Source organism: Capsicum annuum, chromosome 11 (assembly GCF_002878395.1).
Source record: "Capsicum annuum cultivar UCD-10X-F1 chromosome 11, UCD10Xv1.1, whole genome shotgun sequence".
Lineage (NCBI taxonomy): Eukaryota > Viridiplantae > Streptophyta > Magnoliopsida > Solanales > Solanaceae > Capsicum > Capsicum annuum.
The window spans coordinates 195,750,133-195,822,221 of record NC_061121.1 but is presented as its reverse complement, the minus strand read 5'-3'; the positions used below and the strand labels follow the sequence as shown (position 1 = coordinate 195,822,221).

General features: G+C 34.1%; 1 long non-coding RNA gene and 2 pseudogenes across 1 annotated transcript; all 3 read right to left on the bottom strand.

The window, feature by feature from the left end:
- Positions 1–35,737: 35,737 nt before the first annotated feature.
- Positions 35,738–36,764, bottom strand: LOC107853418 (annotated as a pseudogene).
- A 3,055-nt stretch (positions 36,765–39,819) lies between these two features.
- On the bottom strand, positions 39,820–46,656 carry LOC107853419. Its single transcript, XR_007046974.1, has 9 exons — positions 46,530–46,656; positions 45,453–45,909; positions 44,638–44,739; positions 44,333–44,406; positions 42,965–43,052; positions 40,461–41,096; positions 40,271–40,356; positions 40,007–40,071; positions 39,820–39,914 (listed from the first exon to the last, which is right to left on the bottom strand). It is a non-coding gene; the product is annotated as an uncharacterized LOC107853419 (long non-coding RNA).
- A 5,033-nt stretch (positions 46,657–51,689) lies between these two features.
- On the bottom strand, positions 51,690–52,370 carry LOC107855926 (annotated as a pseudogene).
- Between the last annotated feature and the right edge of the window lie 19,719 nt (positions 52,371–72,089).

Sequence of the window (72,089 nt, the reverse complement as noted above, 5' to 3'; positions counted from 1 at the left end):
ATGCCCAAATGAATGAATGATGACTAAGTAGTTAGTTACCATGTCTCAAGATTATGCCATGTTTTTTATGTTTATGCTATCGAGTCCTGAGGGTATTTAATACCCGATAATTTAGCTGCTTGTCTAGAGCCATGATCAATCATAGAGTAGAATCAGTCATGTCTCGATCAGTAGAATTCAGTCAGTTACAGAACTTAGGAAAACTCAGTGAACTCCGAATCAATCCAGCTCACTTCAGTAAAATCAGTTCATTTTAGTTATACAGTACGATCAGTAACAGTTCAGTCTAGCATTGTACAATTTAGAATTCAGTCCAGTGTCTATTCAATTGGGAGTAGGATTCAGCACCGAGTGAACCCAAGGATGGGGACTCACCTGCCAATAGAGGATGAAATCCTTAGAAGCAGTCCTTGTATTCCAGAACTACGTAGCCAGTGTAGGTTGAGACATCAACCTGCCAGTTGAGGGTTGGTGAGGTTATTTACCTGCCAGTTGAGGGTACCACTATTCTCGTTTAGAGCACCTTCCAGATAGGGGTAACTCTACACTTGTCCTTACCTGTGGCACGGTATTGACACCCTTCCAACTAGGATTACAGGTTAGATCCCAAATCAGTTAGAGAAAGGGCATGTCGATTAGATAATAACTTTCTATAGTCTCAGTTTCAGATTCAGTCTCAGTATGAAACTCAGTTCAGTTCCACAGATTTAGGACTGTCAGACATAGTCACTCATCTCAGTACGGGATTTAGTATAGTTTAATAGAATTAAGACTGTTAGATACAGTCATTCCATGATAAGTAATCCAGTATCAGTTTACTCAGATATCAGTTAATCAGTATTCAGATTCAGTATTTAGTGTTATTACGATCTCAGTACAGTTTTCATATTCATGTATGTACTCTTATTTAGTCATACTCATGATATTCTGTTAGTATTTTTCATGCATATGAACCCATGTATTTCAGCCTACCTCACTGAGCAAACCAGTACATTTAAAGTACTAACACATACCTTTCTTTTGCGCTATGATGTCTTATATCATAGGTTCAGATGCACGAGATCTCGAGTACCCTTAGTAGTTCAGATTCTCAGATACAAAGTTAGTGGCGAGTCCTCATATTTCGAGGACTGACTATTTATTTCAGTATTTTAGTTCATTTTTAGTAGTCGAAGTTAGTTGGGGACTTGTCCCATTAACTCCACAGTTCAGATAGTTTAGAGGCTTTTCAAACTAGAGTATTTTCAAACTGTTGTTCAATTTTTTTTGGTATTGTGATACCATATCCAGTATTATTTACAATATTGAACCTTATGGCCACTTTTTTGCCTATTTTTTGCATATTTACCGTATTATTATTCAGTTATTGCAGAAGGTACCAATCATAGGTTAGCTTGTTGTCCTTCGGGATTATAAGCATCGTGTAGCATCTAGGGTACAGACTGAGGTTTAACAGAGTCATAGTAAGTCTAAAAGCCATATCTAGTCGAGTCTTGTGCATGGGAGTGTTGTACGCCACATTTATGGACATGTAGCTACGAGATGTTTTAGGAAAAGTTTCCCTTCTTTCAGTATTCATGTCATGCGAGTGAGCATGAGCTCTAGTTAAACTTTTAGTTTAATCCTTTCTCTTACATTTATAGAAATATGCCTCCAAAGAGGACTAAGAGAAGAGGAACAAGAGATTAGCCAGAACCCCAGCCCGTCCAGCCAGATCCACTGAACAAACATGTCTCCCATGCTGAGTTTAGAGCAGTATTCACTACCTTAGATCATTCTGTGGTAGCCCAAAATAAATGCCCAGCTACTATTTCAGCCAACCCAGTGGCAAATACTACCGCTACCAGGATAAGGGACTTCACCCGAATGAACCCTCTATCATTTATTGGGTCTAAAGTAGATGAGGACCCTCAATAATTTCTTGATCAGGTGCAGAAGGTTACTGATACTATAGAGTTGACCGCTATTGAGAGTTATGAGTTTGCTGCATATTTGTTGCAGGATATGGCACACTTATGGTTTACATAGTGGAAAGTAGAAAGGTCCGCAGATGCAGGATCCATAGAGTGGGAAGAGTTTTCCACTGCTTTTTTGGATAGGTTCTTCCTACTAGAGTTGATGGAAGTAAAGTTTCTGGAATTTATCAATCTGAAGTAGGGCAATATAACAGTGAAAGAGTATTCTCTCAAGTTTACTTAATTAGCTATATATGCTCCTCATGTGGTGGCAGATAGTAGATCCCGAATGATTAAGTTTGTGTTAGAGGTATCTAGCAGTGTGGCCAAGGAGTATAGGACCGCAATGCTTATTAAGGAGATGAAAATATCCAGGATCATGCTCAACAGATAAAGGAGGCCAAGAATAAAGAGAAGAAAAGGGAGAGCAAGGGAGCCAGAACAAGTAGTTTCAACTTTGATTGGACTAAAGTCAAAGGGGGAATCGTTCTCAGTTCTGCCCAAAATCTGCAGTCCCAGCTCCGTCCTCAGCCAGTGCTCCTGTGATGAAATTAAGAGATGGCAACAGGGATAGGGCATCAAACCCTAAACCCCAGGGCAGTGTTAGCAATGCCTGAACTAATCTCCTTTGTCAGAGGTATGGCAAAAACCACCAGGGTATCTATAGAGCAGGCAGTGATGTGTGTTTTGGGTGTGGCAAGCCAGGCCACAAGGTCTGTAATTTTCCTTATTTAGGTTCTCAGGGTTAGTATAACCGTTCCCTAGCTCAGTCTGATTGCCCAAATCAGCAGGGTGCCACTTCCAGTGCCACTAGTGGGCAACGCCCAAATAGACTCTATGCTCTTCAGTCCCGACAGGATCAGGACAGTTATCCTAATATGGTCACTAGTAAGTTACAAGTTTATCATTTATATGTTTATGCTTTGCTAGATCCAGGAGCTTCCCTGTCTTTTTTACTCCTTATATAGTTGTCGATTTCAGAATCAGTCCCAAAATCCTAGCAGAGCCTTTATCAGTCTCTACCCAAATGGTTAAATCTATCATAGCTTGGTGGGTATACATGAACTGTCTGGTTATGGTATCTCAGAAATTCACTTCAGTAAACTTATTCGAATTAGAGATAACTGATTTTGATGTCATTCTCGACAAGGATTGGCTTCATTCCTGCTATGCCTCAATCAACTGCAGAAATAGAATTGTCCAGTTTTAGTTTCTGAATGAACCCATCATAGAGTAGAGGGGTAGTACTTCAACACTTAGGGTTCAACTTGTTTCTTACCTTCGGGCAAGGAAGATGATATCTAAGGGATGTGTCTACCATCTCGTTTGAGTCCAGGACTCTAGTTCAGACACCCCTACTCTTGAATCGGTATCAGTAGCATGTGAATTCCCAGATATGTTTCTCGAAGATCTTCTAGGGATTTCTCCTAAAAGGGAAATTGACTTTGAAATAGACCTTTATCCAGATACTCAGCCCATATCTATCCCACCATATAGAATGGCACCTACAAAACTCAAAGAACTAAAAGAACAATTAAAGGATCTCTTATATAAGGGATTTATCACACCAGTATGTCCCTGTGAGGTGCACCAGTTTTGTTCGGGCGTAAGAAAGACAATTCCATCAAAATGCGTATTGATATCGTCAGTTAAATAAAGTCACGGTCAAGAACAAATATCCACTTCCCAAAATTGATGACTTGTTTGACCAACTTTAGGGTACCAGTTACTTCTCTAAGATATACATTAGATCAGGTTATCATTAGCTCAGAGTCAGGGAGTGTGACATCCCAAAAATGGCTTTCAGAACTTAGTATGGTCATTTTAAATTCTTAGTCATGTCCTTTGGGCTTACCAATGCCCAAAAACTTTCATGGACTTGATTAATAATGTGTTCAAGTAGTACTTGGACATATTTATCATAGTCTTCATAGATGACATTCTTGTCTACTCCCATAGTGAACACAACCTTGCAGACCATCTCAGAATAGTATTATAGACTCTAAAAAATCAATAGTTATTCACTAAATTTAGTAAGTGCAAATTTTGGTTAAGGTAAGTAGCTTTCCTCGGCCTTATAGTTTTCGGTGATGGCATTAGGGTTGATCCCCAAAATACTGAAGCAGTAAGAAACTAGACCAGACCCATCTTTTCTTCAGATATCAGGAGTTCTTAGGCTTGGCTATTACCGAAGGTTTGTTGAGGGATTTGAATCTATTGCATCCCCTATGTACAAACTGACTTAGAAGGAAGTTAAATTCCAATGGTCAGATTCTTGTGAAAAGAGTTTTTAGGAGTTGAAGACTCCACTCACAATAGCTCCAATTTTAACCCTACCAGATAGTTCAGAAACCTTTGTTGTGTATTGTGATACCTCTAGCGCTGGATTGGGTTATGTTCAAATATAGAGAGGTAAGGTCATAGCCTATACCTCTAGATAGCTTAACCCCATAAGAAGAATTACCCTACTCATGATCTTGAGTTAGTAGTAGTATTGTTTTCCTTAAAGATTTGGAGGTACTATTTGTATGGTGTGCACTTGGATGTGTTTACTAACCATAAGTGCCTGCAGTATGTATTCTTTTAGAAAGACCTAAACCTCCGTCAGAGAAGGTGGTTGGAGTTATTTAAAGACTATGACATGAGTGTTTTGTATTATCCGGGAAAGGACAATGTAGTGGCCGATGCTCTTAGTAGAATGTCTATGGATAGTATTGCTCATGTCGAGGACAGTAAGAAGATGTTAGCTTAGGAAGTTCATCAGCTAGCCAAACTAGGTATCCGCTTAGTCGATTCAGCAGAAGGTAGTGTATGGGTGCAGAGTAGTTCAAAATCATCCCTTGTTTTCAAAGTAAAGAAAAAGCAGGATAGGGATCCCAGTTTGGTCAAATTGAAAAAAATCAGTCAGAGATCAGAAGGTAGAGGTTTTCTCCCAAGGGGGAGATGGTGTTTTTTGTTGTCAGAGTTGGCTATGTGTACCAGGCGTAGATGACTGAAGGCAGCAAATCCTTGGAGAAGCGCATGGTGCGCGCTAATTTATTCATCCAGGGTCCACTAAGATGTACAGTGATTTGCGGGAGATCTATTGGTGGAGTGGGATGAAGAGAGATATTGCAAAGTTTGTGGCAAATTTCTCAACAAGTCAACAAGTTAAGATTGAGCATCAGAAACCTAATGGGTTCATGTAGGAGTTTAGCATTCCCACCTGGAAATAAGAAGAAGTGAACATGGAATTTGTGATAGGTTTGCCCTGCACTCGTTGTTAGCATAATTCAGTTTGGGTCATTATAGATAGGATGACCAAATCAACTTATTTCCTACCAGTCCATACCTCTTACTCAGTTGAGGATAATGCCAAACTCTATATCATGGAGTTGGTCAGATTGCATGATGTTCCGTTGTCCATCATCCCAGATAGAGGTACCCAGTTTACCTCTTATTTCTGGAAAGCATTCCAAAAGGGTCTTGGTACCCGAATTCACCTCAGTGCAACCTTTCACCCCCAGACAGATGGCTAAGAAGGAAGAACCATTCAGACGTTAGAGGATATGCTGCGAGCATGTACAATAGACTTTAAAGGTAGTTGGGATGACCACTTTCCTTTTATTGAGTTTACATACAAAAATAGCTATCATTCCAGTATTCAGATGGCTCTGTTTGATGCACTTTATGGAAGGAGGAGTAGATCTCCCATTGGTTGGTTTGAAGTGGGTGAGGCTGCAGTTATAGGACCTAACTTGGTATTTGATACCTTAGAGAAAGTACAATTGATCAGGGAAAGACTTAAGACAGCTCAGAGCCGACATAAATAGTACGTAAATATACATATAAAAGATCTCAAGTTTGAGATTGGTGACTATGTGTACTTGAAAATCTCTTCCATGGAAAGAGTGAAGCGGTTTGGCAAGAAGGGGAAACTCTGTCCCCAATATTATCAGTCCTTACCAAATTTTCAACCATTTTGGAAAGGTATCTTGAGAGCTTGAGTTGCTATCTTTAGTCCATCCGGTGTTTCATGTCTCCTTGCTAAAGAAATGCATAGGTGACCCATCTACCGTAGTCCCCATAGAGGGCATATATGTTTAGAATAGCCTCTCTTATGAAGAGATTCTAGTTGAAATCCTTAATTATCAGATTCACAGACCGAGGAACAAAAAAGTCCCTCTAGTCAAAGTTCTTTGCCGGAATCAGTCTATTGAGGGAGCTACTTGGGAAGCAGAAGCAGATATGCGGACCAAGTATCCTTACCTCTTCTCCGCAAACTTAGATTCAGCTCATGGTAATAGTTTTCCTTAAGCTTATTCAGTTTCATGCTCAGATTTTCCATTACAAACTTGGTATCAGTTACCATTGCATATTCAGTTATATGTTTATGAGTCAGTTCAGTCATGTATTTATGCATCAGATATGCATGTTCAGTATGAAATTTTGTATGTTAGTAATGTTAGTCAGATAATCATGTTTCAGATGTTCATGTTCAGTAAGTAAGTTCAGTCTACCAGTATTCTCAGCTTAGTTAGTGTCATTTGAGGATGAATATTCCCAAGGGGGAGATAATATAAGACCCCACAAAATTCTTAGCTTAATTAAGTCCTTTAAGCTTGTTAAGGGGTCCCAGACTTAGAAAATTTTACCTAAGTATTCAGACTTTGTGTTATTTTAGCCTTTGAAAGTTGAAAATCTTATTTCATAACCTTTATGTCTATTAAATATTGATAATTGAGTTAATTCATGATTAGGAATATCAATAGGTGTTCCCAAACAAGTTTCAAATTTTTTGGACTTCGTTTGAAGAACCTTTGGAATCCTAAAACAGTGAATCAATGTGATCCGGATGCGTCGCATTGACTATCTCATTGATAAATATTTTCCCCAGCTCCTAGCATCCAATTCTAGTGAACCAATGTGGACTTGACGCAGCGCGTTGGCTATAGCATCAAAGCCCAATGATGCGCCGCATCTGCCTGCGCGTCGATGGTTCTATTTATAGTCATTTAAATATCCGCATCCTCTGGGTTAATTAAGTATTTTCCCACTCCCTTCATCCCCCAAAACACGAAATTTAGCCCTCTTTTAGCAAGTTATATTCATTCTTTCACAAATTGCTCAAGAAAAAAAACCCTAGGTGAATTAAATTCAAATTCAAATCCACCATTAATTTTCTAAAATTCACCAACTAAGGTATGCGAAGTGTCCATCCAAGGGTTCCTTCCACCCTTGGAGTCCAAAAAACTCTTTTAAAATTCATGTAGAGTGATTTCATGATTTCCATGATTTGAATTAAAATGTATTCATGATTTGTTACAAGATTCACGTAGAGTTAATTGATATGTGTGCTTTATCATGTGAGTTCATGTTGAAACTCTTGGAATTCTGTAATTGGAATTGAATCATAATGCCTACAAAAGAGGGAATTCATACTCATGCTCTCAATCAACCTTACGAATCACACAAAAACATATATATATCTAGTTATAGTGAAATTTCCATGAAAAATGATCCGAGACAACATATATTTTCATCAAAATAATCCCATGATGCATAATTTTCGAAAACAATATTGAATTCCTCATTATAAAACATAATTGGGGATCTTTAATCTTGATAAAACATTTAAACTTATGCCCAAGATTTTTAGAGTTGTCTCACATATCTTAAGTTTCTTGGTTTGGAGAATAGAACCGTATTCTTGAAACTTTTCTTGATAATTTTAACTTAGAAGATGAATCTTTGATCTTTGGAAGGGAGGTTAGGGTTTTGTTTTGAAGGAGTTTGAGTGGTTTTGGGCATAATATTCCCTTAAGACGTTTTAATTTCATGTTATGGCTGAGATATGATGGGGGAAAAATTGCAAACAAGGCACCTGACGTAATTAGCCATGCGACGCATTGAGATCGCATTGGGCTACTATTTTGCTCATCCAAGAGGGCCTCTGACACGATTAGCGATGCGACGCATCGGGCTTCTATTTTGCTCATCCCCACTTGCCTCTAACGTTGTTCGAAAAATCCAAAACTTCTCAGAGGCAACCCTTTTACACTCCTGAACATGAATCAACTTAAAAATCCATGTCTTGAGGTAAAAAACATTGATTTAGAAATCATTAAAGTTTAAGAGCTTAAAATATGGCTAATTCCATTTAATACTTAGCAAAGCTTTAGATGGTTAACTCTTTAAGCAAGCCACTAAGTGAGGTATTAAGTCAAAAATGCTATAAGGTGTTACATTATCCCCCCCTTGGGATCATTTATCCCTGAATGATGGCTCGAAACACAGACAAGCACGACTTCAAGTACACTAAGGAAACGATAAGGAGGGTAGTATATGCCTTATACCTTCTATGTCTCTATCCACAGCCTCAAAGAGGGTTGGGTATCTAGTTCACATGTCATTCTCTGACTTCCAAGTAGCTTCCTCAGATTTTTGATTCTTCCAAAACACCTTAACTAAAACTATTTCCTTACTTCTTAGCTTCCAAACTTGGTGATCCACGATGGTAATCAGTTCTTCTTCATAAGACAAGAAGTCTTTCGCATTGATCTCCTGTACCGGTAACACTAAGGAATGATCTCCAATGTATCTCTTTAACATGGAAACATAAAATATTAGATGCATGGAAGCCAAGCTTATGGACAGATCTAACTCATAAGCAACCCCACCTATCCTTCTCACAATCTGGTATGGTTCTATGTAACGAGGATTGAGTTTCCCTTTCTTCCCCCCATATGACCCCCTTCATAGGGGAGACCTTTAGGAATACCCAATCATTAACTTCAAGTTCTAAATCTCTTCTTCTAATATCAGCATAGAATTTATGGTGGCTCTGAGCTGTTTTAAGTTGCTCCCCAATGATTTTCACCTTCACCATTTTTGGTGGCTCTGAGCTGTTTTAAGTTGCTCCCCAATGATTTTCACCTTCACCATTACCTAATGAATAAGGTCAGGTTCGAACAACCGAATTTCACCCACCTCATACTATCCAACTGGTGACCTATATCTCCTTCCATAAAGTGCCTCAAAAGGAGCCATCTGAATACAAGAATGGTAACTATTGTTTTAGGCGAATTTTATCAATGACAAATGATCCACCTAATTACCTTTGAAGTCAATCACGTAGGCTCTTAACATATCCTCAAGGGTATGAATGATGCTTTTGGCTTGGCCATCGGTCTAAGGGTGGAAGGAAGTACTAAGATTCACTTGGTTACCTAAAACCCTCTAAAAAGATTGCCAAAACTGCAAAGAGAATTAGATGACTCGATCGGATATAATGGATACAGGTGCCCCATATAAGCGTACTATTTCTTCAATGCATAACTTGGCATAATCATCTCCATAATAGTTAGTCCTCACAGGCAGAAAGTGAGCTGACTTGGTCATCCGGTTTACAATCACCCAAATGGAATCATATTGGTTTTGGGACCTCGAAAGCCCTGTGATAAAATCCATATTGATCATCTCCCATTTCAACATTGGCAAGACTATCTCTTGGGAAGTGCCACCTGGCCTGAAATGTTCTACCTTAACTTGTTGACATTTCAGACACTTGGGAAACAAAGTTAGCAATATCCCTTTTCATATTATTTCACCAGTAAATAGCCTTAAGGTCATGATACATTTTCATAGAGCCAGGGTGAACAACATACATCGAGGTGTGAGCTTCGTTAAGGATTCTTTCCTGCAATCCATCTACATCTGGCACACAAAGCTTACCTTGATACCTCAAAATCCCATCACCGCCAATTTCAAATGCCAGCACCTTCTGTTGACCCACATCATTCTTAATCTGCAACAAGATGGGGTCTTTAGCCTTCTTTTCCTTAACTTTAGCACACAGGGAATATTTAGCTATCTCATGAATAATTACTCCCCTATCTTCAAAATCCAGAAGTCAGATCCCTAGATTTGTAAGCTGGTGAATATCTTTCACCATCTCTCTTTTTCCTTTCTTCATATGAGAAAAACTACCCATAGATAACTTACTGAGGGCATCAGCCACCACATTTGCCTTGCCTGGATGGTAATGCAGGCTTATGTCATAGTCCTTCAATAGTTCCAACCAATGCCACTGCTTGAGATTCAGTTCTTTCTATGAGAAAACATACTATAAACTTTTATGGTCAGTGAAAATATCAACGTGTACCCCATACAGATAATACCGCCAGATCTTAAGTGCAAACACTACAGCCGTTAACTCCAAGTCATGGGTGGGGTAATTTTGTTCGTGCACCTTCAATTGCCTAGATGCATAAGCTACCACCTTACCATGCTACATAAGTACACACTTAAGTCCTATCTGGGTGCATCACAACACACAAAAAACCCTCTATACCATCGAGAAGGGTCAAAACAAGTGCGGTAGTCAATTTATCCTTCAATTTCTCAAAGGTATTTTCACAAGAGTTAGACCACACAAATTTTGCCTTTTTCTGCGTCAATCTGGTAAGTGGAGCAGCTATGGAGGAAAAACTTTCTATGAACCTTCTAAAATGCCCTGCCAAACCCAAGAAGCTCCAGATATTGGTTGGAATCATGGGTCTGGGCCATTTTCTCACTGCCTTAACCTTTTGGGGGTCAATCTTAATCCCCTCACTCGAAACAATATGCCCCAAGAAAGAAATAGTGCTAAGCCAAAATTCACATAGGGGAAAATTTTGCATACAATTTATGATCTTTGATAAACTGAAGGACGATTCAGAGGTTCCTGTCATGGTCCTCCTCATTCTTAGAGTAAACTAAGATGTTATCGATGAAAACTATGATGAACAGGTCTAGAAACAGATGAAACACCATATTCATTATGTCCATAAAAGCTACGAGAGCATTAGTCAGTCCGAAGGATATAACTAAGAATTCATAATGGCCATATCGGGTTCGAAAAGTTATTTTAGGAATGTCAGCCTCCCTAACCTTTAATTGATGATACCCTGAATGAAGGTCTATCTTGGAGAAATATTTGGCACGCTGAAGTTGGTCAAACAGATCATCAATTCTAGGAAGAGAGTATTTGTTTTTAATAGTGACCTTATTTAGCTGACGGTGACATATGGAGGGAACCGTCTTTCTTACGCACAAAGAGTACAGGTGCACCCTAGGAAGAAATATTAGGACAGATGAAGCCTTTTTCAAGAAGATCTTTTAGTTGTTCTTTTAACTCCTTCAATTCTGAAGGACCCATTCTGTATGGAGAGATAGAAATAGGATGAGTGTCCGCCAACAAATTAATACCAAAATCTATCTCCCCATCAGGTGGTATCCCTGGGAGGTTATCAGGAAAGACTATTGGAAATTCGTTAACCACATGAATAAATTTGAGGAAAGGACTTTTGGTACTAGAATCTTTGACTCGAATAAGATGATACAAACAACCCTTCCATATGAGTTTGTGGGTTCTGAGGTAAGACATAAAATTCCCCCTAGGTGATACAGAATACCCTTCCCACTCTATTACTGGTTCATCCGAAAAGGAAAAAGTGACTCTTTGGGTTCTACAGTCTAGTGTGACATAATACGAATAGATCTATTCTATTCCTAAAATAGCATCAAATTCAACCATATCAAGCTCTATAAGGTCCGCTATAGTATCACAATTACAGAAATACACCACATAGTTTTTATACACCCTTTTATCCACAATGGAGTCACCAACAGGAGTAGAAATAAAGAAAGGTTCCAGAATATTTTTAGGCTCAAAACAAAAACTGACTGCCATAAATGGGGTCACATAAGACAAAGTAGACCCGGGATCAAGTAACATATACACCACATGGGAGAAAATTTGTAACGTACCCGTGACTATATCTGGTAAAGCTTCTGCATCCGGGCGATTAGAAAAAGCATAAAATCTGTTGGGACTGCCCCCGGTAGCTGAAATAGTATGCTTGGGAGGTGGTGGCACCCCCCAACATTACCTCTCACTATTGGGAAATCCCTCTTGAAATGACCTATCTGACAACAAGTATAACACACACGCTCACCATAGATACACTTTCCTGGATGGTTCTTTCCACAAGTACCACAATGAGAATAATGCCTAAACGACTGGGCTACACTCCTTTGAGACTGAGTACCCTGCATTCCAAATCCACTACTGGGCTTAAAATTCTGAAATCATTGATCAACTGAAGGTCTGGGCATTGGGGCGCTGGCTAAAGGTAGAGTATTACTCCAAAACTTTTTTTGCGCCCACTTATTACCTAATTATTACCACCCTAGTACTGAATGTTATTCTGGTCTATAGATTTGGCCCTCTTGGTCCGCCCGTCTTTCTTCCTTGCCTCTGCCACCCTTTTCTTCTGCTTCCCCCCTGTTGCATATGAATAGACAACCTGGAGAAATCTATATCTGTATTCAACATCACTCCTTTAAATTCTAGCACCAGATCATCTGAGAGACTGGATGTAAACTTCCTCTTGCAAGCTCTCATGTTACCCACCAATTCTAGAGCACAACAAGATAACTGGTTGAATTTTAGGGTGTACTCCTTGATTCCCTCAAATCTTAAGGAAAGAAATGATCCAGAAAAGCTTCTAAAAATTAACCCCACATAGAAGGCTCAACATCATTACCCTTTGAATTCTCTCATTCATTATACAATTGATTGGCCATATCCTTCAACTGATAGGCCGCTAATTTAACTCTTTTAACCTTATTCACGTACATAACTCTAAAAATTTTCTCTAGTTCATCAATGAACCCTTGGGGGTCCTTCTCAACTTTCATACCAGTAAACATAGGTGGGTTCAACCTTATGAATTGACCAACCTGTGTAACCTCAAATGAGACAGACATAGAACCCATATTTTTAGATCAATGAGTCTGAGGGGCTACCAACTGTGTAATCATATATATGGACTATTGGAACTCAGCATTCAAAACATCTCTCTAAGGAGTCCAGGGATAGTTAGCACAGGTCCGTAAAGCTTGAGGTGGACTAGTCAGAACTGGAGAAACTCCCAAAGTAGAAACAAACTCTGGGGTACGATCCCTATTACGGGCCACATCCCATAAGTGGGACAGACATCCTCAGCTTGGGCATTCTATTTTTTGGATCGACGGGGAGGCATGTTAACTTTTTAAAATGCCGAAAATTATTGATTAGAGGACATACAGACTCTATAGCATGAACTAAATCATGAAAAAAGATAGACATTCCTAAACGCCTTATAGCTCCCTGCTTATAAGTATGGTGGGCTACATATCTATAAGTAGAATTCTATCCAATATAATTTCGTAGATATCCTGTGACCATGAACCGTGATCTTATACCAAGTTTGTCATGACCCAAGTTGATACCCTAGCCGTGATGGGCTTCTCGAACCATGAAGGCCTGGATGCCTCTTTCCATTTGATGATCATGCACAACACTCATACAACTAAAAGAAATGTGGAAGAAAATATAATACTGAATCATGGTCAATCTCATAAATCAACTAAGCAGTTCGAAAAGGAAATTCTTAACAATTAAAAACATAAGACACCCTTCTATGAAATCTCCAAAAATTCAAGAACCACCATATCTCTAAACAAAATAGGGACAAGTACCCCAGTGGTGCCATCAACCAAAATAGGATAATACAGTCTGACAACTAGGCCTTCCAGAATAGAAAAGGCCCACCAACTACAACTTTATACAAATAATCTACTTCTTAGAAAGACCCCGAGACTGTTCCTCAAATCCTAAAATATAGGGGGTCAATACAGATGTAATGGTATATGAAACAACTCAAAATAATATGTTTTTATACAAAATAGATGAGAGCATTTCATGAAACATTACATATAAGTTAAATAAAACACATGGGCATAATTTAGAGTTTCAAAAACTTTCTTACAATTGACTCAACACTTTGTTACTCTTCTGAGCCAATAGGTACACCCTACAATCTGTAATTCCATGGGCTATATGGAATTCGCCCTTAAATCAGTGGTCAAGCCTCCAATCCAAGTGTGCCATTAGAATTGGAGATTTAATAAGTTGGTATACCCCCTTATAGTACACCGTGGCATCACCCTTACATAACGTCCACAATTATCCCTCTTTAGGGATAATACCCATATCGGCAACTACGGTTTCCAATGATGATTCCTAACACTCAAAAACATTATTCGGATAACCAATTAGCTCTTTTAAACCCAAAATTTAATTCTTTCATTTCATGCTTAATACTTTTAAACCAATCAACACTTTTTCTATCAAGGGCATGTCATCATCGGGTATTATCATACCCAGACTTGCAAGTCCATATCATATCAAATTCATAGCCCATCATATTGAAAACTTGTACATGACCACCCAAGATTCATAATATCACAAAAGAGTCATCACTTTGAAATCTCAATAAAACTTAGGCATTTATCCTCTCTTTATAAAATTCAAAACATGTGGTGGTCATGTCAATTTATTCAATCACATGTAATTCTTTCTCTTTAAAGAAAGAAAGTAGTTATAATAAGAAAATCACTCTCATCATATATAAACCATGTCAAACACCATGATATTGAGAAGATCACTTTCAAATCTTAAGGCATGCATTTCAAATCATTTGCAATAAAAATATAACCTTTAATTTGCAACGAAAGAGGGAATTCATACTCATTCTCTCAATCAACCTTACAAATCACATGAAAACATATATATATATATATATATAGTTATAGTTAAATTTCCATGAAAAATGATTCAAGACAACATATATTTTCATCGAAACAATCCTATGATGCATACATTTTTAAAACAATATTGAATACCTCATTATAAAACATAATTAAGGATCTTAAACTTATGCCCAAGAATTTTAGAGTAGTCCCACATACCATAAGTTTCTTGGTTTGGAGAATAGAACCCTATTCTTAAAACTTTTCATGATAATCTTGACTTAGAAGATGAATCTTTGATCTTTGGAAGGGAGGTTAGGGTTTTGTTTCAAAGAAATTTGAGTGTTTTTAGGCATAATATGCCCTAAATACATTTTAATTTCATGTTATGGCTGAGATATGATGAGGGAAAAGACTTAAATGCCCTCCCAGAGCCAAAAATTAAAAATTCCAAACTGGGCACCTGACGCAATTAGCAACGTGATGCATTGAGATCCTGTCAGGCTACTATTTTTCTTATCCAAGTGAGCCTCCAATGCAATTAGCAACACGCCGCATTGAGATCACATCGGGCTTCTATTTTGCTCATCCCCATGTGCCTCCAAAGTTGTCAAAAAAATCCAAAACTCCTCCGAGATTACCCGTTTACACTCCTGAACATGAATCAACTTAAAAATCCATCTCTCTAGGTCAAAAATATTGATTTGGATGTCATTAAAGTTCAAGAGTATAATATATGGCTAAGTCCTTTTAACACTCAAAAAATTGTCAAATGGTTAAATCTTTAAGCCAATCACTAAGTGAGGTATTAAGTCAAGAATACCATGGGGTTTTATAATTTTGAAGGGACACACTCTACTTAGGGGATCCATACTCGATCTAGGGGTCCAGTCCCTAATTTTTTTGAGTTTCACCAGTTACTACTAGTTCACCTTAGGCTCCTTAGGGTGAGGTGACGAATGCATAGTTTCGTTAGCCGATTCATGTGATTGCTCAGTTGAAAGTTGCTCAGGCTAGGTGAGGTTTATCTGGTTTTCAATCTTCTGAGGCCATAAGGGTTGGCCAGTTCATGAGAATGAGTCCTCCTAATTTTACTAGTGTAAAGGTGAAGGAGGATCCTTAGGGTTTCTTGGATGAGATAGAGAAAATATTCAGGGTAATGCAGGCCATGAATATGGAAGGAGTAAATTTTGCTGCTTACCAGCTTAAGGATGTGGTGTACCAATGGTATGAGGAATGGGAGTAGGTAAGGGGTAAGGTAGTTGAGTCTTCTCTATGGAAGGTAGTTGAGTCTTCTCTATGGGAAACTTTTGCTAATGATTTTCTAGATCACTTATTTCCTTAGGAATTGAGGGAAGCAAAGGTGGGGGAATTTGTTAATTTGAAATAGAGGAAGATGTTTGTCAAGGAATATGCCTTGAAATTTCACTAGCTGTCTAGGTATGCATTGGATATGGTGTCTGATATAAGGGCTAGGATGAGAAAGTTCAATTTTAAACTTTCTTGAGAATTGATCCTTGAAAGTAAGACTACTTTTCTAATCAAGGACATAGACATTTCTAGGTTGGTTGTTCATATACAACAGGTGGAGGAGAAAAAGAGAAAATAGGCTGATGTTGTTAAAAAGAATGGTAAGATGTTCAAGTTCAAGTTCTCAGTGTGGTGGAAGTGGCCTAAGAAAAATTGAAAGAGTTCTGGTTCTTTCTCTACAGCTAGTGCTCTATACCCAAAGCAATTGAATGATAGGCGTCAGCAAGGTAGCAATAATTTAAGGGCATAGGGTGCCTAATCTCAGGCTAGTAGGGCTTTGTTGGCATTATCATGGCCTCCTTGTTGGTTTTGTGGTCAGTTACATAGGGTTTTCTGTGATGAAAGGAGGATAAGTATTTCAAATATGGTCAGCCAGGCCATATGCTTAGAAATTATCTATTTGGTAAAGTTGCTTTGGGGATGAATAAGGTTCTGGTTGTTACTTCATCTACTCCTACACCTAGGGGTACTACTTCTGCACCTAGGGGTGCTGCTTCTGGTACCAACACAGGCTAGAATTGGTTATATGCTCTTGCTAGTGGGTAGGAATCTAAGGCATCACCTAATATCATGACTAGTACATTACAACTCTTTTCTTGAGATATTTATTATTTACTTGATTTGAAGTCCACTCTCTCTTATGTGACCCAATTTATGGCTATGTATTTTGGTTTTGATCTTGAGGTTATTTTAGATTTTTTTCTATTTCTACCCTAGTAGGAAACTTTGTGATTGCTAAGAGAGTCTATAGAGTGTATGTGGTATTTTTTGGTAATAAGAAGACTTTGGTGGATTTCTATGTATTAGATATAGTTGATTTTGATGTTATTCTGGGTATGGATTGGTTACACTCATACTGCGATTTCCAGACCCTTAAGGTTTTCTTTAAGTTCCCTGGTGAACCAGTTATTAAATAGGAGGGTAGTTCTCTAGCTCCTAAGGGAATGTTTATCTCATATCTTAGATCTTGGAGGTTAATATCTAAAGGGTGTCTCTATCATTTGGTCTGGGTTAAGGACTCTAACTTGAAAGGTCCTTCTTTTCATTTAGATCCAGTAGTAAAGAATTTTCCCAAGGTCTTTTCGAATGATTTTCCTGGTCTTCTGCCGAATAGAGAGATTGAGTTTATTGTTGATTTGTTTCTGGATACTCGTCCAATATCTATTCCTCCTTATAGAATGGCTCTGGCTGAGTTGAGGTAACTCAAGGAGCAACTAAAAGATCTTTTAGATAAGGTTTTTATCCATCCTAATATATCTTAATGGGGTGCACCAGTGTTATTCATATGTAAGAAGTATGGTTCCTTTTGGATATGTATTGACTATTGATAGTTGAAAAGGTGACAATTAAGAATGAGAATCCTCTTCCAATGATATATGATTTTTTTGATCAGTTGCAAGGTGTCAAATTCTTTTCTAAGATAGATCTTTGGTTTGGTTATCATCAACTTAAGATTACGGAGGTGGATATCCCTATGACAAATTTTTGTACTCGGTATGGGCATTTTGAGTTTTTGGTTATGTCATTTGGTTTGACTAATGCCCCAGCGACATTTATGGATCGGATGAATAGGGTCTTCCATCAGTTTTTGAATATCTTGTTATTATGTTCATTAGATGACATCTTAGTGTAATCTAAAAGTAAGGTGGCTTATTCCAATCACCTCTGTGGGGTGTTACAGACCATGAAAGATCAATAATTGTATGCCCAATTCTCAAAATATGAGTTCTGGTTGAATGCTGTAACTTTTCTTGGTCATATTATTTGAAGTGAGGGGATCATGGTGCATCCACAAAAAGTGGTGGTGGCTAAAAGGTGGCCTATACCCACGACTCCAACTGACATTTAGAGATTCTTGGGTTTGGCTAGGTACTATAAGAGGTTTGTAGAAAAATTTTCAATGATAACTGCCCCTTTGACTAAGTTGACTCTGAAGAAGGTAAAATTCTTTTGGTCAGATGCTTGTGAGGGTAGTTTTAAGAAGATGAAGGATAAGCTAACTTTGGCTCCGACTTTGACTTTACCTGAAGGCAAGAAGGGGTTTATGGTTTATCGTGATGCATCCCAGGTGGGACTTGGTTGTGTCCTGATGTAGCAAGGAAATATGATTGCGTATGCTTATAGGCAGTTGAAGGTGTATGGGAGAAATTATCCTACTCATAATTTAGAGCTTTTAGAGGTGGTTTTTGCTTTGAAAATTTGGCAACATTATTTGTATGGAGTGCACATGGACATCTTTTCTAATTATAAGAGTCTATTATATGTGTTTACTTAAAAAGAGCTTAATCTCAGGCAGAGAAGATGGCTTGAGCTTCTTAAGAACTATGATATGAGTCTTTACTACTACCCAAGAAAAGCTAACATAGTTACTGATGCTCTCCACAAGTTATCCAGGGAGATTTTAGCTCATGTGGATAAGGAGAAGCGAGAATTAGTGAAGGATATTCATTGCTTGGAAAATCTTAGAGTTCGTCTTTGAAACTCCAAGAATGGTGGGGTGATGATACATGAAGTGGTTTGGTTGTCTCTTGGTGTAGAGATCAAGGAGAAACAAATGCTAGATCCTGTCTTGATGAGGATTAATGGTGAGGTAGTAGAAAAAAGGTGATAGTATTTTAGATTAGTAGTGATGGAACCTTGAGGTACTAAGAGAGGTTATGTGTTCCTGACGTTGATGGTTTATGACAAAAGATATTGTCTGAGGCGCATGAGTCGCGCTATGTTGTTTATCCCAATTTGAGAAAAATATATCTTGATCTCAAGGAAATATATTTATGTAATGGTATAAAGAGAGATGTGGTTGATTTTATGGCCAAGTGCATGGTATGTCAACAAGTCAAAGTTAAGCACATGAGGCCTGGTGGGTTGTATCAAGAAATGGATTTACCAGAATGGAAATGGGAGTTGATCAACATAGATTTTGTTATCAGTCTTTCTCAGTCTCAGAATCAATTTGATTTGATTTGGGTCATCGTGGATAGGATGACCAAATCTTCTCACTTATTGCTAGTGAGGACTAACTTTTGGGCTGAGGTTATGTGAGGTTGTATCTTCATGAAATTGTGAAGCTGCATGGGGTACCTGTTTTGATTATCTCTGATCATGGTATGAAGTTTGCATCTTACTTTTGGTGGTCATTTTAGAAGGGTTTGGGTACCAAGGTTAGTCTGAGTACTGTTTTTCATTTGCAGACGGATGGGCAAGCAGAAAGGACTATTCAGACCTTAGGGGATATTCTTCAGGCATGTGTGATTGACTATGGTGGTAATAAGGTTGAGCATGTACCTTTGGAAGAGCTTTCTTACAACAATAACTATCATTCTAGCATTGGGATGGCTCCATTTGAGGCATTGTATGGCAGGAGGTGTAGATCTCCTATTAGTTGGTTTAAACTTGGTGAGGCGGATATGTATGTCCTGGATTTGGTTTATCAGGTTATAAAGAAGGTAAAGCTGATTCGAGAGAGGTTTAAGGCTGCCTAAAGTTGCCAAAAGTCCTATCTAATTGTGAGGCCTAGATATTTGGAGTTTGAGGTTGGGGATAGGGTGTTCCTAAGGGTATCTCTCATGAAGGGAGTAATGTGGTTTGGTAAAAAGGGAAAGCTCAGTCCCCGGTATGTTGGACCTTATGTGGTTGTATGGAGGGTTGGTAATGTGGCTTATGAATTGGAGTTACCTTCTACTTTGAGCTCCATTCATCTGGTATTTCATGTCTCTATGTTAAGAAAGTGTCTAGGTGATCCTTTTTCAGTTGTTCCTTTGGAAGGATTAGGTATCTCGGATTCCCTATCTTATTAGGCGATCTCGATTGAGATCTTTGATCAGTAGGTTCTTCGGTTGCGGACCAAGGATGTTGCCTCAATTAAGGTTCTATGGCAAAACCACAAGGTGGAAGAAGTTACTTAGGAAGCAAAAGAGGACATGAAGTCCAAGTATCCTCACTTCTTTTCAACTCCAGATATTTATGCAGAAGGTATGTGTTCTTGATCACATCTTTGTTTTCTAACTTAGTTAAAGGCTAGATTGATGTTTAATAATGAAATGATCCTAGTATGGGAGACTAAAACACCTTGGGTTTTGGAACCTTAGAAAATTTCTTGGATTTCTAGTTTTTAGACATCATACAACTAGGGGGTACTAGTCGTATGATGGGGTACGGTTGGTATGGTGTTGGTCTTATATTAACCAGTTTTGGTATATAGGTTAGATTATTTTTTTGTGTGGGTACGACATGGTGGGTATGATTCCTATGGTAAGTGGCAGTTCGTGTGGTTTGGTCTTTTCTTCACTTAATTTGAAACTTAGTAATTTAATTTGGATTTGAGTTCGAGTGACTCACAAATAGCTGTAAGATAGGGTATGAGTCATACCATTGTCTCTTACGATGGACAATGTCAAATCTTTTTTGATTCTTTTCTATATTGGGTACGTGTCAAGGGTACAGGTCATATACTTGGGTATGGTTTGGCTCGAATGGTTGCATGATGGAAAGTGTGGTAGTCTAAGGTGAGGTCTAGCGTACTACTCATACCCTAGGGTATGGTTGGGCAGGGGAAGTCATACCCTCATATGAGATTTTCTATGCAATTAAGTTAGGGGTATTTTGGACATTTACCTTTATAACTCCTTGGGAGCTCACAACTTAAAACACCTTTATGGGGGGTTTCATTAACCTATTTGCAATCTATCAAGTGCTTAAACTCTCTCTCAAAGGCTCTTGGGTAAGAGAAGGCTAGGATTCCTCTAGAGATGGCCAATTTGGGGTTTGTATGGGCGATTTATCTCCATCATCTTTGTAATATAAAGCATGCACCCCTCCCTCATTGTTATTTCCAACTAAAGGCATGTTTTATAAATTATTTTTACGGCATAATTGTTATATGGTTTTGGGTTTTCAAATATAAGTCGGGCTTTTTGGTTAAAATAGTTAGGTTACGATTTTCCTATGTGCTAATACTGGGTTGAACAATTGGTTGCATGGGAATGGTTATTTAGTAATTGGATTTGGTTTTAGAAACACTATGCCCCCAACATATTTGATAAGATGCCTATGAGAATGTTTTTACTATATTCTTGGACTTTTAATGGGACTATTGCATGGTATGGTTTGGTAATGGAACCCTAAATGGTATAAATGGTTTGGAATGGTTAAATGGTAAAGTATAGTGGTCATTTTATGGTAAATGAAACATCCTGGTGGAGTATAAGGGAATCCCCTAAGTAAATATGATAATGAACAACTTGTGGGGTATATGGGATTCCCCCAAGTAATCTTAATAATAGTAAACTTATGGGGTACACGGTATTCCACCAAGTCAACTCAATAATGTAATCTCGGGGTACATGGGAATCCCTTATTAATAAAAGGTTGGCTAAGGACATTGCTTGCAAACAATAGTCGGTATGACGATACCACTTCTAATAGCCTTGGTTAATAATAAATGGAATAATGGTTTGGATGGTTGGTAATGGTTTTAATTGAGCAATAATGACGGAGTGTGATAGCTAACCATAAAGGTGTGAGTCTAAAAGACGGACACTAGAAACTCATATTTGCCGACATGAGGACAGGTCATGACGACCTTATATATGATACTTATGAGGTACATAGAAATCCTCTAAGTACATTTGTACATAAGTATCATGGATAACGAAGGGTACTCGGGAATCCCCTACTCCTATAGTATCTTCGGTTTGTGCGGCTACACACTTAGTGGCACGTTCAGGAGGTTACATTGGACCCATATATTCTGTGGTTGGTTCTAGGATGGTTAAGCTACACATACCCATATATATATACATGCTATCGTTCACCTACTAAATCATCTTCGAATGGCTGTATCCTACGTGATGCATGAACTGACTATTCTACTCATCCTGCTTAGTGATCGGTTTAGGATAAGCTATTGGATTGAAGTGGTGATCTTCCATATTTCGGAAGGCTCCACTTCATATCATGGGTTCCTTTACATACTTTGGTTATTTTATGGATATTGGTTTTGGCTATGGTCGGGGGTATGTCCCAACTGAATATTGTTTTTCTTTTGTTTAGAGGCTTTGTGTGACAACTATAGGTTGGAATAGGCAGGGTCGGTAGTGGTGTCAGCCTTAGTATTGGCATTGGGGCTGGTACTGTTGGACTAAATTTATGATTGTTCCATCCTCTTTTGTTTTGGATTATATATATATATATATAAATTTAATATGGAATTCATTTGATATGGTATGAACGGATTGTTTTATGGTTCTGGTTATCAGATGGGTATTGGATGATAGGACTTTTTTTGGTTGGTCACAGGTATGGACCTATCCCAGAGTCTCAAGTTGCACTAATACTCTCTCTTGTTATAAGCTCGGAATTCATATGACTCAAGGTATGCTTATGGATGGTTGGGTTGGATAATTGGGGAGGTCTTCGGTCCTAGTTGGACTTGGGATGCCCATTAGGACAAGGCCTTGGTTCGGGCCATATCAGGTACATTAGAGGTGCCTTTCTTATTTGGCTTATGTTTGTGATACTGGTGTTTCTTCACCCCCTCCCTAGGATTATGTTTGAGTTGTTAGAGAGTTTTAGGAAATTTTTCTAATGGACTTACCTGGTATGACTTTGGATTAGGATATTGATTTTTTCATAGATATTGAGCTAGGAACGAAGACAATTTCCATTTCTCCTCATGGGATAAACCTAATTGAGTTCAAGGAATTTAAATAAAAGTTGTAAGATTTGTTGGGTAAGAGTTTTATTAGACCTAATATAATGCCCCGTGATCTCATCCCGAGACGTCACACGGTGCTTATGACCAACTTAAGCTCATGCTTACTCGCACGAAATGATCACTGAAAGAAGAGGAACTACTCCTAAGAACATCTAGTAGCCTCTTGTACATTAATGTGGCATGCTACACACCTATGTACAAGAATCTACTAGATGCGGATTTTCAGATTCCCTAAGATACTCTTGAACCTTAGGCTCTAATACCAAGTTTGTAACGCCCCGAGATCTCATCTCGAGATGTCACACAGTGCTTATGACCCCGAAGGACCACAAGCTAACCCTTTACTGATATCTACACCTGTACACTGCACAATATCTACAATAAATGTGGAAACTAGCCATAAGGTTCAACACATCCATGAATACTCATAATACAGAAAACTGAATACTAATACATCCATCTAAAAAGACTCTAAACTGTAGAGTTGATGGTACATGTCCCCAACTAACTCCGTCAACTAAAAATAAGCAAAGTCCTAAGCAATAATAGTACACTAAAATTCGTCCTCAGAGGAAGAGGACTCACTCCTATTGCTGCTGACTGGGACTGAACTGCTGAGGAAAAACGGGATCATGTGCCTCTGAACCTATGGTGTCAAATAAAACACCATAGCGCAAATGCGTCAGTACAAAAATGTACCATGTATGTAGAAGGGGTAGGCTAATACAAGGGCTCATGTATGCACAATATCTAAACTGAATAATCATGAAGATTCCGCATGAGAACACATACATGAATGCACAAAACAAAATACAATTATTGCAACTCTGAATACTGAAACTCGCATACCACTTTACTGCAGACTGAACTCACTACTGACACTGAGACACTAAATCATTGATGAGGATTTGGATGTGCTTACATCTAGGACTGAACTCTGATCTTACTGCTTTTGACTGGCAGAATTAGAGATCAACTTTGCTAACAGATTATATTGGAAGCGATTATCAATGATAAGAAGTATGATTATATCTGAATCTGATGATAAAAATATTTAACAGGAATCTGATACTGTGATCAAGCCTGTCTGGTGGCATATCTCTTAATATAATATCAATCAACTGTATATATGACCAAGCCTATCTGCCGTGATGGTCCATGAATCAATGGAAATATTTGAGTTCCTCATAAAGATAGCTGACTGTATCTGACAGTCCTGATTTCTGAAGACTGATTCTGAAACTAAGACTAAATTTGAGACTAAAACTATGGGAAGTAGTCACTTAACCGACATGCCCCGACCTACCACAGGTGGGGTCCAACCCGTGCCCCAGTTGGAAGGGTGTCATTACCGCGCCACTGGTAAATACAACTCTATATGACCCTCATCTAGCAGGTCCTCAAACGAGAATAGTGGAGCCCTCATCTAGCAGGTCAAGCCACCTCATCTACCCTCATCTAGAAGGTATGATCTCTATCATCCACCCTCAACTAATAGGAGTTATGTCTCAACCTACGCTGACTACGTAGTTCTGGAGCACAAGGATTGCTTCTAAGAATCACACCCTCTACTAGTAGGTGAGATCCCATCCTTGATCTCGCTCAGTGCTAGTTTCTACTCCTAACTGAAAGACTCATAACTGAATTCTCAACTAAACACTGGCTGAACTGAATCTGACACTGATCATATTACTCAAAAGGTCTGACTGAGTTACGCTGAGATCACTTATTTCTGTATCTGACTAAAAAAATATCAAATCAAGGTATCTAACTGATGATACAGAGATTGAACGGATTACTCGAATTTTTTCTGAGATTAGGATTGAATCACTTGAATACTATTAGAACTGAGCTGATTACAGGTCTGAGGCTAGGTTACTAGCGATAGAGAGATTATAGAGATAATTGAGATTACCAACCTTTTTTAAGCTTCGCATTTGTTTGAGGAAACAGAGTTCTATAGTTCACTGAGTTCTGAGAATCATGGCTCAATTGGAATTATCGAGAAACTGACATAGCCTCTAGACAACAGCTCTATTTTTGGGTATAAATAGCCCCAGGACTCGATAACATGAAAGTAAGACATAATCATTCTTCATCACAAATCATTCATGCATCATCACTACAATCATTCATTCATTCATTATTACAAGCATTCATTTATCATTACAATCATTCATGTATTATCACAATCGTTAAAGAATCACTTCAAGTAGTTGGGCATCACAACATACTTTCCCTCTCAAGATCCTTAGGACATCGCATTAAGCATTTAGGAAACATAGACCTCTATTCATCATATACTAGCCTAGGGAAGACATGCTATTAGATTATACCCCATTCAATGAGATCTTACATCAGGTACTTCATACCTATATCGGTCTTGTCATGTATTTGGATATCACTTGATTTGGGGGAAACTTCATACTAACACGTCACTATTTACTTGCTAACCACTTGACATGTATTAAAAGCTTAGCATATATCAAAGAGCACAAAATTGGGGAATTTACAACCATCATATCTCGACTTGTTCCTTTGTTCCCTAGGGTCTTTCAACAACCACTAGACAAGACCGATTTTACACCTACTTGGGGATTTCATGCTATCTTGGCACATTTCACTCACTAAGTCATTTTATCAAACATTAGGCATGCATGGACTAGCTCACAATTTGGAGTTTCCTATTCAAAATACTACAGTGGCCCTTATACTTCACCTAAGCTCTTTATCAAACCTATGGGAAACGTTCTTCATTTATTCAACCATTTCTACATCCAAAAGTCATGAACACATCACATGGAAAAATAACTTCAAGAGGGTCTATCACAAACATCACATGAATTCCACATACTAGGGTCAAAGCTCATAAATTTTGTAGGCAAACATAAATTAAAAATCAACAACACGTTAAACATCTATTTCAACTCATACAAATCATTAACAACTCATAAACATAAAATATCTTTTAGTTTTAAAAAGGGTTCTTGAGCTTCTTGGATGAAAGGGATCCAAGAATCAACATCTACATACCTTAACCTTTGAAATTGGATGAACTTTAGTGCTTGAAACTTTATCCACACTTGAAATAAATAAATTCTTGAAGCCCACACTATGAGGAACTTGATTCTTGAAGAAACCTTGAAGATTTACGAATGATTTTTGAAAGATTAGGGTTCTTGATTGAAACCCTAGTTATACTCCCTCGAGAGAGTTGAAAAATAAAATGATTGAATTAGGGTTTGAATGAGGGTTCCTCATATTTATGGAGGCTCAAAAAGGGTGGGAAATGACCAAAATACCCTTGCAAAAACTCCCTTGAATTGCTGGAAATATATACTTGACGCCACTATAACAAGCTGCCAGGTTCGTGATAGGCCGTCACAAATGGTCATCACAAAAGGTGTCCAAATTCTTGATTTTCTGCCCAGGTCTGACGATGTTGTCAGAAATGTCGTCAGAAACGTCGTCACCGTTTTCCAGCTTGACATGCTGGAGTAAAATAGGCATAACTCTTTGCTACGGTATCAGATTTAGGCAAAATTGATATCGTTGGAAAGCTAATTCAAAGATATTTCATTTAATATATAGATAACTACCCATTTATTAATATACAATGAGTTATGGGCGATTGAAGTTTACCCAAATTTTGACGGTCACTAAAACTTGAACGATAGGAAAGTTTTCAACTCATTCATGAATTAGGGGATCTCTATGATCTTAATTCATAATCAAATAGATTCCCACACGAGTTAAAAGTATTTCATACTTAGGAGGATATTTCTTAAACATTTTGACTCAGATTTTCTCTTTACCAAATATGCTCTAAGGCTCAGACTAGAAGAGGATTTTGCGGGGCATTACATTATCTCCCCCTTGACAACATTCGTCCTCGAATGTCGTTTGATAGACTGAGAATACGGATCAACAAAACTTACTCAAGACATGAAAACATCTCAGATCAGGACTACGCAACTGGAATGACTGACATATAGAGTTCTTACACTAGGAATGCATATATGATGCATGGAATACTCGACTAATGATACTTTATAGCTGAATTCTCATAATACACATGCATATCTGATGAATGGATTCATAACTGGGATGATCTCATGAATACACGACTGAACACACGCTGACAAGCTGAACTTTTTCTACTGAATGTGCATATCTAATGCATGAATGTCCGGCTAAGCTGACTTTTGAAAGCACGACTTGACAATGCAACAATGATTGATGCTAACTTTATAAGGAAAATTTGAACATGCATCGAGATGAATCTAATGAAATGCAACATCATAATACCATAGGGTATCTCCCCCTTTGGACTCTATGTCCCTCTAAACACCCTTTATGACTCTATGTCCCTCTAAACACACTTCGCTAAAATATTGGAGCGGTGCGTGGGGCACCTACAGAATAGGTCATAATTGATCGATCAAGATCTGAAACTTATGGATGACTTATGCTAACATATAACATCAAAATAAGAGCAAAGGATCTATCAATGCATAACATAAATATGAAGGGCTCATAATATACCCGGTTCAATTTCAGGGGATCTTTCCCGATCAAGGCGAGCCTGAAGTGCATACAATCTATTATAAGCTGAAGGATGACTACGCTTACTTTGAGGACTTGGCTTAGGACAGTCTCAAACTTTGTGACCGGTCTCGCCACATCCAAAGCACACATCACTACCAGCTCTACATACACCCTTATGATTCTTACCACATTCTTCACACAACGGGTAGGTACAAACACCACTAGTACTACTCTGGGCTTTGGAGCTGGGCGCTTCCTCAAATCTGACACCCCCAAATGCAGGTGCATATACACTAGCTAAAGATGGAGTTAGAACTAAAAATCTCTGACCATACTAAGAACTACTACCACCTTGAGACCCTGATTGTGAGAAACTACGCTACCTGTCTTGGCTCTCTTACTCACTCTCTCTCTCTCCTTCATCTTATCTGCCTTAATCTATTACGCATAAATTATTAGCCTAGAAAGATCCATATATATATTAATCATGGTAGCTCTACACTCTTTCAACAAATCACTTGATACCCTAGTCAAAACCTTGCTCATACTCGCTCTAGGGTCAGCTATCAAGTCGGGAGCATACTTAGCTAATTGGTTAAACTTAAGACAATACTCTTTCACTGTCATGGAGCCTTGCCTTAGGTTCATAAACTCTTCTACCTAAGATTCTCTCATTTTTAATAGGAAAAACCTATCTAGAAAGGCACTCTGAAACTCTAGCCAAGTCACGGGAGCTGCATTCACCCCTCTACTTTTCTCCCACATCACTACCCAATCATGAGCAATATCTTTCAACATATAAGATGCTAACTCAACACTCTTCTTGTATGACACATGCATAATCTGGGTGATCTTCTTCACCTCCTAAAGAAACAACTGCGGATCCTCACTTACTACTGACCCAAAGAATTCGGGTGGGTTCATTTTCATGAAGCTTCTAATTCAGGCTGTGGTAGAATTACCATCTTGCTGAGGTGGTACTGTAGCCTGACGGTTACCATGAACATTAGTCACTGCCTAGACTAGCGCTTGAAAAGCTGCCCGAAACTCTACATGTGACACACTCTCATTTTAAGGATCTACTGGCTGAGGGGACTGATCATCAACCCTAAGGACAAAGTCTCTGCGAGGAGGCATTCTCTGTAAATGAAAGAATAAAGTAGATTACACTGAGGACCAACTTAAGCTCATGCTTACTCGCATGAAATGATCACTGAAAGAAGAGGAACTACTCCTAAGAACATCCAGTAGCCTCTTGTACATTAATGTGGCATGCTACACACCCATGTACAAGAATCTACTAGATGCGGATTTTCAGATTCCCTAAGATACTCTTGAACCTTAGGCTCTAATACCAAGTTTGTAATGCCCCGAGATCTCATCTCGAGATGTCACACAGTGCTTATGACCCCGAAGGACCACAAGCTAACCCTTTACTGATATCTATACCTGTATACTGCACAATATCTATAATAAATGTGGAAACTAGCCATAAGGTTCAACACATCCATGAATACTCATATACAGAAAACTGAATACTAATACATCCATCTAAAAAGACTCTAAACTGTCTGAACTGTAGAGTTGATGGGACATGTCCCCAACTAACTCGGTCAACTAAAAATAAGCAAAGTCCTAAGCAATAATAGTACACTGAAATTCGTCCTCGGAGGAAGACGACTCACTGCTATTGCTGTTGACTAGGACTGAATTGCTGTGAAAAAACAGGATCATGTGCCTCTGAACCTATGGTGTCAAATAAAATACCATAGCGCAAATGCGTCAATACAAAAATATACCATGTATGTAGATGGGGTAGGCTAATACAAGGGCTTATGCATGCACAATATCTAAACTAAATAATCATGAAGATTCCGCATGAGAACATATACATGAATGCACAAAACAGAACACAATTATCGCAACTCTAGATACTGAAACTCTCATACCACTTTACTGCAGACTGAACTCACTACTGACACTGAGACACTGAATCATTGACTCATCTAATACTGATAACTGAGGATCTAGATGTGCTTACATCAAGGACTGATCTCTGATCTTACTGCTTTTGACTGACAGAATTAGAGATCAACTTTGCTAACAGATTATTCAAGAAGCGATTATCAATGATAAGAAGTATGATTATATCTGAATCTGATGATAAGAATATTCAACAGGAATCTGGTACTATGATCAAGCCTATCTGGTGGCATATCTCTTAATATGATATCAATCAACTCTATATGTGACCAAGCCTATCTGTTGGGATGGTCCATGAATCAATGGAACTATCTGAGTTTCTCATAAAGATAGATGACTGTATCAGACTGTCCTAATTTCTGAATACTTATTTAAAACTGAGACTGAATCTGAAACTAAAACTGTGGGAAGTAGTCACTTAACCTACATGCCCCGACCTACCACAGATGGGGTCCAACCTGTGCCTCAGTTGGAAGGGTTTCATTACCACGCCTGTGGTAAAGACAACTCTATGTGACCCTCATCTAGCAGGTCCTCAAACAAGAATAGTGGAGCCCTCATCTAGCAGGTCAAGCCACCTCATCTACCCTCATATAGCAGGTATGATGTCTTTTATCGACCCTCAACTAATAGGTGTGATGTCTCAACCTATACTGGCTACGTAGTTCTGGAGCACAAGGATTGCTTCTACGAATCACACTCTCTACTAATAGGTGAGATCCCATCTTTAAGCTCGCTCGATGCTAGTTTCTACTCCCAACTGAAAGACTTAAAACTGAATTCTCAAATGAACACTAGCTGAACTGAATCTGACACTGATCATATTACTCAAAAGTTCTGACTGAGTTATGCAGAGATAACTTATTTCCATATTTACCGGAAAAGATATCGAATCATGGTATCTGACTAGCGATACAAAGCTTGAATGGATTACTCTAATCGCTTCTGAGATTAGGATTGAATCACTTAAATACTATTAGAACTGAGCTGATTATAGGTCTGAGGCTAGGTTATTAGTGATACAGAGATTATAGAGATAATTGAGATTACCGAGCTTTATTAAGCTTCACACTTTTCTGAGGAAATAGAATTCTATAGTTCATTGAGTTCTAGAATCATGGCTCGATTGGAATTATCGAGAAACTAACACAGGCTCTAGACAACAACTTTATTTTTGGGTATAAATATCCCCAGGACTCGATAACATAAAAGTAATACATAATCATTCTTCATCACAAATCATTCATGCATCATCACAGTCATCCATTCATCACTACCATCATTCATTCATCATTACAAGCATTCATTCATTATTACAATCATTCATGTATTACTATAATCATTAAATAATCACTTCAAGTAGTTGGGCATCACAACATACTTTCCCTCTCAAGATCCTTAGGACATTACATTAAGAATTTAGGAAACATAGACTTCTATTCATAATCATATACTAGCCTAGGGAATACATGCTATTAGATTATACTCCATTCAATAAGATCTTACATCAAGTACGTCATACCTATATCGGTCTTGTAATGTATTTGGATATCACTTGATTTAGGGGAAACTTCATACTAACACGTCACTATTTACTTGCTAACCACTTGACATGTATTAAAAGCTTAGCATATATCAAAGAGCACAAAATTGGGAAATCTACAACCATCATATCTCGACTTGTTCCTTTGTTCCTTAGGATCTTTCAACAACCACTAGACACGATCGATTTTACACCTACTTGGGGATTTCATGATATCTTGGAATATTTCACTCACTAAGGCATTTTATCAAACACTAGGCATGCATGGACTAGCTCACAATTTGGAGTTTCCTATTCAACATACTACAACGGCCCTTATGCTTCACCTAAGATCTTTATCAAATCTATTGGAAACGTTCTTCACTTATTCAACCATTTCTACACCCAAAAGTCATGAACACATCACATGAAAAAACAACTTCAAGAGGGTCTATCACAAACATCACATGAATTCTACATACTAGGGTCAAAGCTCATAAATTTTGTAGGTAAACATAAATCAAAACTCAACAACACATTAAACATCCATTTCAACTCATACAAATCATTAACAACTCATAAACATAAAAAATCTTTTAGTTTTAAAAATGGTTCTTGAAATTCTTGGATAAAAGGGATCCAAGAATCAACATCTACATACCTTAACCTTTGAAATTGGATGAACTTTAGTGCTTTAAACTTTATCCACACTTGAAATAAATAAATTCTTGAAGCCCACACTACGAGGAACTTGATTCTTGAAGAAACCTTGAAGATTTATGGATGATTTTTGGAAGATTATGGTTCTTAATTGAAACCCTAGTTATACTCCCTTGGGAGAGTTGAAAAATAAAATGATTGAATTAGGGTTTGAATGAAGATTCCTCATATTTATAGAGGCTAAAAAAGAGTAAGAAATGACCAAAATATCCTTGCAAAAACTCTCTTGAATTGCTGGAAAAATATAATTGACGCCATCCGTGACAGGCCGTCAGGTTCGTGATAGGCCGTCACGAATGGTCATCACAAAAGGGGTCCAAATTCTTGATTTTTTGCCCAGGGCTTATGAAGTCATTAGAAATGTCGTCAGAATGTGATGATGTTATCAAAAAGAGCATCAGAAATGTGATAGCCCATCAGAAACGTCGTCACCATTTTCCAGCTTGACATGTTGGAGTAAAATGGGCATAACTCTTTGCTCCGATATTGGATTTAGGCAAAATTAATATAGTTGGAAAGATAATTCAAATATATTTCATTTGGTATATAGAAAGCCACCTAGTTATTAATATACAAGTTATGGTTGATTGAAGTTGATCCAAATTTTGACGGTTACTAAAACTTAAACGATAGGAAAGTTTTTAACTCGTTCATGAGTTAGGGGACCTCTATGATCTTAATTCATGCTCAAATAGATTCCCACACGATTTCAATGTATTTCATACTTTGGAAGATATTTCTTAAATATTTTGACTCAGATTTTCGCTTTACCAAATACGCTCTAAAGCTCAGACTAGAAGAGGATTTTGCGGGGAATTACACCTAATTTGTCCCCTTGGAGTTCTTCTATATTTTTTGTAAAGAGGAAGGATCGATCTACGTGCATGTGTATTGACTATCAACAATTGAACAAGGTGATAATCAAGAATGAGTATCCTCTTCCTTATATTGATGGTTTGTTTGATAAGTTTGAGTGTGCCTTTTGGTGTTATTTTAAGATTGACTTTAGATTTAGTTATATTTTATTAAGGATTAGAGACTCGAATATTTTGAAGATGACTTTTCAAACTCGGTATGGTTATTATGAGTTCTTGGTCATGTCTTTTGGGCTAACTATCCCGAATAGTATTAATAGAGTTGATGAACCAAGTATTTTGACCATATATTGATTATTTTAATAGATAATATCTTGTTCTATTCGAAGAATGAGGCTGGACATGTGAGATATTTGAGGACTATAATTTAGAGGTTGTGAGATGAGAAATTATTAACCAAGTTCTCCAAGTGCGAGTTTTGGTTGGATTTTTTTCTTTCTTGGGTGATGTAGTGACTAAGGATGGTATTTTACCAAGGTAGCGGTGGTTCCTAATTGGGATAGACCCATTTCTCCTATCAATATTCAAAGATCTGTAGGTTGGGGAGCTATTATTAGTCCTTTGTGAAGGGTTTCTATTCTATTAGGGTTCCTTTGACCAAGTTAACTCAGAAGAAGATTATTTTTCAATGGTCGAAGGCTTGTGAGGAGATCTTTCAAAAGCTCAAGTAGTTGCTAACTTCAGCTCTAGAGTTGTCTTGGGTGGTTTGTCGATGCAGAAGGGTAAGGTGATTGATTATGCTTCTCTGTGGTTGAAGCCTCACAAGAATAATTACCCTACTCATGAATTAGAGTTGGCCATAGTTCTGTTTGTGTTGAAGTTATGGAGACATTATTTATTTGGGCTCTGTTATGAAATTTTCTCTAATCATCGTAGTCTTTAGTACCTCACCCAGCAAGATCTTGATATGACACAACATCAACTTCTTTCTTAAGGACTATGATCTCACTATTCTATATAATTTGAGCAATACTAATGTGTAGCGGATGGCCTAACTAGAAGGTAGCGAGTATGGAAAGTTTAGCACATCATTTGACTCAAAAATGGTCTTTCTCCTCGGAGGTTTAGTATTTATCTATCTAGCTATTTAGGCTTGATATTTATTTACTTGGGTATATTTTGGCCTTTTTGTATAATATGTTTTTCTTTATGGAGTAGATTCGTTCTTATTAGTTTAATGATGACATATTGAGGATAATTCATGATATGGTGCTGAGTGGCGAGGTAAAATTAGTATCTCTTAATTCCAATGGTGTTTTGAGAATTAGTGGTCGAGTTTGCTTACCAAGAGTTGGTTGATGGGGTAGATTTATCATAAATGAGGCTCATTGTTTAGTATATTTCGTTCATCCAAGAATGACTAAGATGTATCATGACCTAAAGTATAATTATTGGTGGGATGGTATGAAGAGAGATATTGTGGATTTTATGGCGAAGTTTTTGAATTACCAACAGGTGAAGTATGAGCACCAATGACTTGATGGTATGATGAAGAGGATTCCCATTCCTTAGTATAAGTAGGAGCAGATCACCATGGATTTTATTGTTGGCCTACCCCGTACCTTAGGGAAGTTTGACTCTATTTGGGTGATTGTAGATATATTGACCAAATTATCATATTTTGTACCGGTGAATTATAATATGGAATAGTTGGCCAAGATCTACATAGGAGAGATTGTTTGATTACATAGTGTCCTTGTGTCCTTTGTTTCTGATAGAGTTACTTATTTTACCTTGAGTGTTTAAATTACTATGCAGCTTAAGTTGTGTACTCATCTTTATTTGAGCATAAATTTTCATCCTCCGATGAATGGTCAGTCTAAGAGGACTATTAAGGTGTTGGAGGACATGTGTCAAGCATGTGTTATGGATTTGACTGTCATTTGGACCAGTACTTACCCTTAACGGAGTTAGCCTAAACAACATTACTGTGCCAGTATTTAGATGGCCTCTTTTGAGGCTTTATATAAACATATATATAGATGTATCGTGGGATGTTTTGACTCTTTTAAGTAAGGCCTTGGGGCGCAGATTTGTTGAGAGACTCGATGGATAGAGTGGGGTACTGATTCAACAGAGGCTAATGGCTACCTGGAGTAGGCAGAAGAGTTATGTTGCTGACTGTCAAGTTTTTGATATTGTTTTTATAGTTGGTGATCGATTCTTGATTTTAAAACGGATTTCAAAGGTTTTATCCGATAAAAATTAAAAATGGTTTTTCTTCGATTTGAACCTCATTTTTTACTTGATTTGACTTGGGCTTTTAGCTGTAGATTATATCACTACAACAAAATTGATATATAGCTACGAAATTATTAGCTACGAGATAAAATTGATCACTAATTGTTCACCTTTTATGATGAAAATTACATTTCGTATCTAGATACATGAAGCACATACTTTTAGTGACGAAACATAAAATTTCATAGTAAAGTTTTATCCTCTAAAGTTTTCCACCAAAAAATATTTTGGCGCCATTTTATTAAGTATCATTAGTGACGAATTTTAAGTTTTCAGTGTCACCCTTATTTTATTGCTAATAATGGATCCAATTCATGACAAACTATTTTTGTCTTGAATTATTTATAATTTTATACACAAGAGAAATTCGTCCTAAAAAATAAGTTGTCGCAATAGCGACAAATTAGAGTTCGTAGTTAAATATTGTAAGTTTTAGCTACAAAATTTGATATTTAATTGTGACATCAATTTTTGTCACTAATACTATAAACAATTAGTGACACTCATTTTATTGTCACTAATTAATCTGTGATTAGTGACAACATAATTTTATCACAAAATACACCATCGTTAAGTAGTGATGATTTAGAATTCATAGTTGAATAATTTAGCTATTTTTTTCAACGAAAAAATTTCGTAGCTTAATATAAATTGATCTTTGGCTATTTTTGTTTATGATTATAGAAAATTATATATTGATAGCTATAGAAAACAAGACTCGATCTAATTGTGTGAAAATTGAAGTGATCGAACTTATTGAATGAATTTTTCAGAAGGTGTAAAGTTATTGTGTTAATCTTGTACATTTGAGAAACATTTTAATTAGACCGAAGTTAAATATGATCAACTAATTAATTAAAGTTTGAAGTTATCAAATTGTAAGTTTTAACCACAAAATTTTATATTTAATCGTGACAATGGTTTTTGTAACTAATAGTTCAAACAATTAGCAACGATGATATTATTATCACTGTTTAACCTGCCATTAATCACAATGAAATTTTATCGCAAAAAATAATTACGACTTAGATTTGGTAGTCGAATAGTGTAATTATTGGATACGAAGAAATTCATAGGTATTATTATAAGATCAATTCTCTAAAACTATTTACCCAATTTTTAAAAAAATATATTAATCAAAGACTTATAAGACTCTCAACTGCTGCTTTGTGAAGATTAAAAGCTTCAAATTAAGAACTGACATGCTCAAACTACAAACCAAGAGCTTTTTGCTTAAGCGAAACTTCATTCAACGAGGCCGCTGGATGCGGCGAAGGTTGTTCTTTGGGCTAACGATCTTTGTTGGCTTCTCGTAGTACTTTAGAGGCTCGATAGAAGATTTTGGCTTTGGCATGCTTAGTGTCCTTATGAGTGCCTTAGAACCCTTGGGTAAGCCTGTTGTATAAGAAAGAAAATGCAATTTAGTAGGTAGCATGGTACAAAATACTAGTCAGGATCAATGACACAAGTATCATGAACTAGAGAACTTGTTGTATACTAAATTGAAATGTACCATTGACACCAGAGACTGATGACTTGATTTAGTGTTGCTCACTTGAAGATGATTGAAGAGATTCTTCAAATTGAGATTCCATGTTCAAAATATTCTCATCGATATCAAGAACAAAATTTTCGGGAACCAAATTAGCAACATCATTTCTAGCAAACTCGAAATCATCTTCGCCAAATTCCTCATCCTGATGCTGGCTTGCCCAGTAGTCGCAGAACCATGTTGCGGTTGTTACTAAATTCCAACATTCAGGTGAAAAGTCTTCCACTTTTCGTGCATAATATGGGATGAACAGAGGTGCATTTCGATTCAGTGTTGACCTTCCTCCAGAAACTAACGCTGTTCTCCTTTCTCCAAATTGCTATCTGAAGATGTTTAAGCAAAGAATGAATCCAACATATTAGTGCATAAAAACAGAAAAAAGCCAAATATGATCTCGTAATCCAGGAAACGGCAAATCAAACATTCAGTTATCACCTAATTATTAGTAACTTTCCATCAGAACTCTCTAATTAATGAATAATCCGTACCTTGTACTTACCACATCTACCAACACTTGCAATGCCATTTTAAATTACTAAAACGACTATTGTTTCTCTACCATTCTTTCATATCTAACCATCAACTTATTGAATACAAACCACAAAAACTCTTCGAATCCAACGGATATATCCAAACAAATTCTTAATTTTCCCGGGACATAATCATTGAAAAGACATTTTATATTTTAGATATCCTTCCTATTCTTCCTTCACTTTCCTAATCCATCTACTTTACTGATACATCAAATATTTCAACGGTATCCAAATTTCAAACATAATTCCACAGATTGGAAAACAAAAAAAAGACAGACATTCAATACTAAATTTTAATTCCGTTTTCCAGTAGTCGCTATTAGTTGATAGAATATATGGCTTGTTTTGTCACACATGCATATCATCATGTGTTTATACCAAAAGGAATCTATATGATGTGATTCTTCCAGTTGAAAATGGTGGCAGCCAACTCTGCTCCTTGATTTTTTAAGACCTGGAATTAATAAATAGAAGTGTTTGCTTAGTAGCAGTTAAAGTTTTAGATAATGCATTTCATCCAATTCAACATGGCATCAAAGCAAGAAGAGTATTATGGTTCAAGTTTCATCTCCAACGACCAACAAAAATGTTCTCACATACTTGCCCAAGGAATAACTTATGAGAGCATGCTGTAAGACCTGAACTATGTTTAATGCATTTGGGAACAAGTTTTCCCAGTTTTCGTATAGTGATCCCATCATCAATGCACTTCAAAGTATTATTAGTCTCAGTATGCATATTAGCACCAAGTTTTGCAGCTACTTAACTGCATAGAGCAAACTAGCACTATGTTTACAACAACTTAAGTTGTGTGTGTACCTGTCCTAACAGAAATATTCAAGCTACTTTTTAATATTCTGCACATTAAGGTCTTCTTTTCTTGGCAAAATTTTCAAGACATGAAAATTTTTAATTCTTGAAAGATTTCCAAGTACACTAGTACTAGCTAATATTGCCAATTCAAAGCAATTGATTAGATTAAATCTTAAGAAGTGCTCATACAAAGTAACCCAATTCAGCCTAATTGTAAACATAAACTTTAAAAACTTCAACAAAAATAACAATCCTATGTAAAAGAATAGAACTTTTTGAAGGAATACTACAATCTGATGGCAAAATCTTTTGTAGGCAAATGCTGATTATGGAAAAAGAAAAATGAAGAGCCAGATAACTGACAGGCAACAATAAGAAATTATCATCTCCTTGCAGCAATCTTGAGAAGAGGAGAAACAATCCCCTGTATCTGTTGCATTGTAAATTATAGTATTATTTCCTCCTCCACGTCTCGTTTAAGATTTCTAATGTCACCTCTCAGTTCATCTAATGCTTTAATACCTTCAGCTTGCATCTAGACTACGTTATTGCCGTAGAAGATATAGTGAAATGGGTTAGGGTATTACGGAGGTTAAAAGGGGTCTTGGGTTGGATCAGGGTATAAAAAAGTTGGGTGAATTTATTTTTTGTAATGTGACAATTATTTGCTTATGTGGCCATTAAAAATTAAAAAGACAAAGAAAAAAAGGGAATTGCAAATTTTCAGCGAATCACTTAATGTTTAAAGGGTATATTTGCTCCTAAACTTTAACAGCGAGCGCATCAGTGGACCGAACTTGTAACAGAGGGTATATTTGAACCTTTTCGCAAAGTTTAGAGACATATTTGACCCTTTTCCCAAAAAATAATGATGCAACTTATACAGAAAGAAAAGAAAAATACGATAAATGTAAACATGAGAAGTACAACAATGAGTTTCACTTTCCTTTACTTCACATTTTCCAAAAGACAAAAAAATAAATAAGAGATATACAATTTCTCTTCCTATTTCTTTACCATTCCTTTTCCTCCTAAGAACCAAACTAAGTGTTAGCATAGGGAGTGCTGGGTTAAAAACATGAACAGATAAAAGCAAACAGAAGGAAACATGTAACCATTCATATGGTACTAAAAGTATGCACTTGATTTGATGACATATGAGGTTATCGAAACCACAACCAACACCATCCCACCTCCACGAGAAAGAAGTAAAATAAATAACAAGCAAACAACTTGGGTTTATCCAAAGTGGTGGAGCTAAACAACCAAAAAAGGAAAAGACAAAAGAACTGCAACCTTTATCACATGAATAGATTTACACCTTTAAAAGACTACATTTATGTGCCCACGCCTGAAGCAAATATGTATTAAGAAGCACCACTCTCAAACTAAAAACCCTATATTTCAAAACTCCTAAGAACTCTCCAAGAGCTGAGGTAGGCTCCCAAGAGATATTTTTCTTCCATGTGAATTTAGTATAACACAAGTAGCATTTTAGCATGCCAACGAAAAGGTTCATCTCTTAAGATGAATCCAAGGGTACTTTCCCAACTCATCAAAAAAAAAAAACAAAAAGAGTAGAACACAAATATTTTGAGCAAAACAATTGCATTTCTGATCACCTACTTAGAGAGATGATTATTTTCAAACTAATATAGAGGTAGCAAAAATTGAAGGATTTCCCAACACCACGAAGGTGCCTGCAGGAAGTGTTTGGAGACAAACTAACTTTTAGGGTTCTCCATAACTCACTCTGTAGTGTTCATTTTGGATTAATCTTTCACTTATTTTTTCTCCTCAAGTGAAGGATAGTATGTGGACTCTAAATTGTTATTGCTCCCTGGTGGTATAGATGGTGCAGCGCGATCCATCCAATAAAAAGCTCAAATATTGGTCATACAAGAGAAGCAACAAAACTTAAGTACACCATTAAGTAGTACTAAGGTAGGGGGGGGGGGACTTAAGTAGGCAAAGAAAAAAGGAACACAGATAGAACATCTAAACACAGATCTGCGGACCTAATAGATAATCACTAATGGGTAGTTAATTGTGAAGTACAAACCTAATGCCTAAATGGTACTCATCAGGGAAGACTTTATTGCAATCTATCAAATATCCCTGTGAATCTCATCTTTACAATTGATAACCTAAACATAACATATGGTAACAAGAAGTTAGAATATTGTAAAAAATTTGGGTTAACTAAGTGACATAAACTGGACGGCACCAAAGGTAAACACCTGCTCTAAAATTCTTAGAAGCACCGTTTCTTTGTACAAATCAAGATCAATGCCCTCAATTTGACTTAGAATATTCAGGTTCTTCCCTACCTACAAAATATAAGTGAAAAATGAAAATTCTCACATTACTGCACATATTCGTTACTTATTTCAGTTACTAGTAATCATGCCTAAAATAACACCTCATTACAAGATCATGAAGCTCTCTCCTTTCTTTTTAACATTTTTTCTTTTCCCATGCAAGTCCCTGCAGACCAAAAAGCCCGATACAACCTTTAACTCATGATCAGCTAAGAGTATGTATCATTCATAAGCATTAAAACACCTGCATGACCATAAAGTTTGCTTTCATGATTTTCTTTTATCTTCATGAAATGCAGGCATTGTGGCATTATTCATATACAAGTATGAAAGTAGTTAAAAAACTCACAGACATTTGAATTAACCTGATATTGCATTCGCATCCAAAGTTTGTTCATTTCTATGAAATTTGGAGCATGGATCTACTACATCCATGACAGTGTCAGCATCCCTGTGGGAACAACATGTCAGAGGTATCTAATTAAATATTTATTTTTGTAAATTTTCTTCCATAGCATGTAAACTTTGCAACTCTACCATTGCTAGGTGACTTACCTAATTTGGGTATCTGAAGCAGTTAATCCTTCGGCTTTTTGGCACCTGTAAAGCAAATAACCTCAAAACCTGTGTATTATTAGTGCACCAGCTAATATAAAAAATCTTGATCTCAATTCTATGCTAGGCAGTGAACGAGAATGATCAATTGCAGATAAAAAATGCTGATGAAAGATACTGCAATTGCTGGAGACTAGTGGTCTTCTTTGACAACCGTTCTACAAAATTCTGTTGATCAACTTCTTTCATTCTCAATCTTAGGATTCAATTTATCAAATGCATTAGTAAGCTCTATATAAGGCCACAAGTTGATCCAATCAGGCTTGTCAATAAATCAGTGTAGGTTCTCAAAAGAAAAGAAAAATGACTGATAGTCTTCAAATCAAGACACGTTAAACTTCTTACTTATGTGTTGTTGTTAACCAAAATATGTTAAATTTTGGAGGAACAGATCACAGCAAAATATGAACTAAAATAATTAGATGGAACTATCATAAAAGAGGACCAACATTTTAAAAATATATTGAACTAACAAAGTTTTCTCATTGATAAATGAAAAGTTAAGTGCGGGAGACAATTTTTAGATGAAATGAATTGGTTGAACTTGTATGATGTTGCAGTTTTCCTTAGAGGGATCTGCACATAAACAAACATACAAATGTTAGTTTTAGTGGTACTTCGTCTTTTGATGAAGTAAGAAATATCATTGATGACACCAAGAGAATGCAAAAATTAAAAGTTTGAGTGGTAATTCATTTCTATCATATTAATGTCACAACTGAAATTAATGTGAATATTTTCCACCAACCAATAGAAAATTAATGGATGAACAAAATGGATCCTCCAAGGACCATAATTAGATGCAGAAAGCTCAAGATTCGGCATAAAAATGATAGGTCGAAAAGGACTAAAATACAAACAAACTCCATTATTATAGGTATAATTCAAGATGAATATCAAAGCCTTCGGTCTCACTAGTCATAATATAGTCCAAATTTCATACTCCAAAATTAAGTTGGATAATCTTTTAGGAACCACTTTGAAGACAACTCTGTTTAGTTGATCAAGGTGGTGAACAAAGGTCACTAACTTGTCACTTTTCTCTAGATTCCTTTGTCCAATTTTTAAAATTAAACCAAGTATATAATCAGAATTCAGTTAGGCATAATGGTGCTACTTATGGGGACATTCTCACAGGTTGGATCGAAACATTTTTCCTAGGGTAAGGAAATCAATCTAATCATTTATTGTTAGGAGGTTTATAACAAGCAAAATACGAATATTTCATTATCTTTTTTTATCTTCAAAGTGTTTAAAGCATATTATTCGAACACACAAGTCAATGTTGAAGATAAAAGAGACTGGATGAAAAGGCGAATAAGGCAAAACTAATGCCACCAACAAGTGTGTGGTAAGAAACATCATCAGCCTAAAGTCCTTCATGTAAATTCAGCTCAATAGGCGTGTCTGCTAATAACTTATGAAATTCATCTCCCTAAAATCAACTAAGCAAGATATAAATAATTTAAGAGAGTAATATATTAACATGTACGTAACTGACCTTACTTATTATGTGGTTACATCATAATTCAATGTCGTCATTGTCATCTATGCTATCATCTTCATCATTAGTAGCACTATTATTACCTTTATTCTCCCCATGATCACTGATTTACTCAACCATAGTGTCATTCTATTGCTCAGAATCTTCTCCATTATAATCAACTTCAACTTCATGTTCTGTTTGAGCCTCCAATTCGATTACATTTGCATCTATAGTACTCAACTCAATATCATCTCTATGTAGTTAACTCAACATACCAACCGTATCATTAACAATTGATTTACTTTCAAGTGACGTATCTTGATATACTTTAGTATTTGTAATAGGAAACTCATCATTTTCTACCTTTGAGTTTGAGTTTTCCTTCTCAAGCACATCAAATCTGTGCCTAGCTTGAAATTTGAGCATGATTCGCCAATCTTACCCTTGTTTTGGGTTATCAATATAAAATACTTACTTTGGTTGACTAGCTAGTACCAAGGGATCATGTTCATACCAAAATCTTTTAACACAGACGCTAGTAAATATTTTATCCTCTTGCATTTATTGTTTTCTTGTGAAGATCAAACCACTTGCATTTGAATAAGAAAACTCAATTTTCTTCAACATACTATAACTCAAGAATGTCAGTTATGATACTATAAAAATCAATCTCCACTTTTTCATGAAGGCCTCTAATAACTATACCACAATTTTGACTTTTACATAATTCATCGCGTTGTTGAATATGGTACCTAACACCATTTGCAATACAACCAGTACGCTTTGTTCCATACACATTAAGACCCATAGCTAAAGGATATACTTTCATAATAGACTTTAACTTCTCCTTATTAAATAACTGCATAATCTATGAGGAAAAGTTATTGCTTTCAATTAGTAAGGAATCAAAAGATAAAATTTAAGTATACAACATGATTATTATCTTAAAGTCACTTACTTTACTTCTAAACCATGAAGGAAATTATTCTCTATGTTTATCTTCTATATCCACAACACCTTGCTTCAATAGCTCTTCTTTATGCAGTCTGCATGTAACAAAGTAAGTTATTTAGAAATAGTTTAAATAAAAAATATCAACATATGTAAATATATATAAAAGAACTACTTACTCAAGAAAAGGTTCTACTTCTTCGCTATTATTCCACACATACCACTGAGCCATGTCAAAATCTTTCTTTGGTATGGCATCATAATCTCCATCTTTATATGGTCTAACACTTTTTGAAAATATATCTAAAATAGGCCCATCATTGTACCTAGATCCATTATCATTTCTATCTTTATGATTAAATCTAGTCTCAATGTCATCAAGATACATAGAGCAAAATGTCAAACATTCATCAATAATATAGCCTTCTGTAATAGAACCTTCAGGTCGTGCCTTGTTTTAGACATAACATTTAAGCTTGTAAAAGAACCTCTTAGTTTTGTACATTCAATAATAATGTATTGGTCCCCATACATAGCCTCTAGTTGTAAATGCACAGCCAAATGTACCATAACATCAAGAAAATAGATGAAAAGATCATCTCAAGATTACATAATATAACAACTATATCCCTTTCTAGTTGTTCCAAGCCATCTCGTCTCAATGTATTATAGTATAATCGACGAAAAAAATCATTTAACTTAATCAAAATTGAAGAAACATCTTTATTTTTAAATCCACGAATAGCAATAGGCAGCACTCGATGTAACAAAACATGATAGTCATGAATTTTGAGTCTAGTTATCTTACCATCATCCCCAGTCACACACCCTGAGATATTTAAAGCATAGCCATCAGGAAACTTAACAGACTTTAACAATGTCCAAATTTTTTTTTCTCATCTTTTGACATACTATAACAAGAACCAGGCATTGTATAACTAGAACCATCATGTTACAACCATAGTTCTTTTCTTATGTTTTTATCTTTTAGATCTTGTCTTACTTTATATGTATCTTTAACTTTTTCCTCAATATTCAATAATATTCCTAAAATAGCCCTACAAATGTTCTTTTCTATGTGCATGACATCTAAATTATGTTGCAACTTCAAACCCTTCCAGTAAGGCAACTCAAATAGAATACTTCTCCTCACCCAATTCAACTTTTCAGGAAGACATTTCTTTCTTTTATTATTTGAGTATTTTCTTGCTCTATAAGTACTGAGTAAATCCAATTGTTGCAAGGTATCATCACCTGAGAGCTCTTTTGGCTTTATTAGTTTTTCTATCTTTCCATCAAATTTCTTGCTTCTTCTCCAATAGTGACTGGATTCAAGATACCTACGGTGACCCGTGCAATAAATTTTACCTCTTACCCTTTTTGAAGATGCATCCTTATTGCAAGTAGGACATGCCATATATCCCTTAGTGCTCCATCAAGATAAATTACCTAATTCATTAAAAAAATTATATGTTCAGCGACAGTTTATAACCTGAACATAAAAATAACATATGCAGAAAAACAAGATTCACTACAACAATGAATGAAAATTTAATTTTCTAATTGTTGTTAATCAACTAAAATAACACCTCTTTTCATATGAAAATACAACTAATAATTGCACAACTTTTCTCTCTAGGAAAATAGACAACTAAGAAAGTAGAGAATTTAAAAACATACAATAAGCTGGAAAATCATTTATGGTCCATAAAACAGCAACATGCATTTTGAAGCTTTCCCCATCTGATGCATCGAATGTCTCTACACCATCACTCTATAACTCTTACAATTCATCAACCAAAGGACGCAAATAAATATCAATATCCTTTCTCGATGCTTGGGGACTAGGAATAAGTGATGACATTATCATAAATGGGTCCTTAAAACATTTCCATGGAGGAAGATTATAAGAAACAAGAATGACAGACCACATACTATATGATGTGCTCATGTTACCATATGAATTAAAACCATCAGTTCCATGACCAAGTCTAATATTACGAGGTTCTTATGCAAATCACTTATGATTCTTGTCAAAATCTTTTCGTGCTTCAGAATCAGCAGGATGCCTTAATACATTCACCTCATCAAGACATTTGTCTTTATGCCACCTCATGTCCACACTTGTTTTACTAGACATAAATAACTTTTGAAATATCGGTTTTAATGGAAAATCAGAAATTTATGAGGAATCCTTTTATCCCTTCCATTGTCAATTTTCCACCTTATAGTACCACAATGTGGACATTCTTGTCTTTCTTTATGTTCAGCCCAGTACAACACATAATCATTTTTGAAAGCATGAATCAAAATGTCTCCTAATCAAACCCTACAGGATGTTTTTAGCATTATAATATTACTTAGAAAGTGTCTCATTAGTAGGCAATGCCTCTTTTAAAACTCCAGCAACATATCAAATAATTTATTAATCCATTGATTGTATACTTTAAAGTGTAGCAACTTCACAAGAAATGAAAGCTTTGAAAATTTCTTACATCTCGGGTATAATTCACATTCATCTTCTTTCAGCAATATGTCAAATGTTATAGCTTCTTTCTCACTCATATTACTACACACATCATTACCAGTCTCTTCTGAATAATTGACAAATGATCCTTCAACGACCTCTTCTAACATAGTACGAATCCCATCTTCCTTATCATGGGCTTCATTTTCATCTTCATTGTAAACTACTTCATTGTTATCTCTCATTTGTAATTGTTCTCCATGGTGTCTCCAGTGCACTTAACTTTTCATAATTCCTCCGAGCAATAAGTGGTCGTGCACTACTTCTTGTGTTTGAAAAAATGCATTTAAGCAATCTATACATGCGCATCAAATTTTGGTATTTCGATCAAAGTGAGATCGAACAAGCTGCATAAAAGATTGGACGCCCTCAATATATCTTTTAGTAAACTTTGGTTCATGCATCCAGCTTTTATCCATAATCACCTGCACAAGAAAATAAATATCATAGGAGTTTAAGCCTTTACAGTAACTCATTGTTTATAATTTTCAACTAAAAGTTTAGATATAGTACCTACTCTGCCCTATTATTTTACATGTTAAATTTCCCTCGCCCACCCGCCCAATTTAAGGCCTGAACCGCTCAATTTAAGCCTTGTCAACCCTCAACTTTTTCTATTTCCATCTTTACTTATGACAAATCAATTCATAAATCAAAACTTAGTATTTTGATATCAAGAATAAAAAAAATCATTTACCTCTAGTTTCAATAAATAGAAAGTTAGTATCCAACTATATTCACCCAATCATAGAAATCGTCTACCCCAAAAATAAAAGTTACACTCTTGAACAAGAAATTCAGATTAAAATATAGATTAACCGTAGGAAATTGAGATAATTAAACTAAATCAACTCACCTAAATGTAATATGATAAAACCCAAACTAAAAAGTTACAATATTGAACAAGATTAGAATTAAAAAAAATTGATAGAAAATTAAGGTAATTGATTAAATCAGCTCACCTAAATGTAAGATCATAAACCCTAAATGAAAAAAGTACCAATCTTGAGGAAATTTAAGATTAAAAAATAAAAATTAGAGGTACCTGAATACTTTATTTGACCTTGATAACGTTTGCCTAAATTACGTTCATGGATCATGACAAGTTGTTGATGACTTGAACTTGGTGGAGCTACTGTGTAGCATTCTTTGAGAAATAAGGAGAAGGACTTTTTTTTTTTACTTTAAGAGAATAACAAAAGAAAAGAATCTGATTAAAAAAAAAAGCTAAAAATATTTTTTTTAAATATTAAAAAAATATTTTTAAAAGTACAAAAAAGTCAAACATAAGAAAAAAGTCAAACATAAAAAAAAATAAAAAAGTAGTATGTGTGTATGCTAACTATGTCAATTATATTGTTCAAATCGCACCTCCCTGAATACGGATCTTTTCAAAACCTACGTCAGTAAGGAAAAATTAGTATATCAAATTGTCTCTTATATATTATTTTAATCAAAAATAGAATATTATTAATTAATATTAATTTTTTTTACAAAAATATATCTTATAATATTTACTTGGTGTAAATATCGGATACATATAAATTTTTTTGTAGCAAGAAAATAGTAATTAATTAATACCCTTATTAAGGCCTCGTGGTCATAAACATAGACATTTGGATGCCTTTTTTAGTTGACTAGACATAAGAGCCCATTCATATATTACTTTTTGATCTCAATTTATACAACTAAATTCTAGAGAGTCAGTTAAATTTTTTGTATGACTTTTAAATATTTTAAATTTTTAATGATATACAATACATTTTATATAAATTTTAGATAATACATGCTATTTTCGTTGTTTGAGTTTATGTGTCAACCAAATTTTCTATATAACATGTAGATATTTGTATAATCCTTAAAATTTTTAAGTTGTTAATTATTGAAAATTTATACAATTTTTACATAATTTTCAGATAATATGCTACTCTCTCTGTCTCAATTTATGTGACGTTGATGGAGTTTAGAGACTCAACACAATTGTTTGCCTATAGTTTTTTATATTTTGGGTTGTTAATTATTGAGATTTATTGTATTTTTACTATTTTTAAATAATATGTGTATTCCTATCCTAATTTATGTATTTGTAATAGTATATGGAGAATCAATCAAAAAATTTATATGTAGATAATATTTTAAATTATTAATTATTGTGATTTATGAAAATATCCAACTGCTTTCCAAGCCTATTATATATATTAGTAAAGTAAAGTTATATACACACACACTGGATACCGGAATACCCGTGATAGCACAAACCTAATTTATGTTACTCCCTCCATTCATCAATAGCTGTCTACTATTAACATGACACACATGTTAATAAATTGTAAATGACAGGAATAATGTTACCATATTATTATTCTTTGGATATTGTTGGATAATAGAATTTCGAGGCTGAGAAAATAAATAATTGAGATAAAAAGAAATATCGCAATAATTATATAATTGATTTCAATACTTGAGTGTTACAATCTCTATGAATCCTCTGATTCGATTTTTCAAATATATATTCAAGGGCTTCAGACTTGATCTTGAATTTGAACTTGATTTGTGAACTTGGTGGATTTGATCCTGATTTGTGCTTGAATTCAAGGTTTTTTGGATTTGTTCTTGAATCTTCCGATCTTGATCTTGAATCTTGATGATACTGGATTTGAATGCTTGAGCATTTTAGAGAAATTGGACTTAGCAAACTGGACTCATTATTTATAGCCCAAATCAATGGCTCATTATTTATAGCCCAAATCAATGGGTTAGCCCAATAAAAATTAAACTTTAATTAAATCCATACATGTTTGGACTTAAATAATTAATCAATTATATTAATCCACAATATTTATTTGAAATAATATATTTTAAATTTAATATAATCCAAATTTCATACGGATTAAAATTTCAATGCTCACAAATATAATAAATTTAATGATTTAAAAATATTTGATAATAAATTGTATTTAATATCAATGCTAGAATAGGTAGAAATGAGTAAATTATTTATTGATTTTTCAAACTGGCCAAGTATATTGGACATGTAATTTTTATAGTCTAGTAGATAAGTAAAAATGGACGGTTGGAGTAATGTCTTTGTCCCAATTTATGTGAAAAAAATGTAATTTGGAATCAACTAAATTATCTATGTGTTTTTAAAAATAATTAATTATTAATTATTTTAATTTATAAAATTTTAAAATATTATATTATATATGCTCATCCATTACTTTAAAATTATAGATCCGTCATGAAATACATTCTTTGCCCGACTCTAAAAATTTTTTTTACCACTTACAACAAATTTTTGTTATATTAGTTTTATTGCTCTTTTAGATCCTTTTTCTTCACATGAAATTCTAATTTAATTAATTCAAATTATTAAATTTAAAAACATATTTTTTTTCATAAATATATTTTAATGTTATTTAGCTATAAACTACTTTCAATTTTGAGTTTGATGGATATAAAATTGAGACGTCAACATTTCAAGAATTTTCTCTATTTTAGATTGGAACTATGGCCTCTTATTGTGAAGATTTGTGAAAATGATTTCAACATAAGCTTTTAGTTATGCGTTTCATGATATCTTGTCATGTTTCTTTTTTATTTTAATTTTTAGAGATATTTTATGTGTCTTGTTTGTTGTATTACAAAATTCCTTAGGCGACTTCTTTTAAACAAAAGTGCTTATAAGAATTTTATTCGTTTTAAAGGTTTCTATTTGGATTCTATTTATAATAAGAGATGCCTTCTTCTATCCCTTACTAACACCGTAATTTAAAATGCAGTAAGTACTTGTTCTCTTTTACTTGTCACATTTTTACTTAACACATCTATTAAGAAGAATAATTAATAAAATAATTATTTTACTATAGTATGCCTATTCAATGATGTTTATATTGTGTTTTAAAAACACACAGAAGATAGAGTAATATTTCCGCAAGACCAATTATATATGCTTCATTTTAGTTGAAATGCCCCACATGTTGAAGATAATAGAAAGAATATATATTAAATGTGTGCTCATTTTCATTTATATTTATACACTAGATATCGGAGTGCCCGTGCTAGTATGAGCCCAATATATGTTATTCCCTCGGTCCATCAATAGTTGCTCACTAAAACTTTGACATATAGGGTAAAAAATAGTAAACGATAGAGATAATGTTACTATATTATATTTTGAATATAATAAATTTAATATTTTGGAAACTTTATTAGATAATGAATCGTATTTAATATCAATGGTAAAATCGGTAGAAATGAAAAATTATCCATTGATTTTTCAAATTGAACATTATTGTTGCACATCTATTTTAAATAAAATGGATAAGTAAATATGGACGGAGGGAGTAATGTTTAGTCCCAATTATGTGACACAAATGTAATTTGGCGTTAACCAAATTTTTTATATGTTTTTTGAAAAATTTAATAATTAATTATTATAATTTATAGTACTTTTTAAATAACTTCTGTATTATATACGTTACTTTCTCTATCCCCACTATTTTACACATATAAAAGTTTATCATATTTAATGTTGAGAATATACAGCATTAAAGAATCACCCAAATAATATTTTTAAATTAAGAGTTTTTGTTTTAATTTTTTTTTTTAAATTTATGAGTGATAATGTCAAAACAATAAAAATATATATTTCTTTTAGAAATTATGAAATTAATGTTATATTCTACACCAAATCAACATAACTAACCAAACTTTGGTATAATTCTTATACACCCTACCAATGGACCCTTAATTTACCCATAATTTCTGTTTTAAAAATATTTATTTATAACTAATCATATTTAATTATAATTAAGTAAAAACTTGTGTATCTTAATTAATTATAATTTTGTGATAATTTATTTGTGAATACACTGTAATAATTTATTAAATCGATCTAATTATTTGGTGAAAGAATAAGTATTCAATATATTATTTTAATGCAATAAATACTTGTTCTTTTTCCTTTTCTGTGAAGCTTCATATGTATCAAAAACACCAGATGTGGTGAATAAATTTATAATTCAGTTTATTTCTAAATTAGTTGGCTGAATAAACCTTTCCAAACATTTAACCACCGAAAAAGAACTTTCCAAAAATTTCTAAACCTTTCCAACAGATGTTGCAGGTACTAATCATACCAGCATCCATGAATTATTGAAAAAATTGAAATTGAATATATATATGTTGAATCCTTTTTAGGTATTTCTTGGGTTAGATTTAAAATTCTTACTTGTACATATTTTTGTGTGTAATTATAATTAGGTAGGGAAGCTATAAAATTGGTCAAGCACTACTCAACTTTCTAAGTTTTCTCGGTTGATCTGAGGCACTATGAGGGAAAATGGAGAAGAAACCATTTTTGGGAATTTTTTTTTCCATTTTTTTTAGTTTTTTTGGCTCCAAAGAAATTTCAGGAAAATCACCATATATATGAGAAAACAAAAGGAGTTTCATTGAAAAGTGAAGAAAAATTTCTGACCTCATTCTATATCTTTGAACGAAATTAGATAAATAATTTCATTCAAAAATCATATATCAAATGATTTGTTAATTGTTGTCTGGCACATACTGGTGAATCCTACTAGCAACGGATTATCAAAAAATTCTATTAGTTACTAGTTACTTAGCAATGGATTAGCAAAATATGTGTAGCTAATTTTTGTTGTTGTAGTAAGGAAAACAGAGCTAAATGGATTGGTTATGCTTTCTGGTTGCTTACTGATATGTCCGATTAGATCTAACTTGTGGAGATGGTCACAACCTAACAGTTGGTTCAGAAGGTTTAATCTTTTTCCAAATAAAAATTATAGTAAATACGGATGGATGTTTCCCTAAGCCCCCCGCCCCCCGTGTTCTGAGCATGAGGTATGTGATGATCTCTTCCATCTCTTCAAACTCCAATGAGAGAACAACTCCTAGTTTCTATAGTTTTGCTAACTGTAAGAGATCTCAAAAAGTAGAAACTTGTGTATCAAAGTTCTTCAGCATTTCCAAGTTGCAAAAACCTCAACATTATGAAATTATTGCAGAAACATTGGAATATAGGTTTTTTTCACAGTTAAATGCCCATTTTTCATGACTAAATGTACTTGAACAAAGATGGAAAGACAAAACACTAGTAATAATGTATCATAACTCAAAAATTAGCAAAATTACAGCCTAACAAGGCTTGAGACTTAGAAAATTCCCTGGTATGTTGACCTTAAATTTTGTTGAAGGAAACAACATCACAATTCTACACGTATTCGTTGATAGGCTCTACTGTTAGATGTTCCTTAATTAGAGTATTCACCGAGACAAGTTCATCAATGATGGCAAGCATGATATATTTTTCTTAATCCCGTAGCCAACTAGGACCAATTTGGATGCTCCCCAGAGAAGACCTTCCACCTCAATACTGCGAACAACTTCCTCAAATTTCTTATGTCAGTTTTATCATCCCAAGGCTTAATATCCATAAGAATAAATAACTTTCCACTCTCTTTTTTCTTGGTAGATGCCTTAGCAACCTCTCTTGTTTCTATTTCCTTCTTTTTTTCCTCTGTCTCTTTTCCAAAAAAATTGATGTCATCATCGTCATCATTATCATCGGCAGGCTTAGCAGCTTTTTTATCTGGTACAGCTATAGCAGGAGCAGCTTGGCTTCCAAATCTCGCACTGATGACTTTCCTGAGAAAACTTGATGTAAGCTTGGCAGAAACAACTTGGTACCATTTACAGCATTGGGATAAACATCTGAACTAGTTTGCTCCAAAATTGCCCCATACACCTTAATATCATCCTTTTTCAATTGATCTCCAAAGATATATATTTTTTCAGAAAGATGGCCATTAACAGACTTGAGACTATATTCAGTGTAGAGATTTGAGAAAGCTATAAACATTTTTCAGAATTTGAGCAGTGTGAGAGAGGCTGTAAGCTTTATTGCATTGGCAAAGGAGCATTGGATATAGGTAGGGGATTGCAATGCTCTAGTTTATGTGTAGAAAACCACATAAAGCAACCAGAGAAGCAAGATAAATCCTCCTCCTTAATTACCCTAGCTCGTAAGTCATATAGTTGTACAAAAAGATTATCTTGTCATAGTATTACTCTGGTACTTTCTTGTCCTTTGTGTTTGATCAATATCTGTTATTTTTGTACTTTATTTATCAAATTATCTTGTTGTGATTACTTTTCATGATAATTTGTTAGGTTGTTTGTACTTTATAGTACATTGCCATGACTTATTCTTTTTTCATTATTTTTTTCTGTATTGCTTTGGATATTTTTTTCCTTGAACTGAGGTCTATCAAATAAAACCTCTCTACCTCCATGAACATTCAATGCATTACAAGGAAAATGTGGTTAGTTGCATCATACAATCCGTTAGCTGCTAACTTTAGTTTTAAGTGACGTTGTTGTGCAGAAGGGGTACTGTCTCTCCTGTCCTTTATAGTTGGTGATATATAACCTATTGACCAAGCTATTGGCTTTAGATGCTGAGTTGGATAGCCCTATCAAATATGAAATCTATGGAAAGGCAACCATAATTTCGTAAGGTTTATTTTATATTTTTTTCTATTTTAATCATTTGTATAATTGTTATTGTACTAATTTTATATATTAATGAATAATCTGAATTGTTTACTCTAGTTACTAGCTATGATATTTTGTTTCACCACTTAGGCATTTTATTTTTCTTGTACGAAAAGGAGATTGCAAATTCTGCTGTGAACTACCACAAAGTGTGAACTTCAATGTGCTTCTCTAAACCATTATATTTTAAATGTCAAAACTTTCTTTCCAATTTTGTAAAGCTATCATTGTTACTATTTAGGTTAGTTCATATATATGTGGTTTGCATATAGCTATTTACAGGCAATCTATTACTAGGATATGCTTTTACATATTTGTTCAAAATTTCGTAGTGCATACAATATTAGGCTAGGAGAAAATAATAAGAGTTGGTATGCATCAATAGGCTCAACATAATGCAAAGAGAGGAAGCTACAAAAGAAGAAGAGTTAAAAAGGTGCAGCCCATGCACTGGAGCAAACTGAAATAGTATGTCCAATTATATTGGTATATATGTTCACATGTAAGTTCACACATTTATGACAAGGGATTTCAGTTTTCTGGTAACAAACGATAGGATCTGAGACTTCAAATAGAAAAACTAATGTTAGTAGTATTATAATCCAAAAGCATATAAAATGGTTATGAAGCATGTGTAAATATTTTACCTTATATTTATGCATATGTACTTAGCTAAATTTAAAGGTCTACACCTCAGAGGTCCACTATTGTTCTTTAATTACTTGTTAGTTCAGTTCCCTGTTATAATTTTGAGTACAGTGATTTTAATATAAGGATACTTTTATTGTGAAATTAAAGTTATTACAATATTTGGAGGGATATTCTTTATGATTGTCTAATTAGCATAGTTTACAACTCAAGCACTTCCTAGAAAAAAATTGTAACGACCCATTTCACTGTTACTAAATTAGTCATAGTAAATTCATGAAAATTCTTAATTTTCATTCCTCAATATTAATTTGTGTCCAAAATAGCCAATATTTTATTTATTAGGTTACCTCAAATATTTCGACGAAGATTTTATCCTTCGAATGTATCTAGATAAACTCAAGCCCGATAAATTTAATTATTCATAAGTGATAATATCAATACTTTAATTTTAAAGTTCTTTAGGCATGAATTAAGGTCATACAATATCCCTAACACAAAGTTAAGTCTAAAACTTTCTTTCCAATACAGTTTTGATATGAGTTTCTATTAGGGACAAATTCAAACAATTATATCTCATAGAATATAAGTATTTAGAGGTACCAATACCACCAAATCAAAGATCTCTGAGTCCTCTTTCCAACACAATAAACCGTTCCTCAATCCGAATTCAGAGTACAAAGTTATGACTGTTTTACTGAGCACTATCCGGGCAGAAATAGGATTTCGCTGTAGAAAAAATTCTGATGGTATTTATATCAGCTTCAGGCGTATTTTAGGTCTAAAAACCCCAAATTTCATTTCTCAACCCTAGAGAGGTGATTTCCCTAGGTGTAAGATAAAATTCCTTCATTGAGGTAAGTTTTTCCATTATTTTCTTCGTCTTTTAATCCTTTAACATCTTAGAATCCTTAGAAAGACCTTTAATGGTGGAATTCTTTAGGGAAATACTCATGAGTGTTTTTAATATGACCTAGAGCTGATTCTAAACTATAAATTAAAGATTCTTAACATGAATTTCATAAACTAGATTATGAATTTTGATGGTTAGGAATCTTGAATTCCATAAAGATGAGGCCTTTAGCATAAAAACTCCATTAATGTAGATGAGTTAAGCTTGAAAGAGATAATTGGCATTGGAGAATGATATAGACCTTGAATTAAGAATAGAACTACTGAGTTTGAATCCCCAAGATATTTGTTTGAAGAGTAATTATTTAGTTACTCTTATTATTGCTTGATTTTTAGATGGTTGATTATTCCAAGGCATGAAGGAAAAGAAATAACATTCTTATTACGGCTTGCTTCATTCAAAAGCTTGGCATCTAGGTAGGCTAGGTTTAATGAGTAGAAGATTGTGTTATTTTATATTTTCTTAATTTAGAATTGATGAGATAAAGTATGTCTAGGTCTGCGGGCATGGAGTTGAGGTGGATAAAGACACGAGTACGGAACTTTAATTCCAAAAACTATATTATTGATTGATTATGTGATATTTATGATATTATGTATTATGTGCCCGAAAGGAGATTTTTGTAAATGTAATATATGAACATGATATTTTTTTTAGTTGTTCTAGTGATGAACCTAGTTGAGTTGTAATGATATTAAGTTGTATGCATTGTACAATAATATGATGAGGAGAATTTGTCACGACCCAAACGGCCATGAGTGGCACCCACACTAACCTTCCTGTGGGAGAACCATCTAAATCAAAATATTACCCAATCACTTAGTCAATATTAAAATGATAGTTTCATAAAACTATCTTAACAATAATAATCTGGAGTTATTCATCAGTAGCGCGAAAACCAAACAATCTACTAACTGAAATTTCCAAGACCTGAAAGTCATCGTACAAGAACAACTAACAAAGATCATGTCTAAAGAGATATCCTAAAATAAAGTAAATAAAGAATGTTTCATTGCCCGAAAGATGGACAAGAACAAATAAGATGACCCATGGAAGCCTGGAGATGGAGTGCTCACCCTTGGATCAAGATCTGCTATCAAACTTTAGAGGTGAGATCATGTATGCGCCTCTAGAATAATTTCTGCACTCAACAAAAGAAGAGTACAAGGTAGTATCAATACAAACCAATATGTACTAGTAGATATCATAGGTCAACTCAACTTAATAACATGTACACAACATAAATCAAATAACAAGTAGACAGGCATCATCACATAACAAATTCTCAATTAATCAATAATACAGCAATAGAAGGTCAACAGTGCTCACAAACAAGCCACATAACTATCAAGAGGATCAACCATACTGTAAACATCCACCAAATCAACACAAGTATGTCATCCACCAAATCAAAACAAGGATGTACACACATGCTATGGGACTTATTTTTGCCCAAATAGTCATGACCTGCAGAGAACAATTTGTATTTATGTACCGTACCAGCGTGGTACCCGATCCAACATAAATATTAATGTACCAAGTGGTACCCGATCCAACATAAATATAAATGTACCGGCATGGTACCCGATCCAATAAAAATATAAATGCACCGGCATGGTACTCGATCCAACATAAATATAAACGTACCGGCGTGGTACCCAATCCAACATAAATATAAACATGTATTCTCAATATTAATTTACACAACCTCACAACATACAACACAATGTACCAAGTTTACAAGTACACTTAAAGTCATAATACAATTCCATCAAGTAATTTTTCAATAACCATTTATACATGCATTAACAATTCAAACAACAACAATTTCAAGCATGTACGAATACCAATCAAAAAGTATCCAATTTAGGAGCATACACACAATTAAGCCGAGTATAAACTCCAATTAAACTGTAACCTACCTCAACCAATGAATTCGAATAAAATTAGTCCACAAGTGCCTTTTCCTTCCTCAAAGTTTTGGAACGTTCAAAATCTGTTTTAATATATAATCTCCATAAAAATATGAATCTAATGACATCCGTTTTATAAATTTTTGCTCTAAAACCCCAAAATTACAATCAAACTAATAATAATAAAAAAGTAACCATCCTATCTGCTTTACTGTTTCTTGACCAGTAACAAACAAAAACCACTTTTCATCGTTATCAACCCATGATTTGGACAACCATTGCCTTATTTTTTTTTATTAAAATACTTCACAAATAATATTATAATCACTATAATTAAACAATCTTTATTCAAGAATGCAACAGTGGTCATCTATGTCTATGCAAATTCCAATATTGACCAACTATTTACCAATCATTGCATTAACCTTACTCTACACGACTTCCAATGATTAGAACAACTATTACAGAACAATTGATCAATTTTAAGTTTATCCATAATTAACATATTTTACTTCCACCGTATGACTATCTTGAAAATTCAATTGATGCTGAACATCATTAATAAGACGTAGCAGCACATAGGCACTAGGAATTGACTCACCTATCGATGCTCCTTCTGCAAACTGTGGTGAAAACTGCAACTTTCGTGTGCCTCCCTCTTTACCCCAGATATCAGATGTTGTTATTATAATTATAATTATAATTATAAATATAATAAACCCTTTTCACTTAATCCAATTCTTATACATAGGTCTTAATAAATAAGAAAATTATAGTTTGACCCACTAAGTCACTAATTAACTTAATTATCTAAAATACCCAATAAGTCCTCGAACATTATTCAGAATCTCGAGAAAATAAGTCAAATAGTTACATTGACTAAAAAGAATATTCCAAACCTATTAAAAATACTACGATACTAACCCGAGGTCGTCTCACTCAAAAATTGACCATGATTGGATTTAACTTTATTAAAACTTAATAATTCAACTAATGACTCAATAACTTCCGAACACCTCCCAAATTAGTACTACTCATCCCGTGAGTCATAATTCATGTATACAAACTACGTAGAGCGCTAAAATAGAGTAGATGAGAAAATTTCACAAACGACCGGGAGGGTCATCACAGAATTATGCTAAGATCGAATATTAATGAGCATAGTAATATCTAAGGAATAGATGATTTGAATTAGTGTGATGATTGTATTATGTTGAAAGAGGTAGACGATGATGATACACGTGAATGTGGTAGTTATAGGTGGTGATGTTAGTACCCAAGTTGCGGTATTTAAGAAGATAATAATATTTTTAATAATTGATGAGTAATTAAGGCTCTAATTAGTGACTTGTATACGTAAGAATTAAATTGTGATTTATTTTATGATATTCTTATTTTGATATTGATAAAAATACTATATCTATTGGATGCGCATGAGAGGCTAAATTGGTGACAATGATGGTTTGTTGAATTGTGCCTATGAGTGGATTATTTGATAATGATAGCTCCTTAAAGTAATGCTATGAATGTCTTGTTGATAATCATGATGAATTATTGTAATAGTTCCCGTAAAAGGGTCAAAATGTTGATAAATGAAAGAACTTGGTTGAATTTTCTTATGATTTTAAGCGCACTTATAAATTTAGTACATCGTATTGCATCTCGAAAGATAGTGTGAATTTAATAAAATATATATAATAGGTTACGGTTTGATTGGAGTTTAGCCTCAATTTAATTGCGTATATGCTCCTAAATTGGATACTTGTTGATTGGTATTCAGACATGCTTGAAATTGATAATGTTTGGATTGTTGAGACGTGTATAAATGATCATTGAAGCTGTCTTATGACTTTAAGTATACTTGTAAAATTGGTACATTGTATTGTATGCTGTGAGGTAGTGTAAATTTGATATTGATATTACTTATTTATGATGGATCGGGTACCATCCGGTAAAGATATGAATATGGTGGATCGGGTACCACATCGATACGAATATGTATATGTTGGATTGGGTACCACGATGATACGAACATGTATATGGTGGATGGGGTACCACACCGGTATGGATATGTATATGTTGGATTGGGTACCACTCCGGTATGGATATGTTATGTTGGATCAGGTATCATGCCGTTACGGATATGTATATGGTGAATCGGGTACCACACAGGTACGAATATGTATATGTTTTATCGAGTACTATGCCGGTACGGATATGTATATGTTAGATTAGGTACCATGCTGGTACGGATATATATATGGTGGATCGGGTACCATGCCGGTACCGTACATGAACATAGATTGTTCCCTGCAGGTCATGACTATTTGGGAAAAAATAAGATATGTACATATTTGTGTTGAGTTTGTGGATGTTTACAGTATGCTTGATACTCTTGATGGTTATATGGCTTGTTTGTGATCATGGTTTGATCTGTTCTTGTTGTATTGTTGATTCATTGGGCTTTTTATTGTGTGATATGTATTTGAAAAAGTGTAACTTTGTACTTACTTATATGTTAGTTGACTTGCTTTATTTATATGTGTTTGAATTGTAGCTTACCAGAATGACTAGTTATCATTATTTAATATTATAATAGAGTATTTGATTGTTAGCCCGAGAGTTTAGTGTGGGTTGTTTATGATTACAGGTTTGTTCTTGTGAATATGAGTAATGAAAAAGATAAGGTGAATAAAGAGAAATAGTGATGTATTAGCGTTGGATTGTGGTTGATGGTGTGAATTAATGAGGTTAAAGTATGTTATTAGCGAATATAATATTGGAAGAGTAGTTGGACGTTATAACTTACATAGGTAAAGTAATAATATTATTACAACCTTAGTTGAATTATATTCCATTCAAGATGTCATGATTTATTTTCCTTAATTATATTTTGTGATTATATGAACTAACACAGTTGGTCGATAATGCCTACCAGTATATGTGAATGTACTGACCCTACTCTTCTATATTCCTTCTTGGAGTGTAGACTGAATGCAGGTTAGTTGCAGTTGCTAGATGGATGATGATATTCAGCACTAACTTCTGCACTTTCTTCTTGGCAGATGTTAGAGTTTTTGTATTATTTATTTTATTGTCAGTCTATGTTGTAGTAGATAGCTCTTGTACATATCTAACCAAGCCTTGGGATAGTGAAGGACACTTGTAAGAAGTTTTATAAAAAAAATATTTATTAATATTTAATTTACCTTATTATATTTAATCTAGTATTCCTTTAAAATAGAAGTCTTCCGTATATTTTTAGTTGGGTAATAAGGGTTCTCCTAGCTTCTTAGAATAGCGTAGGTGCCTACACGGTCCAGTAGTTTGGGTCGTGGCAAAAATAGAAACAGAGACAACAACTAGAGCATTGCTATCCCCATAAGAAGAATGAAATTGAAGTTAGAATAGATAGATTTTTCTGCGTAAATACAAACTGTCAGACATCTACACTCGATGTTTTAGGAGAATGGCATGATAGATGAAGATGTAATATGTAAAATTAAAATAGGATGGCCGAAATGGGGCTAGAACTAATAATAAAATGATATGAGACTTAAAAATAAAATGATGTTCCAAATTGACGATTTACGTTCTTTTTAGATCTTTTAGTTGTCAATGATTGGTTGTTTTGTTAACTATTCATTTGTTAAACCAGTGAAATTTTTATGTTATGAATGTACTATAATTACATAGTACTTTTGAGCAGAATTTTGCAAATCAGTAGCACCGGGAGGAGGTGTCTTTAGGCAAACTACACTTATTGGGGAGAACAATTTAAGCAACTCAATCACCGGATGAATCAAATAGCCCTACTCCCATTGTTAATACAGGTAATACATTCAAATCAACTCTCTGTCTATGTATATATATATATATTGAGAAGGTAACGATTAGTTTTCTATTTTAAAACAATCAAACCTACCACAACATATAACAAATTTCTATAATTACAATTGTAAGGGAGTAATAAAAAGATCTTCAACTCTATAGCAAAAACTTATAATGAGCCTAAAATATCCATAACTGATTCTAGATCTTCCATGTACTCATGTTAACACCAAAAAAATTAAACTATGCAATTCATCTTCGTCTTCTGAATGTTATTGCACTTGTTCTGGAAGCATCTTTATCTCCTCCAAGTAAAAATATCACCTGCTAGTTGTGGACCTGGATCAGTTTTTTTTTTGGGAAATCTAACAATATTAAAATCACCCTCACCACCCATGAACCTGAGAAAAGACCTCTCATCGAAGTAAGTTCCCACCATACCTTCTCTCTCTACTCTACTATAAGGAGCATAAACTCTAGATATATGCCAACTGAAATTCATAGATTTCCCGTTGAATATGCAAGTAATACAATATGCAAATATTTCACATATTCCCCCATCCTATACTCTACTATCCCATAAAAAAATGATTTCTCCTTTTGTATCACTAACCTCTAGCTGTGCATATTTCACCCATATGTTAGCCTACATCTATATTTATTAGAATTCGATTATTTAGTTATTTGTAAAAGTTGAAACTGAAAATATTTAACCTTTGAAATTTTCATTTATGTCAAACTTCTAAAGAGACACCATACACACTCGAAATTGAGATTGTAAATAGTAAAAGTACTAAATCTGTAACAGTAATTATTTTGTGTGCTCATCAATCTTCTAATAGTTCAAGGAAACGCTATTAGCTCTCCTATATTCTCTCAGTTTTGTTAATGCATTTCTGACTTAGTTGGTTGTTAAGACACAACAAAATAAAATAAAATTTAAAGATTTCTTGTCTTTATCCTGTGTATTATTACTATATGTGTAAATATATCTACATATATACTTTATCATTTTTAGATTTAGGTGGTATTTTGAACTGATGTTTTTTCATCAGATGATTCTGCTAGACTCAGGAAAGGTCGTGTCAAGACTAGAGGAAAAGGTCTTGAAAAAATAAAGAAGCCTATGGGAAGCAATATGAAAATAGAGATCCCAGTTGGTAAAGGAAGGCCAACTAAGCCAATTCAATCATCCAAACTATCCAATGAATTAAGGATAATTGTTTAGAATTTTCTTACACTTCTAAGCAAGTGGAAGGAACTTACAAAGGAGGACAAAGATGCAACACTAAATAGATGCCACGTAAGGATTCTATACTCTTTTAAAATATATTATATGACAAACTACAGTCTATACTTTTAAGGGCTTTAGAGTTTTAAGGTATTAGGCATGTTAGTAGATGTTATGATTATAATTTTAAATTAAAAGGAATTTCGATTGTTTTGTGTGTTTCTCCAATACTTATTTATTTTTTAGGAGAGGTTTGACGGTAATTTGGATGAGCATTATGTGAAAGATAGTTGTGAGGATATTTTAAAAAATAGAAGCCAACAATGACGCTACAAGTTAAAACAAAAATTTGAAAGTGCTTGCTCCGTGGAAGAGGCTCGTAAAATGAAAGTAGAACAGTTGACCTCAAAAAATTGGAATAAACTTTGTGACATGTGGAATGATCCAGAGCACAAGGTAATTTATATTCATATTATTCTCATTGTTATTTAAGTTATGATGTTTATATTTTCTTTGTAGAAATGATGCGAAATAAACAAGGCCAATCGAACTAAGCTTAAATCTAATCATTTCATGGGATCAAAAGCATTTGTAGTAGCTCGTGCTGAAATTGTAAGTTATACTAGTTTAATTCTTTTTACTAATGACACTTTGGTACTATTTAATATTGTGTTATTTGGTAAAAAAGAGAACATGCATGTAAGTTGTGGCACATTTCAGTCCAATACCTCTAATTACTATTTCATATTATTTTCTTGTTACATAGGGTGAAAAGGAACATGAAGGTGTAGAGCCTGACAAAATTGAGTTCTACAAGCTTACTCATTATACGAGTGAAAAAGGATGGTCATCTAAAGAACCCGAGAATAGCTATGTAAAAAACTAATATTTTAGTAACATATCATTGCATTTTTCTGATTAATATTCTTCATGTATTTTTTTTTGTGTTATTATTTTATGCAGAACAACATGACAGATTTAAAAGCTCTATATACTTCTGGAGAGTCTTCCATGACTATTGATGAAATTATGGATGTTTTACTTGGTATAAAGTCGGTGTACATAAAAGGTCTTGGTTATGGTACTAAACCTAATACTACAAGGACACCATAAAGGAGAATGATAGAGATAGAAAATTCCCTTATAAAGGCAAAACAGAAAGCTACTAGTGCCCAAAATAAGTTACAAAAGCAATTAAACGTAGCTGAAACTGTAGTAGAAGGCCAACAATCACAGATACAAGATCAGAAATGTCAAATACAAGACCAACAGTTGCAGATTAAAGCATTATATTTTTCGTTGAATACTGTAGCAGCATGCTAAGAGGAAATGCTTAAGAAAATACAACTTCTTGTTAGCTCATCACTGTCAAGGTTAGAAGTAACGAAAATTTATATGATAAGTTTTATTTAATTTCTCTTTATTAAATATATAAATTATGGAGCATTTATGATCTAACTTTTCATTTTTTAAATAATGCAGCGGAGATAGAACTCCATCAAAATGCCAACTATAAGTATATTTCTATTTTTATTTCACTAACTAAAACTTCATGCTTTACGAGAACTTAGTATCTTTGACCCAAATCACATATATGTGTACGCGTTAGTACAAAATTGTTAACTACTACTTATGTACATAAAATAAATTTAGACCTTAATTACTAGTGATCTCTTCTTAGACTTCATAAAATTCAAATTATGGACCGGTTTATGTAAATTGAGTGATATTTGAAGAAACAAAAAGTACTTTAGGTACTGATCAGTAGTATTTGAAGTTAACATTGAGTGAATGATATTTGAAAGTTAAAGTTTGATAGATTCATTTTTTCCTAGCTGAGAAGTTGATGTGTTTGCTGGATTGTTTTTATCTAGTTTTTAACATTAAGGGTGTTTTCTGTTGTTAGTATGTTTCCTATTACACGATTATGATTATGTCACCTTATATTAGTGGGAGTCTATTCTCATCTGTCTAATTTGTCCTGCTTTAATTTTATTGCTTTCCTTTCTTCTTGTTCAATTTTTTGTGGAATTTTAAGAGTATCCACAGTGCCTTTTTCATTCTTACATATTTGATTTTGGCAGCCAACTAAAGTGTTAACAAAAGCTATGGCATCACTAGTACTAAGGGTAGGGGTACTGATCACCTCTTTACTCTGCACGACCTTCTAATTTTGCACATAACCAGTAACTTTGTCATTAGAAAGTGTCAGGTGTAACCCCTTCCTCTTGTACCTGATCAGTACCAATTAGGTGTAGTTACATTTCTAGAGTTAACCTTAGTAGGGTTAGCATGAGAGTTTAGCCTACCTGTGTGAGCATCATGAATCTGCACTTTCTCCACACTGTCCACCCCCTTTAAGACCACATCAGACGCCTTTTTAACTCTCTCTACACGACTATCTAAGCCAACAGTAAATACAAATGGAGCAGCAATTAGAAGAGACTGATTTTTCATGTCATGAACCTTCAAGAAATCAGATATCTTGTCGTTATCCAAGAAAATCTTCAAGACAAGACATAAAATATGAAATGTGATTCTACCAAAAGTAAATAAAAATACAACATTCCAGGTAGTTAATGTCATCATATATATTCCACTTTTCCTCTTTTTTGATAACTGTGGTATACGGTCCAACTTTCGCCTTCCTCGACTAAATCCATGGGATATTTGCCACCTTCCACTGGCAACAGACATCCTTGAGTGTGATTTTACTTTTCTACTTTAAGAGTTGTAAAAATAGGTAAAAATTGGTGGATATGCATTTAAGACCATTACTGTTGACATCAAATTGTAGCTGATAGAGGAATATTATTGTTTAAGGTCTTCTTTAATTGTGAAAATTGGATTCTGAATATTCAGTTGGCCCCTTTGACTCTGGGTCTGAGGAATTTAAAGTGGATAGAGGTGGTGGCCTACCAAGGGAAGTCAGAAGGAGGATTTGTGATCTGCGATTACCTGAGACCTTAAAATGGCTAGAGATTAATCAACTCTATGATCAACTGCTGAAACAAGTTGTATCCACTGAGGATGTGTTTTGCCACTAATCTTAGTGTCTTTGATTAACTTTAATGTTCTGATTGCAACATTCGCATCTCTTTTAAACTTCTTATCGATTATTCTCTCCTCAATGTTCTCTTCATCAATCCGATAATTGAAATGACAGATGACCTTTTTTTGCTATTTTAGGTTGGAACTGTTAAATTGTTCTGTTATATATAGACAAGTAATGATGAGAAAAGTGATGTTTTAAATTTTTTTTGTGCTAAATTACTTTGGTATTCTTTCTTATACTTATTTTTCTAAAATTTAGCAGGTGATGAGATATCTATGATCGGTGTAGCATTTTATTTTAATTTAGGCTTAATACATAAACTGCCCTTTGAGATTACATCCAAACATTTCAGTTGTGGTTTCCATGATTCTACATTATCTTGTTCATGATTCTCCTCAAGTTTTGCATTTGGCATCCATTTTGAATAAGTTGTGCATTTCGCAGGTAGCATGTAGAGTCATTTTGATTGCCAAATCTATAAGCATTATCATCAATCCTAATTTTTTTTTCACAGATATAAAATTGAGAGTTGAATGAAGACTAATTGCAAGTTCAACAAATTGTTGGTACTTTGGAAGAGATATCTACATATCCATCTTAGTTTAGGATATGAGTAATATTTAGTATTGTATTTCAATTATATTTAATTTTTTATTGGACTTGGCTTACTTTGATTTGCCCTGTAAGGAGATATTACCTCAATACAATTTTAATTTTCTTAATTTGTATGATTGTGGGTGATTTTATCATTATCCAGTATGTTTTATAATTTTATTTTTAATTTATTCAATTCTAATTTTAAAAATAATATCAATATGAAATAATTAAGCGTTTTCTTGTAATTAATGATAAAAGATTTTATTATTAAAGGTAACTTTTAGCAACAATTAAATTATACTTTTAAGACAAATATTTTTATCACAAAATAAACTGTTTCGTCATAAGTTTGATTATATTTAGTGACAAATGTATTTGTCTTAAATCTTTCTTTTTATTTGATACAAATTAATTTTGTATTTTGTGACAATTGTAATTGTCGGAAATCATAGAATTTAGCGATAATTCTATATCTTTGGTAAAAAAAATATTTTTAGTGGCAAAATAGTAGATTTAACTGCAAAATTATTTATCTTTATTATAATAATAATTGTCACTAATTCAAATATTTAAGGACGAAAATATTTGTTGTATACAAAAGGTTGTCATTAGTGATGAAAATATATTTGTTCAATTGCAGAATATATATAACTCTAGAGACAATTGGTGTCGTCACTGATTGAACTAAATAATTAGGGATGAAGAAATTTTGTCGGTGTTAATGACTTTTTAGTGACAAAAATATATCATCAACGACAAAAAAATTACATTTTTACGACAAACAAATTCATCATAAATGTTACACATTTGGGGAAGATTTTTTTTTGTAACTAATTTAATTTTTCTAATGACGAAGCATTGAATCGTCTTTGTATACTTTTAGCGATCCACTTTGGAGACGTTTGATTGACGAAATATTTTTCGTCACGCTAAATCTTTTGTGATAAAATACGACTTATAAGTGGCAAAATCATTGGTCCCTGATAATTAAATTTGTTATAGTGATTCCTAAAGGTATGAAAAACACGTTTTGAAGAAAAGTTAAGATTTTATCTTTCTTTTCAGAAAATTCATTTCGGGGGGTTTGTTTTGACCCCAGACCAAAAGTAGGCAATATGAGTATTGTTGACTTTATTTTGATGCATAGATTCTATATTTCTTTATTTTAGTTGATTTCGAAATCGTTCGTGAGAAGTAAGGTTGCGGGATGAAAGTGTAGTGGATCAATTTTGGCCTTCATGGTAGGTTATGACTTAACTTTTCAGACTAAGTTGGGTAGTCAATTTGTATACCAAAATGCATATTAAGAGTGAGAACTAATTATGAAATATGACTATCTATATGTTGTGCCTGTTTGGGGGCCTAAATATGATATAATTATTGAATCTGAGATATCATGTGATATGTGTGACCGTATGGGTGTCTTATGTGATGATTGATAGCCTTGAATACATGAGCATAATTGTATTGCATTGTTAGAAATGCATATTGTGGTGTCTTTGACATATTGTGATATATTCATACTTTGTGGACATGTGAATTATGTGAAAAATTCGTGGATAGTGGAAATAGTGAGTGGATATTGGCTCACGTGGTTGTGGAATTGTAACATTTTGGTTGGTTGTGGAAATACAACATCTGAATTGATTGTGAAAATACTCATTTTGAATGGTTGTGAATCTTATATCACCATTCTCATGTCATAATATGCATCATTTCACTTATTTGTTTTATTGCGTTATATTTACTTTTTGTCATGTGTGTTTACTTGATTTGCGTCTTATATTATATATATGCTTTAGAAACACTGAAAATACTGGAAATATTGAAAACACTAAAAATATTAAAAACACTAGAAATACTGAATATTGCTCAAGGCTGTGTGCCAATCTCAAGGCCGTGTGCCAGTCTCAAGGCTGTGTGCCAACCTCGTGCATCATCGTCATCATCATTATCATTATATTATACGTTGTATTTGCTTTATTATGATTGATGTTGTGATTGAATTTCCAGAATGACATGTTATATGTCCACTTGCTCTATATCACGTCACTTATACTTGATCATCCTGTATATACATATTCTTCTCTGTCTATACCTGCGTGTGATATAATGTATACTTGTGTTATACTTGTTATATTGTTGTTGAAACCCACAGAATTTTTACGACAATATTAGAGAGATTTTGAAGGGAGAAAAAATAGGGTTTCACCGGCCCACCGCAAGTAAGAACGTGGTTATCATATGATTAACATAAGAATTTACACATTTCCATTCTACTTTAAGAATTCAAGAACCTGGTATTTTTTCGAGTAGGTTATTTCCCCCAACCTTTTATTTTCATACTATGATACGAAGTTACGAACAATGAAGGCGTACAAGGAATGTGTGATATGAATTAATCAATTAGTCATTCGAACAAAAGCTAGTATAAATTCTTAGTTTCGTTGATGTGAAATGGAAAAAGGTAGAATCTTTGGTTGAGAATGAAACTTTATAATTTAGAATATTATAATTATGTTTCTGTTTACATGATTAGAAAGAATACGACTATAGACATGCATGATTCCCACGAATTTGTACAGAACTGATCACGAGTCAGAAACTTAATCAAAATATTTTCAAGTTAACTGTTTTTGGATTAGTTTGTTAAATTCCACGAATAACGCTTAAATATGTATTGACTTGTATAGAACCTATTATGAGGTTGTGTGAATCCTAATTTTGGATATGTTTGAAGGACACGAAAAATTTGATTTAAGTTTATAGATCAAGGTAAGTGAACTCTTTCTAAATTTTTAGTAAAACATAATCTTCCTAGCCAATGAAGTATCGACTTTTGTAGCAATTATAGCATTTATACTCACTTCATATTTAGTTACTGATAAGATCCAGCGGCCGAGTTATGACGAAGAAAGAGTGATCAGTGTAACACACATCGACAAAAAAATATCATGCTGTATAAATAGGTCAAATAAATACGTATAAACAACATAAATCCAACATAAATCCCATCCTTAATGAAAGTAATTATATAAAATTTCGGATGTACTTTCTTTCTCTTAGCTTTAGAGAACTACATATACATTACTCTATGCCTTATACGTTACTTCAATGTATGACGTAGCCGTTTAGCCTACAATTATGAAAATAAAATCTGCTACCATTATTCTCTCTCACAATTAACTCCAGTAATTAATGTGCTGATTTTATGGAAGTTTGAAAATAGGAACTGCAATACAAATTCAAAAATTTCTTGAAAAACATCAAAAAAATCAAGTTACGATAGAAAAAAAAATCGATTTTCAAAGTTATTAGAACTATCACAAAAAAATCAAGTTACAACCAGAAAAAAAAAACACAAAAAAGGGAGCAGCATATTAGCAGACCGCCATAAACAAAAAAAGATAACCTTATACAATAGTTCCACATGTGTTGTACACCTTATACATAGTACTTCTATGTATAATATTATTATGAAAACTAATGTAAAATATAAATTTTCTAAATGTATAATGTAACCTTATACATATTATAAGGATGTCATGAAGATTAATATCTAATGTAAATATTCTAATGTATAATGTAAATATCTAAAATGTAGTATGACCATAAATATATGAGGTTAACACAGTCGATTTAAACTTATGTACATTATATTGTATAAGGTTACAATTGTAAAGTATAATGTACCCAACGTATGCCAAAAAAATATCAACATAAAGTATTATAAAAAAGTATTAACGTATACGAAATCATTTACTGAAGTAAATACAGTATTATAAAATAGACCTTTCTAATGTATAATGTAAATGTCTAAAGTCTAATGTGACCATAAAACTAACAACGCATTAAAGTAATATCTAATGTAAACTTTGTAATGTATAATGCAAATATCTAAAGTATAATATGACCATAAAACCAACAAAAGCTCATGTGTCGGAAAGAGGAGGCGAAATTGGAGGAGGAATTTTGAAGTAATGGGTGTACAAACCTGAATAGAAAGCTGAGTCTGAGACTGGTTTCCGAACCTATTTTTTTCGATGTTTACCTTATCGGTATTCGAAACAAAGCTGTCAGGTCAATATATCGTGTATCGCGGGCAATTTAGTCTAGTGGGTGTGGGGCGGGGACGGGGGCGGGAGTGGGGGGTTGGGAATTTGAGAACTAATACGCAACAAAGTAAAACTTAAAATAATTTTTTATTTAAATGAAGAAAGTGATGAAGTTAATTACTTGACCAGTTGGTGCTTGATAAGTGAAAGAAATTTGACATCCCAAATCACGTTAGCAAGGTTTTAGGCGGAAAATATGGAGCACAATTTGGAGCAAAACACGGTGGTTTGAGATGTATAATAAGGAAGCGAGAGAAATAGTAAAAAAGAAGAGATTTGTGTAATTAATTTGAGAATTTTGTAATTTCGTTTTCAATATGAAATTTTATGTAATAAGGTAAAATTACCTTGTGTATATATGTAATTTTTCCAGCATCTTTAACACGACAAAAGTAGCTAGCCGACAATGAAGGGTGTTCAGCTTAATTGGTGATTGCAAGATTGATCACCAAATTTGTAATTTCCCGTAATTCTATTTTTCAAATGAAGTAGATCAAAATAAGTGACCATCTTTAAAACAATACAATTGAATTTATAGACATGGTTAATTAAGGATACGCGGATTGAAATCATCAAACATTTGAATTGTGTTGGTTTTGTGGGCATTTTAATATTAAAAATAATATATATTGAGTGCCTCATTATCATGGCAATTAATAACCCATATTAAGGCAAAGGAAAGTGGCAACTTATTTCTTGAATGTTATGTCGTGATGAGGCATTTCATTTCTCATGTTAGTAATCGATAAAATATAGCAATTAGTTGCTCATTCTGTTGCATTCACGTTTTTTATTATGCTGCATAATTAGTTATGTTGGGATTAGTTGTACTGAAATTAGTTATTTTGGTATTACCTTTTAGTGGTTGTTTGGTTTGTGATACTAAAAATAATATGCATTGCATTCTTTTTAAGAATAGATGGTTTGTTTACAAAAATATTCTTCACTCTATATAGCTTAATTATTTTCCTTCATATTAAACCATACAAATGAAATTTAAAAGTTACTAATTTTTTTTAAACCTTATTATTTTTTTTTCCTAAAAATACATGTTAAGAAATTTATGTTGATATTTCTTAAACGTCCATGACGCTTTAATATTTCATGTTAAATTGCTTATTTTGTCCTAAATTCTATAAAACATTGATAATCCCATTTTTTGTTAAAAGAAATTCATCATAAAAAAAAATTGAAAAAGAATTAATCTCATTTTTCATTATTTAGTATCATTAATATTTGGAGGGTCAAATTGTATTTTTTTAAAAAAATTAAATTTTTAAATATTTGTAGCTAATATAAAAAGTAATTTTTTATTTAATAATCAAGCATGTATTAAGTTAGAAAGGGAATATCCAGATACTTTAATTACTTGTTGATGGTAAATTTGTTAAGAAAAATAAAAAATTGAAATAAGATTACTAAACATATCTACAATATAGAAAAACAATAAACCCTTGAATCAATTTTGAATTTAATTGTATAAATAGTTTTATGGTGTCACTATCATTTCTCCATGACTCATCACTTTTGTAGCATTAAGCTCATATAATAGTTTAAATTTATCAAAATGGATAAACATTTGTAGAGTAATTAAAATTTAAATTATGGATAAAATTGATAAAAAAATTTGATGTGAGGACTACCAAATTCTCATGTACTCTCTTGTATATATATATATATATAATGATAATCAAGGGTTTAGAGGGTAATTATAACTTTTCATGGCTTTATCCCAAGAATAAATTAGATTGGGATTGTTATAACACCAAATGTATGGGATAACTTATGCTGGTACTATTTATTAGTATCGAGATAAGTTATTCCGAATTAGGCAATCAAACGAAGAGCCAAAATTTTTATTCCGGGACTGTTTGTATTAGTACTTCACACCAAACGACCAAGCCATTATCATTAACCTCATTATTTGTCCACTATCTATCTCCTTATATCTTGTAACTTATGAATCTCTAAGACATTATTCTTCCCACTTAATATTTTGTTACTTTCTCATTTACTAGATGGAAAAAATACTATACTTATAAATAATGATGCTTAAAAATACTATACTTATAAATAATGATGCTTCTTCCTTTATGTTTGGTTGAAGAGAAATACGTGAAGTGTGGGAAAATACGGTGGAATATAGTGAGGTGAGAATAGTAAAAGAGAAAGTTTAGGCAAAGAAAATTATTCTAAATCTCCAACTATATTTACTATACAAAAGAGAGTAATTTTATTAGTGAAAGAGAGAGTTGGGATAAACAAAAATATTCGACGTCACTAACTATATTCACTATAGAAAAGAGAGTATTATATGTTGAACGAAGGTATTCTTTTGGTGGAGCTTTGAACTCTTCAACTAATTCCGCGTTGTTTGAGTTATACGACGTTGTTGGGTTATTGTATCTTGGAGGAGACGAGTCAAGAGATATACTACTGGATCGGTATAGATTATGCCTTAATAAACTTGAATCTCCTTAAAGAGAGTGAGATATCCGTGCCTCAACCTGAATATTTTATTTACTCAATTTTTGTTCAATTTATTTTCTACTATAATTATTGTAATTGTGGTCTATTGCACGAATAATTTAAGGAGATCATGATTTAATTACAGTTTGAGAAAGTGTGGATATCAAGATGGGAGATCTCAACATCACCGCTATCACGACTTGATTTCTCTAGTCATGATGACACCTACTTTAACCCACCAGTAAGTAAGCT